Here is a 72,089-nt window from a genome sequence, read left to right on the forward strand (position 1 = left end):
TTTTGGAGCCTTCAATGTGTTATCTATGTTATGCATTCAAGACCTCATGTATTTTTTTTTAAAAAGAAAAAACCACAAAAAAAACACCCCACAACACCAAAAAACCCAAAGAAAACATGTTTCTATGCAGCAGGATCTCTTATGACTGTACTGTGAGATCCTTGTGGTCACAGCTTCTGCTGCGAAGCTGGAATCCTTCCGTTGGCCACACTTAAATCTCTCGTACTTATCCTTGGGCTTGGCTGTTTGCGACTGTCACAGATGTACGAGACCTCTGACTTTGACCTTGCTGATATGAAGACTTAAATATGAAGCACCCAAAACTCGGTAGTAAAGCCGGCATTTGCTGAGGGAAGACCACTGAGATGTGGGAGGGAGCAACCACTCTGTGGGTCTGTTCCAGACCCTCTGTCTCTGCAAGCACTGGTGGCTGGAAGGTACGACAAAAAGGGTTCTACAAGGTCAAATATCTGCCAAGTAACTCCAAAGGCATTGCCTTTTCCTAACCTTACCCTTTTTTATTTCATGGATCCAGTTCTTAATATCTCTGCCTTAGTTTTACATTCTTCTGTGGAGAGCATTTTCTCATTTCAGCAGTCTTTCTGATATTTTTTTTCCATTCCCTTCTGGTCCATTTTGTGGGAAAATTGAAGAACCTTCCAGGACGTGTTGTTTTGACAGAAGGGAAATAACCCTTTTTTCTTTCCTGGTGGGAGCATCACTGTCCAAATTGGTGAGATTTTTCCACTCCCAGACATTTCTGCCCTCCTGGAAGAGAAGCCAGGCAGTCATTCTCTTGCCACATGGAAAATGAGAATTTTGATATTGGATTTTAGAACTGTAACAGGCTGCATATGCCTACATGACATGAGAAAACAGTATTGCAAAATCAGCTACAAAAGGCACATTCAGAAAAAATGCCCATCACGGTGGGTTAGCACTCTTAACCTTGTTTTTACGATTCATAGAAGATCGGTTGTCTGTCTTAATTGGCTTCTTGGAATCCATCATCTGGTGCAACAGCCATGGCGGGTGAAGGAAAGAGGAGGGGACCAAGCCTGCCCTGAGAGGTATTTTGAAATGAAGCAGTTCAGCTTCTGTTTGGGTCTCTGTCACTGGGCTGTTAATAGATTATTATCTTCTGAGAGAGGTTTCCTGAGGTGGAAGTCTTTTTCATCTCTCCCTCAGTCAGTAATTCCCTATAACAGAGTAAAATATCACCCCGATTTTAGGTGGGGTGACTTTTTTCTAAATATCTGCAAATCTTGAACCAGACACGGTGGGAGCATTTTACTTAGTAAAACAGCAAAACTTGCCTTTGTCCTGTGTGAATGTATTTCATTCTCTTACCTTTGCTTTGTCAAGGAATCCACGGGTGTGAACCAATGTTTGTTCTGAATTTGTTTGCATTAAGCAAGTGCCGTACACCTTGTTTCTCTTATTCAGTGACTCTGCACAGAATCTGGAGTCATATGCCAACAGCGTAAACAAATAGAAAATGCAATTAAGCGTTCTCAGTTCTTAAGCAATTTAATCCTACTAGCTAGAAACCCCTTGGTATAGCAAAATGCAGGATAAAATATAGCTTTTATGGCCTTTAAATCAAAGATTCCTGACAATCTAATAATGGGCTATTGTGCTCTTGGTGACAACCATTTTGCGGTGGCAGGGGCTGGGTATTGGCGTTGTCGCGGCTCCTGGCTGGACACGGGCTGGCTTTATACAACGATCCTGCAGAGGTGGTGCTGCGGAGCAGGAGCGCTGGTGAGATAAATCCAGCTGCCACGCTTAGACTAAAGTTTGACGATGTGGAGCCTTGAATGGGGTAATTGCAAGCAATAACATCGCAAAAGCATTGAGTAACGCCTGATTACTACAAGGACTTTTTTGCTTGTCATATGATGTAACTTAAGTTCTTGTACTTGCTGTGACTAATTGTTGAGTATTTTGATAAAGATATTTACTCTTCAGAATGAACAGGGTCAAGGTTAGCTCGTGAGGGAGATGTTATATTAATAAGCTGCTTTTATAGACCTTCTTGTGCTTTAAAGGCTTTGTAAGAAAAGGTGTAGGTATTTTAGCCTTGATCTTATAAGCTGCCTTAATACTGTTTACTGTGAAATTATTTGTGTGCCGAAAATTATATGTGTAGTTAAGTGCTCCACTAGACTGAGGCCAGCATGACCTTGACTGGGATAATTCTCCATTTTTCTAGCACCTTTTAAGTTGGTTTTTATCAGTTTCCAAAGTGAATCTCTGTGAAAATTTCTTGAATCTTCCCTGGCTAGCGCTAACATATACTTATCCAGAGTTTCTGAGAATGTTTCTGGGTTGTTCATTTAAGAGCCACATTTGAGGTGCTTTTTTTCATTCCAAAGCTGTAATGAATTCCGAAGGAGTGGAATTTTAATGTAGTTTTCAGACTTGTTTTCCACACCCCCATTTCTGCGTGTGTTGTTTACTTATGTGTTTTTACATGTGTATTGCATGCACGGTGGTGCCTCTGCAGTTCCTAGGACACGCTCACCCTACCACACTTTGCCGTCCTTCTGCCTTCGCTAGGTTTGGGCGCAAGAAATGAGTCTGAGAGGAACTTTGGGAATGCAAACACATGTGAGGCTGTGAAAATCCATCCTGGGTCCTCAATGACGCTGTTAAAGAGGATGAAAGACCATGCTCTTCCAGATCTGAATTCCCTAGCAGTCTTCGAATGGTAACCCATGCTTATACCCCGATCTTTCCAGGTCCATCTCCCATATGGTCCTACACTGTATGGGCTGTGTGGTTTCCAGGTGCAACCAACTCAACAGCTCACAAGTGGCAGGAGGTAAGCTGCAGTTTCTAACCTGGGCTCATGTGGGTATTTGATTTATTAGTGCAGCACTGGTGTCTACACGCAAAGAAAGACATATCTCACCAAAGCAAGCAATTTTGCATTTTCACAAAGCAAACCCCCTGTGCAAAATGACACTTTTGGATGGTGAAACGGGAGGTGACTGGGAATGGCAGCATATCCAGGTGGGGAGTAAGCAAGTTTTGCAACTGGTGTATTTTACAGGCCAACTTTGGAAAGTCTTCTAAACAAAATCGTTTATCCTATCTACGTTGTATTTCTATTTCAAACAGTTCATTTCAAGTGACGTCAGATATACATCAAGTAAATAGCTTAGTAGAACAAAATGTCAGGCAACTATAAATTAAAGAGAGTTATGTTAGAGTTTATGGTTTCTGCAACTCTTAATACACCTTGCAGATTTAGCATAACAGTTGGGCTCACAGTAAGACAAAAGCTGACAGGATTATATTTTATTTTATGAAGTATACATTTTAAGAAACCCATTTGCTGCTTTCTTCCTCTCCTACTTCAGTTTTTGTCTTGGAAACAAATTATTATAGAACTTGGGCTTCCTTGTATCTATCTGAAGTCCCAACTCAGTTCACTCTTTCCCCCCCTACCCCCCCTCTTTTTTTCTTCTTTTCCTGTCCATTCTGTGTCCCACAGCAGAGTACCAGTCATCCTTTGCTACCGTCACTTCATAACTGAATTCTTGAGGTCAAGTGCGAGAGGTCTGATGGTACCACTGGGAATACTGGGCTAATTCTCATTTCAGTGTAGGAAAAAAATCAGTGCCAGTTATTTCATGGACAAAATAAAACCGATGTTGAGTTATACCTTACATTTATTGGCGGTTATTTGATACTTCTTAATGGGGAGTGGTGATAGCTTACATCAAACCCACAGAGCTGCTGTGGCACCATTTGGTGTCTTCATAATACAAAAAAATCTCCACACGTAGTCCTGGAATCCTATGAGAAAACACGCTTCAAAATATTCTGAATGCTTCCGTGCACTCATACTTCTGAATATAGATTTTTCTCCATATTTTATTTATTGCTTTTTTCTTGTTCTTGAATCATGTTTGTGCTGGTCTTTCAATTACAAACTGTGGAGGTCACTAGAACATGATTAAAAATGATAAATAAAAGATATTGTGGGAAAAAAAAATCAATAAAACACTGACTGAAAATACAGCAAAAGAGAAATATTGTGCCCCTGTGCTTTGCAAGCTGTTATTGGCCATCACTCTGGTAAAATATCTTTCCTGCTGTAATCGTCTTCTTGGGTGGTGCCCATAATGGATTATTACCGGCTTCTCTGGGTAACGTTTCAAATGACTTTCATTGAATTCCCCAAGGTTTAGAAATAAGACCCTGAATTTCAGATTTTTTTTTGCATCTTTGATGATTAGATTCTGAACCGAGATGAATAACATCCAGTTTGGGTGCTTACTCAGTTTGCAATGAAGAAATCATAGTCACCCCCAAAAAACGTACGTCACCTTCTAATAGTAATTCTTACAGAAAATGTTTAGGAGGTCAAAAATTTATAAGATGACATTTCTGAGCATGAAAATGTCACTTTGCTAAAGTCAAAATGGTTCCAATCGCTTTTATGATTCTTTTTTTTTGTCAGCTCTTCTTGAAGTTTTCCTAGTGATCATTGAATTTGGGGAGTTTTGTTTTGAAACAACTTTTTGTCTTGTAAATTTGGATGAATAACCAAAAAAAAAAAGTTATAAACATAGATTGAACAACATTAGATATAGATAAAGCAATATAATGTTCCAGAATTACTAATATGAAGCATTTTGAGCCCATCAGAAATGGGCTCAAAGGAGGGGAAGGTATGTTCAGGACAGGGAGTTAAAGTGCTCCGGAGGCTGATGCATCCTCTTGCCACCCTCCCTGAAGAGGTGGGCGAGAGAAGGGCAGAGGCTGCTCCCCGGTGGGTCCTTCTCTGATGGTACCTCCAGGTGTGCCGGGGCTGCCGAAGCTTGAAGCAAAGGTGGCTTCCAGCCCGCTGCTGTCTCCCGGCAGGCAGACATTTGGCAGTCTGCTCTCCATGGCAGGCTCCAGCATAATTTTCCTGTGCTTTCAGCCAGTTCTGAGTTACTGGAACATCCTAAATAGCAGCAAAACTAATTTAAAAAAAAAAAAAAGTGTATAGTTTCTTCCCTGATGGCAGCAGCCTGTTCTCAGGGCACTGAAGAACTCAAACTTTGAGTTGGGCTGAAGGAAAGCAAGAAGCTCCCTTGCCCTGGTACATGTGCTGGGGTGGGGTGAGAGCAGCAGATCGGGCAACCGTGGAGAGAAACCTGCCCGGCGGGATGTGCCTGCCCTCAGCACTGTGGCAGGCTCATTTGGGGACACAATTAGCAGATGATGTTAGCAGCTCTGTAAATGATTGCTGATACATCTGCTGGAACAAGCCAAATCCTCTCTGACACTTTCAGCTTCATGTAACTGTTCCTTACTGACAAGAAATGCAGGCAATTTTTAGAGAAATAGTATTTAGACATAAGAATATCCTGTATGTAGAATAGCATACATTTAGGGGTAGAGAGAAAACAGCATTTAAAATTAAAAAAAATAATAAATTGTATTCAAATAGAAGAGCTTATAGTTTTCACATTCTATTTTAACTGACTAAAACAAAAAAAGGACATTCACATTTCTGGGTATTTGAGCAAATCAGAATGCATTGTACCATGTTTATTTGCAATACTCCCCACATTTTTGCAGGGTAAATCACCTTGGATGAAACAAGGACTAGTCTCATTCTTGCCAGCACCTAGAGGAGCTGACAGCAATTAGACTGAACGTGATCCTGCAAAATGTGAAGAATTTAGAGGCAGAACTTTGTTATTTGCTGGGTCCTGCTGTATAGCCCTGACCAAGGTAAGTCAAATTTTCACGGTCCGTTTTGGAATAGACGTTCCTGTGCTCACGCAAGCAGTGCTTGCCCTCTTTTCCCCGCTCGCTTCCCCGACGCGAGCACTGCTGTGAGATGCTGATAATCCGTTGCCGCAGCAGCTCTGCTGGAATTTGGGAGCGGGAGAGATGTTGGAGTGGGCAAAGCTGCTGCCGCGGGGCTGGAGGTGGGTTGCTCTCCACCGAGAGACCTCCAGCGTGGTGCCAAAACCCAGATCCAGCCTCTGGGGCTGCTGAAGTTGAGCCCCCCCATCCTGTGTTAGATAAAAGGTCGGAGTAATTGTGTCTTTGAGCCTGTCCCCTTGTACAGCTCCTTGCCTGGCCCCTTCTAGCCCTGGCTGCTGGTCTGTGACCTGGACAGAGTGTGGGTCTGGCTCTTGGCTGCTGGCAGAAGGCTGCCACTAGCTATGGCATGCATGTCCCTTATGCTTGTACTGTACGCTGTGAATTATATGCAACTAAGGTCTATTATCGTAGAATAGCAGAATGATTTGGGTTGGAAGGGACCTTAAAGCCCACCCAGTGCCACCCCCTGCCCTGGGCAGGGACACCTCCCACCAGACCAGGTTGCTCCAAGCCCCGTCCAACCTGGCCTTGAACCCCTCCAGGGATGGGGCAGCCACAGCTTCTCTGGGCAACCTGGGCCAGGGGCTCACCACTCTCATTGTCCAGAAAAACAGTTGCTTTCAATGCAAAAATAGAAGCGTAAGTAGGTCCCTGATCTCAGTTCAAGTTTCTAAGCAGAGTTATAATAAAAATAAGTAGCAGTGCAGGAGCGGGTAGTTCTTCACCTTTATTGTTTGGTCAGCTGGTAACGTTTGCCTATCAAGCCAGTGGGTGAGGAAAGTTAACAGTTCCCAAATACGGTGGTCTGCAAGTGAATTCGTAGTCCATAAGAGAGGAATTACCAGCATTAATGGTGTGTATGCTAGAGGCATCTCAGTGCAACTGTGTTGCTTCTGTAGTCATCACATTTAACGTGTTTTTGAGAAAGTCCTGGGTGACATGTTAACTATCACATTTTTATCTTTCTGTAGTTAATGTCATTCAGAAAAATAAAATACTGCAAGGGGGGGAAAAAGCCTGAGAAACAATGCATTAACCATAGAAATTTGTGTATGATACATCACATCAGAGGTGAACAGTCTTATTTTGTAGCTCAACATAATGATGATTATTACATGGCTTGAAAGAATGGGACAGAACCTGCTCCTTTACTCCCAAAGGTTTCCTGCCTGCGTCCAGCTCTGCCATTGGGACGGAGAAGCTGTGCTCTTCGGAGGCGTTTCCTTGCTGTTTGGTACAAATAAGAACGCTGCTGATGAATTAACAGTAGAGTCTTCCCTGACGGCTCATATTTGTGAGGATGTGTCTTTTGAAACTTAACAGTAAATCATTATTTGTCCTTTGGGAAATGGGAGAGACAAGTTCATATACATTCCTTGCGTACGGAGGGATCTATCCAGGTGCTCGTATGCGCTCCCATTACTATAATACATGGCTTATTTCACCAGCTTGTGTATCTCACAGAGAAATGGACCTATCAATTTATGTAGGCATTTGCAGTACTCCTTCCATTTCTGTAATAGCTACTGTATTTCAACCATTTATGTACTGCACTAAAACCTTTTTTGTTCAGAAAATATTTTTGGAATAGGCTTAAAACATAAATTGCAGCTGATGTAGTTATAGAAGCATAACCTGCTCTGTAAACTTTCTCAGTCTGGAGTGAAAATGTCTTTTCAGTTCAGCTTAGACTTTTTGAAAAGCGTCTTAAGATAATTAAAAACAAAAAAGCCAAACCTGCAGTTGTATCAAGTTCTGAATGCCCACAAGGGAGGGTTATTTTGCTTTTTAGCTACCCCTGGTGTACTTCTGAGCCATAGGTATAACTGGCTGAATTCCCTACCTAGGCAGGGTCTGACACCGATGTGTTGGTGGCAGAGAGAAGCACCCAAGGCTGTCGGGGAGGTTCAGCCCTGGTGCCTCTTGGTTTGGCCACGCCTCTTTCCTTGAAGTTGTGTGTCCCAAATTTTTCCAGTAGTGTCCCAGCATAAAGCGGAGACTTGTCTTGCTCCTGAGATGGGAACAGTTACAGAAAATCTTTCAGAAGTAGAGCTAAAGATGTATAAAAGTAGAGTTAAAGGCATTTTGGTGAAAAAATAGGAGTGGAAAATGTTTGGATTTTCAAATGCAGCCATGAGAGAAGAATGGTCTGCCCAAACTTTATCTGTCTAAACTTTGCAGCCCTTAGAATGTTGTCTTTTCTGCAGCTCTGAGTCAAGAATGGCCTTCGCTTTTTCTGCCTTACAATTCCACAAAAGAACAAGAAGAATAAAGCATACGAAAGAGTAATCCCAAAGGAAAGAGGTAGCATTGCGGCACGTGAAAAATAAATGACAATACAGCAAGGACATTTCTATTCTGTTCATTAAGTTATTGCTAACGAGACTAAGCACCGGTGCAGTGAGCATACACAGGCTGGAAGGGTGTTTAGGGGACAGGCTTGTTGGGTGCCTCCATAAAGAACCTGTCCCGTGCTCACGTGTGCACACACAAAGTCTACTGACGATCCGTGGTTTATCATGCTCTTTGGAGAGCTGTGCTGGAGAGGGTTCACCACAGAAAAGTCAGGGTAAGCTGCTTATCCTTAAAAAAGGAATCCTTCATGATAGGAATGAAGTCACTGTTAGCCTTCTGTCTTTTTCTTTAAGCTCTCCTGCCTACTGCTGAATACCTGCAGGATAAAAGATGTGCTTAAGAAGAAACGGAGAGCAGCAGTACATAAAAGCGTTAAAACTCATACTCACAAAGCTCAGCGAGAGACACGGGATCTTTCATCCCATGCAGAGTGTTTCACTAAGTGAAAAAGTGACAAACTTCTGGTTCCTTCCAGCGTCGTCCCGAACGAGCTTGCCAAATAGGCTGGAGCCAGCACAAGCCGATCACTTGGATCAATTTGTGTTTGGCCGCTTCATAAAATGCAGCGACAATAAACTTGCTGTCACAGAAACTTGAAACAGTTCCCAGGGAAGCTATTTAAAGATTGTTGGCTGGATTCAGAGTGCACAGCTCTGAACTAAAGCAGACTCTTTGATAAGCCCTTTGACTTCCCTGGAGCAGTTGTACTTTACCCTGCTGAACATCTCAAAGGATGGAGGATTTTCTCTGGCTGCAGAATTGTTGCTGCTTCTTCGCATTTAGGCAAAACCACAGTTTCTTATGTGCTCCACTAACCACAGTGGAGGATTTTGTTTTGGCCTTTTTTTTTTTTTGGATAGACAGTAAATCATAATAGTCCCAGTCATTATCTTTGGTTCATTAGCTGCTGTGGAGCTCTGCTCTTTACCCCAACTGTTCAAAAGGGATCGAAATGCATATCTAGGCTGTCAAACCAGTTTATGTTTTAATGTTAGCTGAGACTGATCTTCCAAGGCAAAAGTACTTGCAGAAAATTAAATATTTCAATATGGCTCTGTGAGAGTATTTTAAATATGGTGTCTATATTTAAGCAAATATCCAAGAAAAGGTGAGTGGAGAGCAGTGTGTCCTGCTTATAGTTGCCAACTTAAGAGCAGAGTTTGTCCACTAAAACCCGCAGTATCATTTTCAGTGGTACTCAGGATAGTTTTAAGCAAATTAACTTTGGGTACCTGAGCCATATAGACCTGAAGAGAAATAAATTGGCTTATGTGGATGTTTGTGCTTCCTGGAAGAAGCCCAGGTCAGTCTGCTTCTGGCTTGTTTGATTTTGGCAGAGATGAACAGTTATTTGTCTACAACACTTTGTCACCCCTAAGTCTGTCACAACTTCTGTAATATTAATATGGTTGTTGAGGTTAAAACTAGAAATCCAGACAAATGCAATCATTAGTTTTTCCTATAATTTCTTTTCAAGTGGATCCTTTTTAGACCTTGTTAAGGGTTAATCTTAACCCATGTTTGATGAATTGTGCTCATTGAAAAGCTGTGAGTGTGGTAGCAGCAGGTAGAATACACAGGTGTGCCTATGTAACAACTTTTTTTTAATGAGCGTATATAAACCTGAAGACATCTGTTTCTTAATGATTCTCCAGGAAGGTAAACTAAAGGCTGCTTTATCCTCTTTGTATCCCAGATCAGGTCTGCAAGAAAGCAATTATAACTGATATAATGAAGGGATGGCAGAGAGAAAGCAGATTTTTTTTTTTTTGGCAGTAAATAGGTAAAATTAGGGATAAAGAAATAACACACACAATTATTGCATTTTTGCATGGAGCGAAGTTTAAAGGATTTTGCAACTTTCTGGACTGACGTTGTCAGCTACTGCTTTCTGAAAGGACAAAATGAAATGTAGATTTCTAATGCTGCTTCGGCTCGTATGAAAAAAGTAAGTTGTTAATGTTCGGACCGGGCCTGGACATTAAGCCCAGTATGATCACCATCAGCCAGGAGCTGCATCCAAACATAATGAGCGTTACAAAATAAAACCCTAGAACTGCAGGAAACGGAGAAAGGGTTGAAATGGTCACCATAGTAATAGCATGTACTCAGGCTTTAATTGAAATAAAAGATGTGTTAAACTCAGGAAAATCGATTAGTTTCTTATACTAATATTTAAGTAGAGAAATGGCTTTGTTCAGAAATGTCTGTAACTCATATCCATCTGACAGCCTTCTGCTTCAAAGCTAAAGGATCCAAAAGCTTCAAAAAATTGTATTTAAGATAGTGTTTTTTCATGTAAATGTTTGCATGTAAATATATGCATGTTTTTTCCTGTATATCTAACTCTGATTTTTGCTTTGAAATTAAAGGACATTCACAAGGCCATGTAATTTTAAGCAAAATGAGTATTAATTAATTAATACCTGGAGTTTATTTTTAAAAGCGGTAGCATGGCAAGTGGTGCACTAAAAGCTACTGGGAAGAGCTCCTGCTCACTGACCATTGTGAGGATTTTGGCTACCATACTTAAGAGTAAGTAGAGCTGCTTTATCAGTTAATTTAAAGTTTTAATATGACAATGGAAAAATGTTTTGAATCATATAATGTTCTATTACCGTGCCTCAACTGTTAACAAGGATTAAAAGCCCACATTTTTATGCCAGCGAAGTTTTCACAGGTAAAAATTTAATGTACAGTGTAGGGAATATTTGTTTTTAATAACTCAGTACAATTCTAATTGAAAAGAAATAACTAGTGAAATTTCTACTTTCTTTATAGGGGATGGTATTTCAGTCTTAATGAATGATGCTTTTAACCAGTCTTGATCTTCTTGGCATCTAAGAAGAGCTGGTCCTAGGAAGAGGTGCTCTGCATCTTGCTGATAATAATAGTAATGACATAAAATATTAACGACGCAACATCAGTAAGTAGTTCTTACATATTACAACTTTGATATTGTTTTAATACTTACTGTGTTATTCTAGAAATGGACATATATGACACCTTGCCACAGTGAACAAGTTTTATGGCCCTTCCTGAAATGTCAGTGTGTCTTCTCCAAGTACCACTTTATCGTTTCTTCATACATTTTAAAAATCAAAAGGAGCAATTGTGATAATTTCGTCAGATCTTGTACATGACAGAGGGTGCCAGTAGACTTGATCAACTTGTTTTTGTTCCTGATGCTGTAGCGCATGAATCAACTTGGTGATTGTGTGTTATTTTTTTGAACTTTTGCTCGTGATGTGTTATCAAGGCTACTTCAGTCCCGCGTTCAGCTGGGAGGACTGCTCAGGTGTTTGCTATCTACTGGTGTTTTGACACAAAGGGCACTGGTCTTCCAAAGCATCAACCTCATTGCTTAGCTCGTTTCCAAAAACAGTCCCATTGACATTTATGTATGAAGTTATGTTTATACTTCAGTGTGTGGAGTCAAAGCTAGGGAATCAAATAGGTCATAAATGGTGACAATTATTCAAGAAGTAGTCATGGTGCAGTAATAAAATCATGGTAAAAAAATTATGTGCATGTAACTGGTCATTTTAATCTTAGTCTAAGATAGAAAACAGTTCTTTGTCCTGTGGCTTTTAAAACAAGTGCCCATTTTATTTTTACACTTTTTATAAAAATGAATGTTCTTTACTGGCGTGACAAGAATGAAATTATAATTCAATTTCATTTAGACTTTATATATGTTGTACTATAGGTGTAAAACTAGGAGCTACTTAGTTTACATTTGTACTTCTCATATTTTCTTTTGGCTTCTGAGGATTTTTTTATCAGTGTGTTATTCAGAATTGTTACAATCAGTTCCTGATTTTACTGACAGTCTTTGAATAGAGTATATTTGAACTTTTTTTTAAAAAAAAAAAGAGGAGAAGGGGATAAAGAAGAAAATAGATTCAAAAATAGATTCCTGCAGAGCATATAATCAGAAGTAATTTTATTTTTTTGCAGAAATACAGCAAAACAGAAACTGTGTGTTCCAATATTTCCCTTGGCTCAGAAGATCACTCTCTAGCGGTAGTTTTGAAATAAATTTTGAAAAATATACTGAGCCCACAGCAATTACATCTAATTTTGTTTTTTCTTCATCACAATTTATTATTTATTTTCCACCATATTTTTACTGTTGCTTGCAAGGCTTGGTGGAGCAATTTTCTCTTAAGCAATAGTGACATTGTCTATGATGTGGTGTATGTCAAAGGAAAATAAAAGCTATAGGGAAAGTTTTGATCTCAAGAGTTAGCTTCACTCACTGGGGTTACCTCCTGGCATGCATCTCTGGTGTAGAGGAGACATGGATCTAAAATACTCTGAGAGCCTTTCGGGTAGGGAGTTTTCTGAAGATGAGCAGAATCGGAGAACACCAAGAGATGCTCTGAGCCTTTGCTTTGAACCCATTGCTCTCAGATTTCATTTTATTAATTCATTAGATTAATTATTAATAATGAGATCTTCCATTGGAAGGTGGATAGAAGATGCTTATTACGTGGTTGTGGATCGTGAGTCTTCTTGCAGGACTGGCTCTTCTGGTAGCCTGTTGTGTTTGCTGCAAAATCCTGGGAGTCAGTACTTCATCCTCTCCCAAGCAGTGGCAATGCAAAGATGAGATTTCAGTGAGGAGTATCCAGAATACCTTTATGCTTAGTGAAGATGAATATTTTTTTGGAGGCAGATTGTAGTCTTTATCCTTTATCCTGGTCTTGTTATGCCCTCTGAAATCTTGCCAAGCCACAACATTTCTTTTGTATAATTAATGGAGAGTGGTCGACAAGGCTTTAGTAGCTGGTGAGAGCAAGCTGTGTGCGTGCCTTCTCTCCAAGAGTGACACTCTGATGCTCAGTAATCAGTGGGTTTAACTGCATGGAGTCTCAGCATGGTGGTGGCTGTCAGAGCCACGCACTGCTGACCTGGTGCTCAGGGGTATCAGTAAGGGTAGAACAAATACGTCCTCTTCCCCTGGCCCTGTGTCAGAGGAAGAAACACTGGGGCCAGTCTTTGAATTCCTTGTGCTTTATTATTTACCTTAAGAAGAGTGAAAGGAAAAGGGAGAGAAGTTGGACCTTTCTAGGAGTTCCGCAGGTATTTGAATGGCTGCCAGACTGCTACCACTGTGCAGCTAATATCACCTGCCAAAGTGTCTTGGTTACTCATGGAATACTGTATCATCACATTAACAAAGATCTAGTCCCACCACTCTCATATACAAGTATGAACAGATGCATCTACCTACAGTGATGAAGGTAGTTGTAAAACATACCTTAAAGAAAAGAATATGTTAGAGGGATGTTAAAATATGTTAGACATTTTTTCTAAATTTTATATTTAGAAAAAGCAGTTTACTAGTTTCTCCTGGTAGTTTGTTCGATTTCAATTCATGGGTATTGCTAGGAGACTTCAACTAGAGTCTATAAAAAGATTGGTTTAGTGTGTCTTGGGTTGTTTTATATTTACTGCTTAACCATCTCTCAGACTTCTTAAAGGGCTTCAGTAGACAATTTCCAGAACTGGAACTGTCATCTCTGCATAAAATAACAGATGCAATAAGCTGCTGGGAAGCTGGAGACTTCTCTGCTTTCCTCTGGGGACAGGGAATGTAAGAAAACGATGGGGCTGTGACAGGAGGCACACCGTACCTGTGCAGCTGTAAGCTATAGACTTCTGCTTTCCATAGTAGAAGGCCGAGGATTCCCTGGCACTGAGGAATTCCTACAGTTGTCTGGTGGCAGTGTGACTTCTGTCCTGTACCTCCCCAGGGAAATATATAAAGAAGCAATTCACTGCTGAAGCCATTCTTTCCCTCCTCTGCCCCAGTTCCGGTATTGAGCTCAGTATTATGTATCCATGTCTACTTATCTAACCTGGCTTTTCTGTTCATATGAAGACACTGGCCTTTCCTCTGCTTTGGGACTTTTTTTTTTTTCTTTTTTCATTTTTTTTTTGTGTGTGTGTTTTGTTTTCTCTCCGCACCCAGTCTTGTCAATCTAGAGGAGACAAAACCAAAGGTAAGTTGGGTGGGGGTGGGAAGTCTGTAAACTCACCATGTTCCCTGGTATTTTGGTGGTTTTTTTGTGTGTGTGTTTTTTTTTTTTTTTTTTTTTTAACGTGAGAGCTGAGTAAGATGAGAGGTGTAGTAGGAGAGAAAAGTTGTCTCTATGCTAAGTAGCCATAGACCATGGGTGTCCCGTGACCCGGCAGTGGTGAGGGACCAGTGGTCCAAAGACCCACCTTATTTTTCCTTGCTTTTCTCTAATTCCTGCCCATGTGCCATCACTTAGTTAATGTAATAAAATGTGTGGCTTCTCTCTGCGTGTAGTTTACTCTACACAATTCAAATCAGTTTCTGTGATTCTGCTCTTCCACCTGCACATGGGTCTACTTCCCAAAGCCTGTGTCTTGTTATTTTATTCATGGGAGGCCTTAGAGGAGGTATTTGAGAAAGGAAAGTCAGATTTTGTCTAATTTTGTTCACTGCTTGATAACTTTGCAAATCACAAGCCAGTTTCACCACAGTCTCCATTGCTTGCTCATTGGTAGACTTGTAAATTCCTATTCATGCCTGTGGGCAGCGAGCCTCCTAAATAAGCCGTTTACTGAATTTAGGTCTGAATAAGATGCACGTTACTTTCTCCACACTGAGTGTGGCAGGGAAATTTGGTTTGTCACAGTATAATGCCAATGGAATATTGCTTTTTCTGCCATTAAGCTGTGATATAGAGTGATTAATAAACCATCCCCTCTTTATATGCATTCCTGTGAAACATATTATCTTCACTAGATGTTTAGACTTTTATTTTCTATTTAGTTTTGAATGCATCATACTAAACTTTCTCATAATAACCTTCTTGTAAGAACAATTCTTTGTCTGTACAGTGCTGAACATCAGTAATAGTTAAAGACCGTGTTTACAGGAAACCAAGTGGAAAAGTTCCATGGATTCAGATAATTACTGTGTGCTTGGGTACTGGTTTTGGTTACGCTACCTAAATCTGGAGTAAAGCTGCTGATCTTCAGGGAGTTACTGCAGAGTTTCACCTCTGTAACACAGACCTGGAATTGTTCTGAAGTTCCAGTGAAAGTGAAAAGGTAACGAAGCAATTTTCCCCCAGAGGGAAATAAAAAATACCTGCAATACGAAATACCTTGCAGAAATGTAAAGGTATTCACCTTTACGTAAAGGTAAAAAGCAGATATTTTAATCTCTCTCTTTGTACCAGTACTGATCTAAAACCAGCCAAAACTCCCATGATCTTCAGGCAAATATACGCAAGAGAAAGTAAATGCAATGTAATTATTAAACGTATTTGCTCTGTCAGGCTGCCTCCTTTCTGAGGTTTTAATCGGAGTACTCGACCTGTGAGTTTAGCTTGGTAGGATGATGGAAACCAGTACTGGCCAACATGAGTGAGACTGAGAAAATATCGCTTCTTGACATGACTCAATGATGCATAGATAAAGCTACTAAATGAAATTTAAAAGAAATCATCAAGAATTCCCAGCACAACTAGAGACCTGGAGGAAACTCTGACTGCGATTAAGCTAGGATGCCGAAAGCGGTGAAGCTCGAAGAAAGAACCTGTTTCCTAAACATGGAAGAGTTGTTTTTTTTTCTGGTGTAAATTTTGGACTGAATTTAAACTGTAGTATTTAAACTAGGTTAGCCCTGGTGAGGAGAAATATAATATATATATATATATATAAAAAAATATATATGTATATATATGCCGAGAGGAGATTTAGACTGAACTAAAAGTTATTGCACTGATCAAGTTCTCCACATAGTCCGCTCCAGCAAACCTGTTTTTAAAGGCATGTAGGCACCCAGGATAATCTCCCAAAGTGTTTGTTTAATTATATCTACAGGAGGTAAGTGCCTAGGTACTTCTCGAAATACCACTGGGAGCTTTGTGAAATATCTAAAGTGATTGGAGCATGGGTAGCTGTGTTTTCTGATCGGTAGTGTTGGATCTTTGTATTACAGGAGCTTTTGGCACTGCTAATTTGACTGTAATCATGTATGAACACAGTCGTGTTGCTGTACCCAGGGTATTTAAGGTAGATTTATGCCAGTGCCATCACGGGCATTTCAGCTTGCAACCTTATTTCATATTCCCTTTGTCCACTGCTAGTCAGTGAGACATATGCTGCTCATATTAAATGATTTAGTCACTTAATCACCCTTGAGCATTGATCTGTCTATAACCTTCTTTTGTAATAAAGATTTAATGTCATTCTTGGAAGTTGTAACAGATACCTGCATTTTGGCATTGCTTCAGTTTAGTAAGACCACTAACACGTTGTTATCTTTTGATGGTACTTTTTAAAAAAGAAAGGGAAGGAAAAAGCTTTTTTTTTTTTGCTGAGTCATCTTAACAAGTATTTTCCTTGCTGTTAAATATTTTAATAGAGAGAGGTTTTTGTACTGGGGTCAAAAACTATTTTGAAGATACCGGTCTCCTTTTAAGACATAAAGTTTACTAAAGCAAGACTTCATGATCAAACATCTATGGAGTGGATTCTGATCCCTTCCAACGGGTGAGAAGGTGAAGCAACTTCATTCCCACTTCTCCAGATTTTCCTTGGAGTCGTGAGCTACTGCAGATTTGCAGACCTCTTACCGGGATCAGAATCTTTCCCAATACTGGAATAAAAGGGTATTGTGCAAGTGAAAGGCTCCCAGGTAATTGCTCAGACCTAGGGCACACTTCTCATGGGGGCATGGTCTGTGACAATCGCCTCAATTCATCTCTGTCCCTGAATGAGGTTTGGATGGCAGAATTGCTCTGTTAACTTGAAATTGAGTTAACTTGACAGCCAGAGAGTAGCATCGTTATTGGCTGAATACCATTAATTTTGATGTGACATATTTCTTGCTAATGGGAACATTTATATTATCTGTATTTTCAAAAAGCAGGAGGAAGGAAAAAAGATCTACCACAGCAGTATCGATATTACAAGGGGAGGCAATGCAGTAGGGAACGCTCTGGCTTCTGTAGCATTGCTTTTATTGATTGCTATATGTCTAAGAAAACATTTTCACCTTTCTTCTCCACCCCTTTTCCCTTCAGAGACTGCAAATGCATGTGAAGAGGAAAATTAACATAAAGAGGAAAAAATATGAAAACGCAACTGTAGTTCCATTGAGGAATCCTGAAATATTCCATGTGTTTGGCCAAAGTGAGCACTATATAATATAAAGACATCAATCATGGAACCACGGAATTTTCAGAGTTGGAAGGGACCTCTAGAGATCATCTAGTCCAACTCCCCTGCTGAAGCAGGATTGCCCAGAGCACATCACTCAGGGCTGCACCCAGACGGGTCTTGAAAGTCTCCAGAGAAGGGGACTCCACACCCTCCCTGGGCAGCCTGTTCCAGTGCTCTGTCACCCTCACCGTAAAGAAGTTTTTTCTCATATTTGATCGGAACTTCCTATACTCCCGCTTGTGCCCATTACCCCTCGTCCTGTCACTGGGAACCACTGAAAAGAGTCTGGCTCCATCCTCCTTAGACCCACCCTTTAGATATTTGTAAACATTAATAAGGTCTCCCCTCAGCCTTCTCTTCTCCAGGCTAAAGAGTCCCAGCTCTCTCAGCCTTTCCTCATAAGGGAGATGCTCCAATCCCTCCATCATCTTTCTTGCCCTACGGTGGACTCTCTCCAGTAGTTCCCTGTCTCTCTTGAACTGGGGAGCCCAGAACTGGACACAGTATTCAGCGGGAAAGTAGAGCTCAAAGCAGACTTAGGGACAGTAATAACTGATAAACACTTACATGGGAATTATTTGCATTTGTAATAGGTTGATTTGAAGTCCTGCTTTGGTCTGGTTCTTGTGTGCTGGGAAAAATTGGTCTGGTTTCTGTGGATGCCATAAAGATGAATATGAGAATTTCAGCCCTGCAGCCACAGAGAAAATGTGGTTTCATTAAAGACCAAAGCAAGATCTTTCCTGATGGTGCCCCTGCGGGGGCTGGGGTTGGTGATGCTGGAGATGAGTGATGATGTATAGCTTGTACCATGGGAGCAGAGAGCCTCCTCCATAAGTGCCCCAGCAGTGAGGTGTCGATCCTGTTCCTCTGTTGCTTTTCCCCAGAAAATGTGAGGGCATTCTGCACCGAAGGACTCTTACATTAGCTTGGGCAATAGAGTTGTTCTCTGCTGTTTTCTTTGTAATGAGAGTAGGAGATGACCTGTGAAACACAGGAAGATGCTTGTGAGTCACAGCAAGGAAAATGAGAACAGAGTTATTGTTTCGGAATGTTAAAAGGAGCAGCTGAGTGAGAAGTTGTAAGTCACGCTCTCCATGCTGTGAGTGTCCTTAAATAGAAGGGAGAGGAAACTTTAATACTGAAAGAAAGCAAATCTACTGAAAAAGAAATAATGTTGTGTTAGGAAATATTACTACAAGTAGCATATCTGTGGTGATCACTGCTGGAAGAGGTGAGTCAGTTCTGGAGGCTGGGCAGGGGTTTCTCTGATATTCAAAGAATTGCTGCACCTGTCCCCAAGTCAACTGGATCTGATTTCATGGCTCTGGATTGTTTTTCTTTAAATCAGGCAATAATAAAGTAGGAAACTTTAAGTATGGAGAGTAATAAAGTAGTCAGCAGGCAAAATGAAGGAGCAAGGTTCCAACTTTGCAGAGGTGTGAGAAGATACAACAGGTCTTTTCTCTGATTCCTGCAAAGAGGAGGAGTTGTATTTTGTTCAATGAAGGTTATGGACAAGAAGATACCTATAAATCCTAAAATGCAAGGAGACAGATTTTATTTTTTTATTAATTTTTTTTGTGTCTATTTATAAAACTCCTGCTAACGGATTTATACATCGATAACAGATTTCATAATGGTATTAGAAAATAGATGAACAGAATTTTTCTACCCTGTACATTTTAATTTTGCAAGTAATACTAAACTTCCAAATTTAGGCTGACTTTAGAGGCACAACTTCCTTGAAATAAGCCAGGGGAAAAACTTAACATCATACAGCCAATCTCATATGAAATACAAAATTTTGTTCTGAATTTACAAAACTGAAGAAGGGGATAATTCAATCCTACAGCTGACTTTGGTCAGAAATTTCAGTGATATTTCAGCATGTTGTTTCCACCTCAGGTTTTGTGATTTGCAATGACTTTTTGGCAGCATGAGAAAGACACAGTTATTACAACTTGCCACCCTCTCTCCCCCATACACCTTTTGCGTCACTTTGGCACAACAAGGAACGCGTAACTTCAGCTTGCAATCTCCCAGGAACAGCATGGAAGCTTTCTGTGCAATAGCAATGAAAAACATTTTCAGGACTGTGTGAAGTCAAAACACGTCGTGTCGTGCTGGTTGAGAGGATTGTTATTTTATGAAGGGAAAACCCATTTCTCCACGGAATTAAAATTAATCTAAGACACCGGAACAGACACAGTGAAGTTCTCCATTGTACTTTGCTTCCAGGCAAACTGATTTTCTGGTAAAAATCAGTAGATGAAAAAGCTATAGAACAAAAGCCCTTCGGATGAGTCTTCATAGACATGGGGAGAATCAGCATCTTCAGGCAGAGCTAGAAAATCTTGGTGAAGCCCCCAGGCCCTGCAGCAGGTCAGCCCCCAAATGCTGTAGATCTTTGCCTCTGCTGCCTCTGTTCACGTCTTGCCCTGAGTTAAGGACCTTTTAAATGCTTTATCAGATTTCATTCTACGTATAAGATATCGTACGTCTTTAAGCCTATTTATAAGAAAGCAAAAAGGCCAAATTATACATTAATGAACTTAAACAGTTCAGCCACAGTTTTATTTAAAATGTCCACACATCAGTGCAGAAGCGCCATCGCTTCCCTGATGTGAACACCTGATTGTTTTCTAACCTTTGCCATAGCCTGCGTTCCTGTGGTGTGCAAATATTTTTACATACAAATATTTAGAAAGCTTTTCATAATGTAGTGCGTCAGTTGACCAAGAGAAAACATTGGGTAAGCTCTCATGGGAGACAAACTACCCAACACGTGGAAAGCAACCCAGACTACCCTTTGGTGGGACCTGGGCTTGGGGAGATTTTACTGCACTGACACTAAGAGCTCTCTGGTTTCTGGGAGCGTGGGACTTCACTTTTCCTTGCTGATCCTCAGCGCTTCTAGAAGTTACTCTGTCTTTCATTGAGAAGCACTTTGATTAGAAGTGACTTTAGGCACTCCAGTTTTGCTTTCAGATGCCCAGATCCAGTGTTTGAAGTTTGTGCCAAAAGCAAAGTCCTTCTGGACTTGCCTCAGAGAGTCATAGGCTTGGCAACGAGAGAGTGAATTTTAGCAGGACCGGAATGTTTCCTTTTGGAATCTCTTGTTTCTGTGATTTGCAAGTTTAATGCTCAGTGTTATCCATGTCTGTTATTACTGGACAGGCGTGTCTGAAGCTGTGCTCGGGTAGAGGGAGGGTCGGTGAGGCTCAGCCCGGTGGCTGGTACTCAGCTGACATGCTCTGGGCTCTTCAGAACTCCTCATGATGGATCGTGCACGTTAAATGACAGCGCTCGTGATACCTCTCTTGCCAAAGATTAGAAGGCTTTGACAACACAAAATAAGGATTGTAATTTGTGCTTTGATTTATTTTTTTTTCCAGTGACAGTTTATCTAACTTTGTTTTTATTAAATAATCTGATTCTGTGAAGTGACTGGCAATAGTACTTTTAAGAGACTGTAGGTTAATTATTGCAAATTTCAAAAAGGAAATATTAAGCCAATTATTAAATTAAAGTTGATTATTAATCCCAGAGATAATTACCAAGGTTTGAGGCAATTTATCTTCTGTTTGAAATAGATTTTCACTTGATTAAGTTGTATTTGTCACTTAGATCCATGGTTGTTGCTGCAAAGAACTTTATTATCCTGCAAAGTACAAAATGCTTCTCTGAAGTTGACCATAAATATGTGGGTAACAGGTTAGCTGAATTCTGCGTAAAGGCATGCCGTCATTTGGGAATAATCTGCCCTTGCTCCCATCAAAGGTGAAGTTCCTTTGAGTGAGTAGTATTTCTACCGCAACAAAAATAAAGAACACTTTATAGATGTAACAACTAAACTAAATGTAGTTTTATTTCAGAAAACCATAGGTTATATTGAACATTATATGCACATGTAGTAGTGTAATCAAATGCTTCTAGTGATACTTAAAAATGACAATAGCAAAATAAAATGTAAGTGATGTCTGCCCCTGGGCAGCATAAATATTCTGTGTACAAGTAATGTAATGGTTGCAGACATTTTAACCCTTCAATCTATAAACGGGGAATCTCAGTAATGGGTACATTCCACATATAGTAATGTACGACTGGATTTTGTGTCTGTTATGCTGCGGCATGCTAAATAGAAAGGACCTGTGAATGTTACAAATGTTTGTGCTTAAACGTGGTTTCAAATAATCTGTGAAATAGCTTTTTTGGATATTTGAGTCATAAATTCCGATTTAATTATTCTGGAAATGAAGTGATAGTGATGCACTTTAATGTTAAGTGGTTACAGGAGGGCTGGAGTCTGGATACCTGGTGATGTGCGGCACCTGTGAGATTTCCTTCTCTGTGTCAGGTCCTGTGTTTTTGATGAGGACTATTGAGGACATTGAGGGTATTTTCACCTGAAGATTTTTCCTAGCAAGTTGAAAATATATCCCTATTTTCCTTAAAGAGGTGTTGAGTGCATCCAGTGCAGAGAGGATGGATGCTCCCTGCTTCCTTTCCTGAAAGAATTGGCTTGACAGAAGAATCCTGCTCCTTGTGCTCAGTCACTTTTCATCTTGGAATTCAAAGAGCATTATTTATAACCCCCCTTATGGAAATTCACAAAAATGCTTAATTGTCTTCTCAGCTTAATTTTTTTTCAGTGTACCTACAGAAGCAGTTAGGATGCGCAATGTCCATTGTGTCCTGTCCCTCTCCAGCCCTCCCCAAAAGCTGAGAATAGAAACATTTCCTCCAGGAGCTGTAACAAATGCTGTTTGTTAACTCATATTGAGCAAATCCACAACGGGCTTCTCTTCATTGATAGCCTTTCTCATAAAGTGCTGCAGATCTTCTCTGTGTTGATATATGGAGATATGGTGTACCAAGAAGACTTAGATAGACAGATTAGAGGAAAATATGGAAAAGAAAAAATTAACGTAAAAGGTAGAATGCTAGTTATAAGAATTCTGGTGTAGCTATATCTCTGCATTGGCAGAGAGTAGCGTTTCTGCCAACAGGATCAAGAGGGAATTGCTTGTGTGGCTGGATGTGGGCACTCAATGAGACGTGCTGGGCCCTCATGGACCCAAAAAAGTGCCATGGCAGCTATGCCCTGAATTGTGGGGAGATGGGCTACAAGGAAGCATATGGTGTTTAACTTCTAATTTATTTCTAAATTCAAAAAACCCCGACAAATCTCTCCTAAAAATAGGGTTTATCTTACACTCAAAGATTTACAACACTCAAGGCAATGTAGACTTGACTTCTTTATGTGTACATATTGTGAACTCATCTGTGTTTTCTTCGAGTGGAGGGGATACTCAGCCTCTTTTGCATGATTTAATGTGCGTGGATTAAGCAACCTTTCAGACGTCGCTTCAAGAGAAAGGTTTAACCGACCTGACTATCAGACTGGGCTTTGCATTCTCTGCTGCGTGGCTTCTGTAGCCGAAGGTAATACTGTACTCAGCACTCCCACAAACAGCGAGCGGGCATTAACTTATTAAAGCTTCCCTCATCTGTGGGAGGGAGGTAAATATTTGTTGTCTCACTTCATAGTTAAGGCAACGTAATGATAAATGGTGAACAAAACCTGCTGTGGGGCCTGGCCAAAAGTCAGGCCAAACAAAGGAATCTGGCAAAGCTCCCACCAAGTCTGAACAGCACAGGATCAGATCTCTCCAAAGAGCTTGTTCTCCTAATTAGAGAGTGTTTAGGTGTTTTAAGTCCTTTTGCATGTGTCATAAACAAGATTTGTATAACAAAATAACTGCTATTTTTGTAAATTACAGGCTTTGGAAACCCAGGGTTTTTTTACTTTTCTACTTTTTCTTCTTTCTGCTTTAGAAATAATGTTATATTTTGGCTCTTCACCAGATGCAAGTACACATGGTAGTTTGAAGCAATCCTCAGAGGAGTCATTTTTATCCCCCATAAGAGTGCGTGTGTCCGGGCGGAACAGGAGCCTGTTTGTGTTTTATGTGCGAACAAACACGACGCACCCACCAAGGGAGCAGCCGGGAGATTGCTTCGAGGGAGCTCTGAGGTTGCAGGTTTCTTTTCCTCTCTGAGATTGCAATTGTGCTATTGTTAATAAACCCTCCTTGCAAATCTACTCCGAAAGAAGGCCAGGGTTTCATTCATCAGTGCTTACTGCTTAAGGCAGCGCTGCTTTCTCTTCATCTCCCTGCAGACGCTTTGTGCTTTCCTGGGGATAGCACATCGAGCAGAAATTGCTTCCAATCTTCTGTAGGACCGAGACGCGGGAATGGGGTTGTGCTTTGGCTGCTTTCACACCACCAGCTTATGAAAAATAACAAAGCGAGCAGCCAAGTTGGGGAAACAAATAGGATATTATATAGTTTATTCATATGTGCTGCCTTCCATCCCATTTGTCACCATTTCATCCCACCTGCTGCTGAAAAAGATTCTGTTGCTGAGAGATGCCTTCAAGGCGTTGTTGGCGTGCTCATACTACAAGTGAATATCAATATCTGCTTTGAATAGCCTAAATGTATTTTAAACAAGACATTTCCAAATTATTGCAGTGTAGCTGTGTATGGCGCTCTGCGGAACACCAATTAAGAGTCTGTCGGTGTTTTCAATATGATCCATTGTGAAAATTTATTCTGAGTAGAAATTTGGCATGCAGTGACCAAGACTAGGAACTCTCTTTTCCCCTTCCCCCGCCTTTTTCACTTTTTCTCTACCTCTTAGTCTCCTGGAAAACAATATCTGATGCTATAACTGCTAAATTATTCAGATAAAAAATTGCTCGCCATGAGAAGACCAAGCAAGTCAAAGGAACGGCTGTTTCAAGGCTGCAGTAGGCTCTTTAATGTCTCTTTGACACAGTCCAGTGAGACAGAATGGAATGGAGGTATTTGGATATAAAAAGTTTTTTATGAAGTAGATGCATAACATTTTGAGGAACGGATGCATCTGCAGCTAAAGTAGAGCACCAGAGGTGAGATACAGAGTTCCTCCTATAATTATCAGACTTTTGTGCTTTTCACAGGACAGACTGCAATGGAAGAAGCGACTTGGTGAAAGTCAGTTCCAGTTCGGTGCCCAGTCCCGCCAAGCGCGGTGTTAACCTGCCCAGTACCTGCTCCACGCCGTGCTGCCCCTGAAGGCACTTGTTGCTGTGCTCTCAGCTGAGCTCGTGGTCTCTTGTAAAGGGGTAAAGAAAAAGTTTTACTGATCTCCCTTTAAGTTGAGAACTTTTGCTTAAAAGCACCCATGAAATGCTCTCCTGAGGTTGTCTGGCTGGAGAGTAGATGCTGATACCAACCCTTTTTTTGACAGTTAAAGGGACTGTGATTTGGCCCCCAATTTGCTCTTTTCGTTCTTCCTAATACTGAGCACCTCACGTTACAAAGACTTTTCTGCCTTCTAACCCATGCTTTGCCAACTTCATTAGCCACCTTCGTTGGCAATTTGCAAATTGCAGTCCACGGGTTATTGCAAGATGTTCCTTCTGGATTTGTGCAGGTTCTCATCACCAGCGAGTACCTATAAAACAGCTGCAAACGACGCGACGAGCTGGCAGAGCGCGTTGTAATGGCAGATGACATCTGTAAGGCAGGCAGAGGAAGACTGGCACAGCAGAGCTGTGCTGAGCTGCTGGAGAGCATCCAGAGGAGGCAAATTTTGAGATACCAACTCTCAAATTCAGCCCGTGTACCACGAGGAAAAAGGAAATCCTGAAGGGTGTCGGCCTGCAGCAAGGTAGGATAAACATATTTAAAATAAATGAAGTACTTTACTCCAACAGCAGCAAAATGGAAAGGTGTTAAATAGAGGGAGAGCAGGTGCAAATGGAACTTGGATGGTACGGTGTTTTAATGGCCTGCAATACATCTGCAGTAAATGTTTTATCCATGTTGTTATAGTAGTGCTGCTAAGCTTATTATGCACCTCAGAACCAAGTTTGGCTCTGAAAGCTGCAGTGCAGAGTCTCTGATTTCATCCATATTCAAAATTAATTCAATTGCATACTGACATTCGTGCTTTTAGAAGTGGTACATCTTTGTGGTTGAGATAATAATTCCATAAAAGAGAATGGAACTCGCCTGAAATGAGAAACTTCTGTTGAAAAATACAATCCCCCTTCCTTTACACACCAAACTCTTGTTTTGTTTGCTTGCAATCATGTGTGCATTGTAGTCAATAAATACGATAATGAGTAGAGGACTAGGGCTTGTGATGTCTGGTTTCAGCACTTCTCTCATGATTTAAATGATAGTTGGCATTCCTTATGAAAATTATAATGGCTGTGGAGGGGTGTCATATTTGGTTTTTTTGCAGATATTCTTTAACACATCTGAAATATCTCCTGCTTTTTGTTGTAGCTCCTTACGTACAGTCTTTATGTGTGTACGTCTTTGGAGACTTGAGATATGCAAAGTATGTAGCAGCAGATTCTGTGCCTGGATAATTTGGATTTCTGCTTCTGTGATTTATGCTTGTTGACTTCAAATGCTTGCCCCACCAAAAAGCTGCATCATAAACCTATTAATATCAGGCAGCTCTTCTTTTATATGGCTCTCCAGTCGCACAAAGGAATGCAGAGTGCTGCAAAAGCAAAATGCCGAAAAGAAATGGCTCTGTGTGCTCACTGGTGTGACCGAGGACTGCGTGATCCTGTGAAACCGACTTTCCAGAAGCGGTTGCTGGTGACCACATACGTACTGTCTGGACGGTCGTTAGCCTGTTCTCTAATTGGCTTTGTAAATTGTAAAATAATTCCTTTGCGTTTTTCTTTCTGACATCCCTTCTATCGTGTTTTATCGTGCGAGGTTAATGGATCAAAACTCTCCCGCCTGCGACGGCTGAGGAGCCAGTTTAACTTTTACTCCCTTGCAGTAATTTCACAGGGTTTTAAAAATGCATTTTAATGAAAGGGAGCCATTAATCTTTTGGCCATTTTTCTCTCAGATTTGTCATGCTGAAAGCTGTTATGGCACCATATGCGTATTGTCCCCATGGGGACAATTCCCATCCCATGTTTCTGGGAGGATGAAGGTAGAGGTCTCACCTGATCAGGGCAGGTACTATGATGATACAGCTTGGAGCGGAGCTGCTTCAGGGACGGGACTGGTCTCAGCTCGTTTACTCTGCACTTCTACTGTTACGAAACCAAAAATCCTTCTAATGTAACTCTTAGTCATTTCTCTGTGGGGAAAATCTACAACAGCAGGTAGTCACAGAGAAATAAGCCAAATGCCATGGATTTTGCAGAGAAGACAATGAGATTTTAATGCCGTGCATGGTTATTATTTTTACAATTTAGATTTCAGATTGAATAAATGAAAATTGTGGAGGAAGGTACTTCTTTCATTTAATGTAAGGATGCATAAGCTTTCTGCCTCTAAGGATGTGGTAAACATCTAGAAGAATTTATTGTATCTAATGATTTGAAAATTATTTCATGTATCCAAAAGGGAAATACAAAAAGAAATTGGAGACAAAGGCAACAAAGCATTTACTTATAGAAATCTTTGGGTATTGTATCTAAATTGCAAAAGTTTCGGCAACCTCTAGATAGAAAAATAATGTATTAAAGTGTCCTTGATCCAGTGTAATCTTCTGCCTCTGACCTTGGCGGTATTACAAAGTTCAGAATTTCACATTGATAGAAAACTCATCTAGTGTGTTTCCCACAAATATATTTTGTAGTTCTCGTTTTGCTTTCCTTTTCTTTCTTTTTTTTTTCTTCCCCCCCCCCCCCCCCCCCGCTCAGGTCATTGAGGGAAAGTTTTGGTCCTTACAGTATTTGTTGAGGGCAATGTTGAATGTGCAATATGTAAGTGCAGAGGGTGTAATGAGAAGTAATGGAATGGAAGAACAAATCAATTCCTGACTCTTCTCACTGTGAGGGCTATTAGAAAAGGAGCGAGTCTCACCCGTTGTGCTCCTCTCTCTTGACTGAACACAGCGCTGGAGCCAGAGGGGCTAAATCGCGTCCTTGTGCCTGGGAAGGACAGGGCTGGGGGAACGGCGTGGCAGAAAGATGGACGAAATAGTCCCATAGATCTCTAATTTCTGTCTCTTGGAGGAGTCAGCTGTTAGCCTATCACTATAAAAATCTTGTCATCATCACTTCTTTGCCAACAGTCCCGATGTCGGCGCAGAGGTCCTGTGAGGTGGTGTTAGTCTTGCTGAATCCTGTGAGGGGTGAGCAACCCATAAATCTCTGTGGAGACGCACTAAATTTAAAAGTCACTTACCTCCAGCTGGGAAAAAGCACAGCATAATTATGCAGGATCAAATGTGAGACGTCACTGGGAATGACAGCAGGAAAGCAGAGTGTCTGACCTCTCGTGACTTGATATTCATCACGGGCTGACGGCGGGTCTGCTTTAATTTCTCATCGTTGGTAGGTTTGGCCTTTGTAGGGAAATATGGCTTAGGATCAAATGGTGTTTGCTGTGTCTAAAAGTGGTGCAGGCTTAACACAGCGCAGAGGTTGTACTGCAGTAACTGAGTTTGGAACTTATCCCCCATTCAGCTCCTGCGCAGGCGAGGGCATCTCCTGCTCCAGGTGCGTTGCACCCGATTAACAGCTGATTCAGTGCATGAGAACTGAGGGTGAAATACTGTACTCTACACATCACCCAGAATGCCCCTAACGACACTCCCTGGGGAAAAAACCTGTCTTGTTTCTGCTTCTGAGTCTCTTTTGTCAATTAGTAGAAAATCAAAGTCAATGGTTTTACCTGCCCATAAATCTGAGTATCAACATGAGTTTCTGCCCCCAGCCCTGTGTCATTGAGCAGACCCAAGAGTGTGTGTGGTGATGAATCCTGATCCATGCACTCATCTCATCCTCTGCCTCTTCAGAGCCATCAACACAGGAGTGACCTGTGCTGGTCACCAAGTGATGTGTACCCACCTCTGCCAGCAGCTGACCCCTCCTGCCATCCATTTTAAGTGAATTACAGGAAATCAATGGGGTGGTTGCAACACGCAGCAGTCAACAGAGACAGGTTCCGACTGGTGATCCTGGGAGTGAATAATGGCTGGGCTTCCCGTTAGCTCAGGGGCCAGCATCTGCATCGCTTTCTTTTCCATCAGCTTCTGTTAAATGCTCTCTGGTGTAGATAGATCTTGGGGAGAAGCTGTTTGCACAGCAGTAATCTGGAAGCAGGAGTTTCCAGTACTTATGCCTTGAAGATGGTGCCAGGAATGCCCCAAAGCCAGTTCACTAAATTTTGATGTTACTGATGGGCCCTCAGAGGTTTGTGTTTTATAAGTAGCTGACGGTTCCCAAAATCAATTGACTTGGCTTCATGGATGTTTATATCAGGCTGCTGTACTTCTGTTGCAATCCAGTGCTTTTGCATTCTCTCAGATTCTTCATTATCTTGTTTTATTAATTTAAATTTTGAAATGTGTATCTAACATTCTTCAGTGCCTCTAGTTTATAGAAGCTGCGTACATCATCCCTACACCATTTTCTAGGCGCAGTTCACCACAAATGAAACACTACTTTTTCTTTTTTTCCTAATACCACATTTCAAACTATAATATAAAGCAGAAAACGTAATTGTGTTTCATTTGCTATTTGAATATTTGTGGAAGTGCTTGTTTTCCTGAAATGCAATGTTATCCCAGAAACAGCATGTGTGTCAGAGGCGAACAGAGAAAACCCCAGTGCTGTGTCCTGTGAAGTGGAAGGATTTGCAAAAAGAACTGTTTGGTTTTGCAGCGCAGTGCTGTGCACGTAGTTTAAGTGCAGTTAGTCCAAGGAGAAGAGGAAACTGTTGCTTCAAGGTAATTCCATTAGTTGTTGTGCTGAATGCTTCATTATGAGAGGATGCCCAGCATCCCTGGGAAAGCGATGGTATTATCAGCTTAAAGGAATTGTGTAAGAGTAATAATTTACCTTACATTTATGTAACGCTTTTCATTTGGAAATGACTTACAGACATCGATTACTCTACACGTGACATCTGGAATGTAGATAATTGTTATTGGATCTATAAAGCAGTGGAGGACAAAAAGGGGAAATGTTGAGGTTTTTTTAATTCTGAATATCATATGTACATTCTCAAGTCTGCTGTCTGATGTGGATTTGGGTGAGGCTGTGAACTTGTGGGGCAGTACATAGGGGCCAAATTTCTAATGCCATGTACAGTGGGAGGAAAAAGCTACAGAGCTGCTTCTTCTATGAAGAAGCCATCAAGCAGACGACGGAGGTCGAGCAGGGATCTGCCCCGCTGACTGTGGGAAGTTTTGAAACAAAAAGCAACAGGACAGAAAAGGAAAGAGGGATAGGACAAAGATTTCCTGACTGATGACAGCAATCCAAATGAGCAGGGATGCGCCCAGACCATGGAAGGAGATGCCATCAAAGCAGAGGTGAATGGCGGTGGGAGGAGGTGGGTAACTGTGTGCCCAGCATCCCCGACCTGCTGCCTGGGACGCTGCGATTCAGCCAGCCTGAAGCTGTGCAAAACCATAATTCAAAACTTCAGGGTTTTAGCACTGGTCAGTGTTAGTAAAAAGAAAAAATACCCAGATTTGTGCAGTCCTGCTGTAAGTTGTCTCTTTCAGAAGTGCTCCCATTAAAGATGTGAAGCCTCTGCCATTTTGGTACCATTTCCAGTCCCAGTGCCTCTCAGGACACTGCCAGATAATGAGCTCCTGTAATTCTATCAAACTGTCAAATGTGGGAAAAGGAAGTCTGTGCTTAGGTTAAACCATTAGCTAGGATTCTTTTCACTGAGGGTGGTGAGACACTGGCCCAGGTTGCCCAGAGATGGTGGAGGCCCCATCCCTGGAGACATTCAAGGCCAGGCTTGATGAGACTCTGAGCAATCTGATCTAGTTGAAGATGCCCCTGCTCACTGCAGGGGGTTGGGCTAGATGACCTTTAAAGGTCCTTGCCAACCCAACACATTCTATGATTCCGTGATGCCAAAATTAAGCATGTGCTTCAGATGACTTCCTAAACTCTTCTGATGAAGTCCAGCGTTACGAGGTAGATCCTACGTTATGCATTAAAAAAAAAGGCCAAGTGCAGTGACTATGGTCTGGTGCAGGCAGCAAAAGATATATAGTGGATACTGAGCAAACCTGAATATAGATGTGCAAGAAATTTCCATCCTGATCGTCCACAAGTGCTCGTAATGGCAAATGCTCTGGCAGAAAAGGCTGAAATAAAAGGGAAGTAGATGTACTGTATATACTGTATATTGCTATAAAATATAGCCTATGGTCAGATGAAGAGACATTTCTATATTTATAACTTGTTGTTTATTATTAATCAATTGTAATTTCCTTGCAAGGAAATGACTCTAAAAAAAATAAAAAAGCATATTGCTGCGTGGCATGCGGTAGGAGTTATACATCTATACTGTATGCTTTGCTGACATGAATTTCTTTGGAAGCCAGAAGCTTATCCTATTCCTGAGTATCTTGCGGGCAGGCCAGCCAGTGTTTCCAGAAATTCGTCTACCTTGTTAACTGATTTTTCTGAGTCAAACCACGTAGAGAAGATTTAATGCATAGGAGAATCAGAGCGCGGCAGGGCAGGGAGAACGAGTCAGCTCCAACCTGCACTGCCAAGGCAAGACGTGGCTTACAGGGGACCCCGGAGATACGGCTGGACGGGATTCCTGCGTCTCCGCTTGTTCTCCCTCCACAGTCCCTCCAGGGCTTTGCTGGGTTTGTGGAGCCCGATCCCACCTTGGTTTCGGGAGTGGTGAGGGTCCAACACAACCCCTGCTGCGAGCCCGCTCACAGGGCACCCTGCATATTTGCAGTTTTCTCTTTCAATATTTACATGACTGTTAATAATGAGGCCACAGTAGTGGTGGTTTATAAATTATCCTTGCTTGGCATATGAATTAACTACCCTTGGGTGGAGAAAGTCAGGCTGCTGAAAGCTTTCTTCCTGCATTCTTTACTTTGGGAAAGAATCATTTTCTTTGGAGCCACATAAAAATGAGCCTGAGAAAAAGCACTTTCTGTTGGAACCCAGCATGGCAAAGAAATGTGTTAGTTTATAAACCCTGATTATATAATAACAGCTCCTTTTAAGTAATGTTTTATATGTTTGTTCAAGGAACTATTTGGTGTGTTACTCCACTAGTTATAAAACTTGATGTCTTTTCCCTGAGGAACTCATAACTGAAAATGTGTAATTTGTAATAAACGCAGTTCAGGTAATGTCAATACCTTGCGGGGATGTCTGTCGTACCAGCCGATCTGCGCTCTGCGTCATCTCACGGGGCTTTGCAAGCTCCAGCCCAGAAGAATTTCCAGAGCCGTGAGTGCAGGGATAATGCCTCCGGCCTCGGGCAATGTCTCCAGCTTTGCCAGTGCCTCCAGCTTTGGGCGCTGCTCCAAGGAAAGCAGCTCCTCTGTCTCTAATCCTCAGTTTGGCCATGGGACGCAGCTCAGGTCTCTCCTGTGGGGTGTCCTGTTCCACCATTATCATGTGGAGCATTGCCGGAGTTCACATCAGCCTGCTCTTATCCTTTCCCTGGCCTTGTGTTTGCCAGGTGCTGGTGCTGGGCAGGTGATCAGTGCTTGAGCTCCCCGAGTTGGAGTGCAAACTCTACATCAAAAGGACAGTAAACAATGTGATGTTCTCTTTTTTTCTTTCTTTTTTTTTTCTTCCTCCCTTCCTCCCTCCCTTCCTCCCTCCCTTCCTCCCTCCCTTCCTCCCTCCCCTCCTTTCCTCCCTCCTTTCCTCCCTCCCTTCCTCCCTCCCTTCCTCCCTCCCTTCCTCCCTCCCTTCCTCCCTCCCCTCCTTTCCTCCCTCCCTTCCTTCCTCCCTTCCTCCCTCCCTCCCTCCCTCTCCTTCCCTCCCTCCCCCTCTCCTCTCCTCTCCTCTCCTCTCCAAAAAGTTAATTTGGATTTAGTGGGATATGCAGAGCAAATCAGAGCTGTGGAATGCTCCTGCGTAGTTTCATAGCGCTTGTTCAAGTGAAGCATGTTTTAGAGGTAATGTGCAAAACTGAGACCCTGCCTACTTTCCCTGAGATCCCTAAGTATAGTTACACACATGGCTCGGAGCATGTGGACAGGTTTTTTTGCTCAGGTTAGTGACAGCTACATGAATTTTAGGCCAGATTGTCTTGCCTTTAAAAGCCATAGAGCACAGTGCAACGTATTCTTGTTTTTCCTCCAAGAAGGAACTGCATCTCATTTACCTTTCCATCTTGCTGCTGAAATCCTAGCGTGATTTTATTTCCATCTGCTGAAGGCTTTGTAGCCTGACTCTCTGCACACAGAAAGGAGAGAACTTCTTGTGTGGTAAGATGTCTTTATGTCATGGGCTAGAAAGAGGGTTCAAACCCGTAAGACATTATGTTTGTAATAAGCTATGTGCAAAAACTATTAGGAGGTTTTTAAGGTTATTCCATGGGTACTACTCACAAAATTCCCTTTAGCCATTCCCGGAGTGGGGAGTGCAGCTCCGTTGCCCCACACCTGGGCAGAATTTAGGTTTGCTCCTGTGGTCTGGATCGGTCCCTTGCTGTGAGCAGCGATTGACTGTCAGGCTGTTTCTCCCCAAGCACCGATCTAAGTAAGAACAGAAACAAAAGTAATGGTTCTTTTCAAAGGAGCAAACCAAAAATATTTGGGTTTTGCTTGTTTGTTTTTGTTTGCTTGGGTTATGTGTTTTAGAAAATGATGCCTCAGAGCTATTGATGTCTAAGATCAAGTTTTGCGATATAATGGAAGGCTGAAGAATAGCAATGGTACAATAGCATCGTCTCAAAAGTGCCCAAATGTCTGTGAAATCGGATGGAACTTTCTCTCCCCAATGCCCAAATCATTTTGAAAAGGGGGATGGAAATATTGCAGCAGTTTGTAAAATTTTATGTATAGTCTCCACATGAGGCACATTTCATTTAGAATTCAAAAAGCACACTCCGCTTTCACTTACCAGCGTAGCACTTGCGCGTGTAAATGCAGTTTGACCCAGTGTGTGAGTTCCAAAACTGGTGGACCTCTCCATTTAAAATGCGCTGGCTGATTTTCACAGATCCCTGGGAAGCTTCTGCTCTGATGCTTTGATTTGAGGAACAAATCAAAAAAGCCTCAGCAGTGCGTTGCATGAAATGGTAATTTGAAGGGCTAAAGCCTTATACCATGATGTTCTGTAATCCTGTCTCAATGTGTTGCCCTGAATAAATACTTCTCCAAAAGGCTCGTTGCTGTTCTGGTTTATAGTGCTCTCTAATTGCAAGAGTATAATCAATAAAATGTCTTCAGCAGTTCCTGAGTAGGGAAAAGGGTTTATGTGTAAGGTGTTTAAAAAAAAGGTAGATGGGGCACTTAGGGACATGGTTTAGAAGTGGCTCTTGTCAGGGTAGGCTAAAGGTTGGACTCGATGATCTTAAAGGTCCCTTCCAACCTCAACAATTCTATGATTCTATGATTCTAATAGACAGATACATTTTAAGCAATTTCCATAGTGAAAAGGAGGAACAAATTTCACAAAGTTAAATTCCAAGATGTTACTGCTGAATAACTGTTCTAGTTCTTTTAGTGGCTTCCAGTTAGCTGCTTGGGAATTTCCATATTATGAGAAAGCCACTTCTGTGATATAGCTATTATGTGTATATATGGGTAGATTTATATAAATAATATGTCACTGCACAGCTGTCCTTCTGCCCCATGCAATGGGAAAAGAAGGAACCGTATATACTCGACATGTAAGTGCTGAGCAGTGAAGAATATTCCTCCCCGTGCCAGAGCACGTGCTCTCACTCTGTGTTTTGGGACTAGAAAACAAGACTGACTTCACGAGGAGCTCGTTCTTGATGAAGCTCCAAATTGCTATTGTTATTTCTGTCTCACTGGGACCCAGTTTGCAGGTTCTTGTGGTTTCCCTTGTGCACGACTCATTCTGGTGCTGAGCAGGGTCCCTGGTAGGCACAGACGGCACAACGAGTATGTACATAAATGATAGGCATTGCTTTTAATTGGTAAAAACTCCACGTATTTATTGGTAGGTATCAAATGATAGGTATTGCTCCAGGAATCCTGATGTAATTTTTTCATAAAGTTAAAATGATGTAATTCTACAATAAGCTGGTAATAGACCTTACTTTATGCTACTTTCCTCATAACTCTTGCAAAATGTTTATTGATTTTAGTGGGAGGTTTGCTGAAATACGGGGTAAGCAGGGAATGCTGCGGGAAGTCATTTGTTGTCTTTGTGATGGAGTTTAGTCATAATGCAAAGTACGTGAAGCTGTGTGACTCATCCCAGCCGGAGAAAAGAACAATCCGGATGGTATTTGTCCATCCAGGGAAAGACATTGAAAGTATTTCAATAAATAGTTCACGACACCAGAAAGGGTGTTAAAGAAGAGTTTTGATGATTTTTCCTTGTTTAAGCATGAAGGAGGAGTGGACTGTTTGTTGTCTTTCTTTAGGTTTGTGATTTGCATGTGCTGAATTTAGTATTAGCTCCAGTAAAAACCAGGAATATTTCTGAGCTAGCAGCATGGGTGTCTTCTAGGGAAGTCATTATATTTTGAAAATCTCATTATCCCTGACAATAATACTGCAATTAGGATCCATTAATAAATATTGCATATTATTTATCTAATACAGTCTGTCTATATAATAAGTATTCCAAAAAGCTATTCATTGTTGATGGATGGTACTTCAGTATTGTGAAGTAAAATTTGCTTAGATGGTGGAATTAGCGACTCATTAGTATGTAATGGGCTGCCGACCCAAGTCTCTAACAGACCCCGCGTGTCATTTACCCTTCAACCCTGGTAGAATTTAAAAGTCCATTTGGAGGATGGTTTACATGGTTTTTAAGGCTCTGTTTTGCCTCCAGCCAAGGTCAGGCTCGAAGGCCATTCTGCTTATTCAGATCTGGGCCAGTTACAGGGAAAAAAGGGTTTCCTGGAGCTCGTGCAAAGCTCAGGGGTTTTGAAGAACAACCCAGGACAGTCAGACATTGTTTTTTTTGAATGCTTGTGGATCTCTGTACCTCACACAATGTTTATACAGCTTTGCGAGTGCACACTGTATATTTTAAACCATTTTGAGTGTCTGACTCTGTGTTTCCTTCAATTGACAGCTGGAGTTTCCAGGAATACTGCCCTTTGCCGAGGCCTGATAATCTGAATGTGAATGAGCGTTTGTTTTCACAGCCAATATTTAGATACAGAGCTTCTTATTTGTATGATTTCTATCTCCCCCCCCACCCCGAGGCCTGTAACGGCTTTGTTTATACCAGCCCAAACCCTCTGTCCTTGTCCTCCACGGTAGCTCGCTGCTGATGCTGATCATCCCTCCGAAACCCCCGCAGCATGCTGCGAGGTGTAGATGTTTTGAATAAACAAGCCCAGCAAGTGGAAGCCGTGTCTGTGCAAGATGTCTTCTTGTTTATTTAACTTCCGCAGGACACTACGTACATCTGCAGTTCTTCCCTGTCAGAAATCTGTCATATATCTGTATGATTTAGAAGTGCGACTCTACCCTTCCACTGTGAGTTACACGTGTTTATATTGTGAAGCGACTCCTTCAAATGACGAGCTGCTCTTCTTGTAGGTAGCAGATTAGGAGCTGTCACTTTTCTGAAAAAAAAACAAAACAAAACAAAACCCAAAAAACAAAAAACAAAGTCGTGAATTTTGTTCATGTTTCTGCGTAACATCCTTACTTCTTTTCAATGTCTGTAGTCACATAGTGATTTCTCAGGCTGCCAAGTAAACAGCTGATTTTTCTTTGGCTGCCATCCATTAGATGACACGGAAACTCCAAATTTTGGGGGGCTGCGTCTCCTCCACGTGCCCGAGTTACAGCCCGGGAGGTTTTGAGGCTCTGCACAACGTGGCTCGGGGCTGGCTGTGCCTGATGGCACCCGGCTGCTCCAGGGGCTTGCTGTTGAGAGGAAGAGTAAAGTGCAATTAATTATTAATGTCAAGGCCTTGTTTGTGCCAACAGAGCTACGTCTGAGCCTGCTGATTTCTGCATGAGACCCATTGCTTCTGGGAAGGCAGGAGCTGAAGGGAGTCCGTGTGCTGGAGGATCCAGAGGGATGAGGTGTGGAGCCTGGGTTTGGCTCTGCCTTCCTCTTTTTCAAGGTAAAAGGTGCCCAAGAAAAAGGAATTTGTGCCCTGGCCTTTGAAGCTATGAGAGTAGTGTGATGTGATGCTATTTTAAAACGGCTTTCATGCTTGTCTATAAAAAACAAACAAAATCTGTGATCTGAGCCTCTAACGGTGTGGCAAAATAAATAATTTTCCTTCTCTGATTTATCTGTAACTGACTTCTGTGCTAATAGCGTTTCACCTCCTCTGCTTCTCCTCTCTTCCAGCTGCGCAGTTCAAGGCAACTCTGCACTAGAACCCCATTTAGGAGATTGCACATGCTAAAAAAAAAAAAAGTGCATTTCCAGCACATGCAGTTGTGTATTTCTGAATGGGATTTAGGAAGGGTAACGCCAGGCAGGTATCATCATTTAGCCAAAAAACCAGTTAGTTCCAAAATAGCTTCCTGTCAGTCTATTTCTTAAAAGATTGAAATCGTTTGTTGGCAAGATTAATTAGTTGACACAGCTTTTATGAAGACTGATTTCCTCACATTTCCCTTTTCCTAACATTTTCTCTCTGTGATAGTTATGCATTAATTTTAATGACTGTAAGAAGAGTATGCTGCAGAAAAAGAGGAGTTCTGTGCTCCTGCGGTGTGACTGGAGATGTGATGAGCATTCAAGGTGTATCTAAATGTCCATTTTAGGTGATGTTTTCCGTGTGTGTGTTTGCTATTGAGGCTGAGCTCCTGTTTAACTTACTTGTTAAGTTACAAGTGTTTAATGCATTTTTCCTAACCTTTAAAATTTTAATTCAATTTGTTTTTTGAACACCATTAAGTATATAAACTTATCATGGTGTATTGCTTATGTAAAACTTTTCTCAGCATCTAAATATCTGATTTCAACACTTTTAAAAATGCTATTAAAAATAGATTTAATTTCTCCTGTTCCATAAATGAACCCATGTATCCAAGACTTCATTTTTCTCAGCACTGTGACTTTGTAAAGTAAACTTTAAATATTTTCTTTAGCTTTCTATTTTCTGAGTTGCCTGGTAGGAGGATGCAAATGTGGCACATAGAAAAGATCTTTCATTTTAATTTAATTGCTAAACATTTTCACTACAGTATAGTTATTAGCTGTTTGGCTTTTATTACCTTCTCTAACAAGCAACTTTTACCACTGAGTCAGAGAGTATACAACAGCAGTAGAAATTACACCAGTGCCTGTCTCCTGGGTGCGCTTCCAGATCAGGCAAGACACTTCCATTGGGCTGATGGAGAGATTTTAAGGACTGTAAAAGGAGATGTTAGAAAAGGCATTTTTGAATATTTTTGCTTTTTTTTTTAAAAAAGAAGATACAAAACTTCTTTGATGTCTTCTGAAAGTGAGAGGTGAAGAGTTTGCCGTCTCTTTACAGGACAAGAATGCCGCCGGCTTCCCTTGGCACTCCCTGGCTGGTGAGAGCAGGTCTTACACACCTTCTGCACCCAGGTAGCAAATGCAGGGGCTGGAAGTACTTACTGCTTGGGTCCACCGACATCAAACATGAACTCTTAATAAAGAGACCATGTGCTCAGAAGTTATTAAAAGTTATTTCTTTGGAGCAACATCTGGGCTTTGTCCTGGTGCTTTTTTCCCCACTGAAGCCTGAGCTTTGTTCCAGTCACGGTCTAACGGCGAGTGACAGTTGTGCTTAAACAACACCGTACTCAGCTGAGTGACTGTTTTTCACAAACCAGTACGTAGATCCCTGCCTCCCTGTGGTCCTCCTGTACTTACTGTATCCATAAATTAAGATATTATTTATTCTTTTACAGGTACAGAGTAACACAACTTGAATGGAGAAACCTGCTCTCTTTATTGGCTTTGAGTTGACTGTGTTAGTCTTCATTTTTCAAGGAAAAAAATAATGCATGGATCTCATTCCTTTCTAAAGCATTTATTTATATGATGATTTCACACCTGAGTGGGTCTTCCTTCTCCAAAGGTGTGGTGCATGAAGGAAGAATTACTGATCTACAGTAAATTCAAGTAAGTACCCAGTGATAAATAGCCCTTTACTGGGCCACAGTGAGTCTTTTCACAACCTCCTTGGCAAAACTGTGTTGCGGTTTGGGGGACTAAGTGATGCTTGGGGGTTAGCTGGGGTTGCTTTTCTAGCAATATTGTATGCCTTTCCTGCTTGCTGTTCCCACCTTCCCTTATTAAGGTAGACTGATATATAATACAGTGGTTTCCAGTAATCGTTTGTAGCTGCATATTTTCTGCCCCAAACCTGTGCAGTTGTCAAGCACATGGCGTTATATCGTTATTTCGGTGATGGTATTCATGAGGTGCATTGGTAGTAAATGAATGCACAGTAACTCCATGGTTATAGCTATACGGGTTGGGTTTTTTTTTGTCAGTTGTCCAAGGTAAAATACATATTCTTTGATCCCATAAGAAAGTCTCTGAAGAATAAAATGTTCTTTGGGTTTTGTTTCTCGTGCTGTTGGAATTCAAAAAGTTTGATCTCAAACAGTTTAGAAAAGGTTATTCCAAAGGTTGATGAGTTCATGCAGAGGTTTTCATTGGTTTCAACAGGTTATGGATCCTCTTAAATCAAACCACAATGACATACACAACCTTGAAAGGTTCTGTAAATTATAGCATAATAGGGAAGAAACACTCTTGCTGTGGGGTTTTATATCTGATTTATTTATCCTCTCAGGAGAGTCAGATAAGTAGAATGACTTTCATATGCTGAGTCAAACAAGGAATATCCCAAACTTTGAACTGTTTTGTTCTTTGGCTACTTCTGATAATCACAGGACATGGTTTGAACCTGTCTAGGGCTCACCTCTTATCTGATAAACACTATCTGTTATGAAATAAGGATTCTGTTGAAAATTTTGGGCTGAGTCCATTTGTGAGACACTGTTTTATGTAGCGCAGCTGTGGTCATACTTTGGATTTACTTTATAATACTGAAGGTGATCACAGTTGTGATGTCCTCTCCTGTCTTTGGTGGTGGTGATGATGGAGCAGGTGTCTCTCCTCTTGTCCCTGGCTGTGTACCCTAACCTTCTGCAGGAGTCCTGGATCCTGCAGTTGGCCACCTCCAGATGTTGCAGCCCAGAGGCTGTTGGTGTTTTGCTGGTGGGGCCGACTCTTTGTGGGTCAAAGAATCTGCTTTTACCATGCCGCTCTGGTTCTTTCACACAGCATTGGCTAACGTCTCTGATGGTGCCTCAGGGGCCTTTTAGTGTAGACACTTAGTCTGGAATAATTAGGCTGTCACTGGCAGGGAAATACTTCTGAAAGGAACATCGTAATTTAATTTTCCAGGAAGAAGCTTTGAGAAGCCATGAATGCTGTTAAAGATGCTCCTCTGGCTCCTTTCGCGTGGGTGGCTTGGTTTAGGTACTTGACCTCAGCTTGGCTTTCCTGTTTGTAAAAGGAAATGAGTAACAACTGGCTCACTTGACTTTTGTGTGATGATCTGTTCTTTATTATTTTGTAGTCTAATAGAAAACACTGTCAGTCTGATGAATTTTGCAACATGTTGCAAGAAAGAAACTTCCTTCTGCTCGAATTTTTTGTCCTTTTTATTGAGATCTGACGAGAAATAACATCTGTACCTCTGGTTATACTATTTTATACGTAGATAAAATTCCTAATTTTCATATGAAATCCATCAGCTTGCAAATGATGATAAAGAATAGTCTAGGTCTTTGTTCCTGCTCTTGGTAAAATCTGAGGTGAGCTTTGGCTGGGAAAGAGGAAACACTTTTCTCCACTTAGTTAACTTCTACATGCGACACAGTCAGAAAGACAGGATTTACCCTCTCCAGAGAAGGCCACGTGGCCCTCTCCCAGTCCTCATGACCTTTCCTATGCCGCATACAACCACAGCTCTTTTGCCTTCTGTATTTGAAGTTTCATGTAAAGCATCTTGGATTTCATTGCAAAGGTTCTGCGTCCCTTTTGCATTATGTGAGCCTTTAGGAAAAAAGTATCAAAAGTGTGGGGAATAATTTAGTTCAAAATATTTTATGGAATATAAAATATGTTTCTATAATGGAGAACTATTTTAGAAGGCTTATTAACATTTTATGTAGTGTACAATGTATGAAAGTAATGGTCCAATTATTTATGTGGCAAGACGTCCCTAAAAATTTTCATATCCATGCTGACTGTTTTAATAAGGTATTAAAAAATACTATAATCCTCTGACACTAATGCTTTCTTGGTGGCAGTCCTCAGTTATATCCATACTACAGTTTACTTTAACATCTTCATCAAATCTACTTTTTAAGGTTTTAAGCAAGTAATCTTAATGCAATTAAATGGCAACATTAAATCATATATGATTTTTTTAACCCTCACTCTCACAATGAGAACAGTGATAACATAATGGCAAATGACAGGGACACACTGTAGATATTACTCCATATGCTAAGCACAGAATAGTTTGGGTTGGAAGGGACCTTTAAAGGTCATCCAGTCCGAGCCCCTGCCCTGGGCAGGGACACCTCCCACCAGACCAGGCTGCTCCAAGCCCCGTCCAACCTGGCCTTGAACCCCTCCAGGGATGGGGCAGCCACAGCTTCTCTGGGCAACCTGGGCCAGGAGCTCACCGCTCTCACAGCAAAGAATTTCTTCCTCAGATTTCATCTAAATCTCCCCTCTTCCAGTTTAAAACCGTTCCCCCTCATCCCATGGCTCCCCTCCCTGATCCAGAGTCCCTCCCCAGCTTTCCTGGAGCCCCTTTAGGGACTAGAAGGGGCTCTGAGGTCTCCCTGGAGCCTTCTCTTCTCCAGGCTGAACCCCCCCAGCTCTCTCATCCTGTCCTCCCAGCAGAGGGGCTCCAGCCCTCCCAGCATCTCCGGGGCCTCCTCTAGCCCCGCTCCAACAGGTCCATGTCCTTCCTGTGCTGAGGGCTCTCAGATAGACTTAAAGTGAGGAAAAAAGGAAAGAAGGAAGAACTGTTGCTGTCTGCCTGACTGCAGTGGAGCATCTGGAGGAGATGCACCAGTTTTACAATCTGCAAGAACCAGAGCAAAGACATGAGTGACTACCTGGGAAGGAAGGACAAGGGGAATAAGGGGCAAGAGAATCCCAAACTGTACTGCAGAGGTAGTGCTGGGTACCAACTCTCCCTCAAGTTCTCCTCCCCTGGTCATCCATAAGGAGCAGTGAGCTAGCCTGGGGTAAAAGGGAGCCGTAATTCCAGTGGAAAACGACTTTTCCACATGAGCACAGTCAGTGCCATTGGTTTTGTCTGTCGCTATCAGGAAATCTGACGATGGGACTGACAAATGAATACGGGAGGTGGAAACGGTTTTCTTTGCTGCTCTCATGATCCCCATGTGGTTTTAAAAATGTCTCTCAGAAATAGGGTGGCAGCACAAATTATCTAGGGGCTCACCACTGATCTTAATGACAGTTTGATCTGTATGAGGCAGAGAGCCTTTCTTTGTCCCAAGTTCTCACACTGCGCAGTATGAGGGGATGCTCGCCCCTACCCGGAGCCCTGGGCAAACAGCAGAAGTGAGAATACCAACCAGACTTGTCTTTTGCAGCACTCAGCTGAAGCTTTTTGTATGCTTTCTTTTGCCCTGATGCGTTACATTAAATGCTGATTGGTGCCATGCACCAATTAGAAAGCAAAGAGCAGAAGTCTAGTTCCTACAAAAACTAATTTTGCGCATGGATAATTACCATCATACTGGATTTACTCTCCTTAGTGCAATTAGTCAGCCTGCATGGGAAAAAATAAAAATCAAAGACTGTCTCACAATTTTTGTGCCCGTATATAAGCAAGTCAAATTAACTGCCAACAGGAGTTTTAGTGTCTGATTCAAATAACTTTTAAAATTTAATGAGCCTGCACCTGTGCCACCCGTGTGCTTAAGCACTTGTCCCTTATACAAATTATTTTTGCCTTCAAAGTCCAATCAGATAATGCATCGTCTTGCGGGAGTGGTATTTCTGCACAAGTTGAATTTTAAGCAATCTTTGTTTAAGTGATGATTTTAGGGAGACTTATCCACATCTTTGAAGATGACACTGTTTAATACTCAACTAGTTAATTTAGGATTGCATAGTGAATCTTTTTTTTTTTTCTTTATGCTATTATGTTGTATGTAGCTATGTCATAGTTTATAGTGGTTTTTTGGATGAAAGCCTGATCCTGAAGTAAGTTTAAACTGTTTTTTTTTTTTGGATGAAAGTCTGATCCTGAAGTAACGTAAGAGTGTGCCTATTATAAATAAACACATAACTTCACTTATGGTGGTAAGAGCGTGTAACTGAGGTAAGTTCATAACACTGGCCATTATGAAAAAGAAGTGCCATTTCAAGAAGTATTTAAATGAGAAAGGTAGAAGGAGAAATATTAAATTTAATCTGGCTTAAAAAAAGTTAAAGGCAGGAAAGGGAATTAGTATGAAATATTGGTTGGTCTAAATAGGATAGACCTTATTCTTAGGATAAACAGCTGATTGTCTGAATGTGGAGCATGAAACCAGTCATAGCTGGCTGAGTGTGAACTATAGCAGCTGTACAGGGACTAAGTAAGAACACACTTCCACGCTTATAAAGTCGGTAAACTTTGCAAGATTTTGCTTCATGTGGAAATATGTGAACATCTCTGTGTGACTTACACATGCACGCAATAAATTAATGGTAGTGCCCCTGGCAGCAAAGAGAGGGTTGCTGTAGGACACACCGTTTTCAACGTTCTTTAAGGTGGATCTTTCTGTAGTGGTTCAAGGTACTACTGGTGTTAGAATAATAAAACTACAGCCCTGTGAGTTGTCAATTACTTTAAATATACCTTTGGGGAAAAATTAGAAGTTATAACATTACGGGAAGTGATTTTGCTCTTGCTTTTCCTGTGGAGTAACATTCAAATGGAACCTGAAACTCCACAGATTAAAACCTCTTAGCAAACACCCAAGTAATTTTTGGCAGAAAGCGTAGAAACCTTTGGTAACTTGTAGCAATCTCTGTGCAAGTCTAATACATTTTTAGAAAAGTGTCATGTTGGCTATGAGTTTGTGAACTTCGTTTAAAGGCTTTTCCTTCATTTCAAATAATTTTTTCTGATTTCTGTAACTTTACAGTAAATTAGATCAAATTCAATCAGATTAACATCACAATATCACAACCATTTAAAGACCCAATAACGTTTTCAGTGGCTTTAACGTAATTACTTTGTGCTGGAAACTGGTAGGCTGCTAATTGACAAAAGACATTTATACAATTGCGTACTTTACTTACCAGTATATTTAGTTATTACTAAATTATGATGATATTTGTTCCCATGACTTATTTCAACTATGATGTTGACCATTAAAAAAAAAAAAAGCCCAAATTAAGGACTTGAAAACTACTCTGAAACGCTCAGTGTGTATTTGGTGCATTTGTTCAGGATGTTTCTGAGACCCCTTTTTGTGGGCTTATTTGGGTGTCCTAAGCACTAGTAAGTGTTTTCCCAGAAGAATTTATATAAATACTGGCATCAGAAAACTAGCTTGGTGTGGCAATATATGATCTCCACTGGTGAAACATGGGAAAGCTTTAAATGTGTAAAAGTGTACATAATTTTTAAAAGAATATTTATAAGTTCATTAGATAACATTACCTTTGCCTCAATTATGTTCCAGAATAAGCGCTAAATGGCAGAACTGTAGATTTGAAAAAAATGTGGACCCCCATCTCCAACAGGTAATGTCCAACCCTGATACGGATTCTCTGGTTTCATAAAAATTTCATATTTTTTATCTGTATTTTGTTTTTATTGGAACTCTTACAGCTTCGGCTTGCTAGCTCCATAAGGGGGCTTGATTGATTTTTATGCTAATCCTAAATGAAAGACAGCTGTTGTACCCACCAGCTTCAATAAAGCTAATCCAACTCATAAAAGTCTTGTAAACAACCAGATAATTACGTTACGATTTAGAAGGGATTTCATCTTGTAAAATGGTTATAACCCCAAAATGCTCATTCTTGGGTTTTTTTTTGTTTTTTTTTTTTTTTAGGTTAATGAACACCTTTCAGACTGGTGATGGGGATTTGCCCAGCTGTTGGCAGGGTCCTGCCTGATTTCATGGTGGTGAAGAAGGAAGGAGCTACACGCCATGCGAGCAATGGGATGGCTTCTCTACCCAAGGGCTTCCCAATGGGGTTGGAGGCAAGTATCATATTCCTTTGGCTTCACGGCTGTTGCCTGGCATTCCAACGAATTTGTACATTTCTGTACAAACCGGGGCATTACCCATCTGCCCAGATTTCCCCTGGGCGTTGGGACTGGTAAAGTGTTGGCGGGGGCATGGCCCGGGGGGAGATATCAATAGCAGCGCTCGAAATGTGATTTGTTCACATGAACATTGTATAGAATGGTTGTTGTTCTTGTATTAAATACTCGTGGCCTTAGGGGATAGTTTAAATGGCATTATTACACTTTATAGTAATAAGTCAATCCTAAGCACTTTCAAATGACGAATGGCAGTTCTTTTTGTGCATATCTAGAAAAAAGCATTATGTTGCTCATCCACCAACTAATTATCGCTATTTGTATCTTTAGAAGATGTGCGAGTGTATCTCCGCGCACCGTCCTTTTCACTCCATCTAAATAAGTATGCATTCATGTGAGCACATATTAACTGCCAAACACAATACTGAACACAGAATTAGTTTCTTCATTTAATACATGCAACAGAATTAAATTAAACCTCGACATAAGCAGGGCAGACTTTAGTTATTAATCCTCCCATGAGCAACTATAATTATTTTTTGCCAGCACTAATTTCATTTGCATACGTATTGTTAAATTGCAAATCACAGTGAACCAAGAAGTTTTTGTACATTTAGCTGAATTAAGCAGTGCTGCTTAAGCACATTGACTATGGTAGCTAAAGTGCTAATTTACAGGGGGGGAAAAAAAAGCAGCAATGCACTTGCATAAAAAGGCAAATTAACAACTTTGAGCATTTTCTGATATCTCTGTTGTTTGCAAGAAGTTTCCTGGGAGAGATTGTTGTCCTAGAGCTGTCATGAACTTTTGATAGTAAAGATCACAAGGTGGCCTGGCTGCATGAACACAGCTCAGTATGTGTGTTCCAAAAGAATCACAAAGCACCTGTGATTTATTTTCTTCCCACCCCCCGACATTCAGCAATACCAATGAAAAAATTCATACAATTTTCTGGAGAGTTAAGTCAACGTAAGTCTGCGTGAACACAGATTTGGTGATTCTTATTGCAGAAATAGCTTAATAACCCCACTTAGTTTAGAAATTTGAGTAGCTGGAATCAATACAGGAGATACCGAATTTGCAAATCTGCAAAGTAAACAGGACAGTTCAGTTTCAGTCATCTGCTGTGCTGCTGTTGGGTGAAAGCCTGTGGCTCAGCACGCTGGTGGAGGTTCGTTTGCTGCCATCAGGGCTTGGGATTCAAGTATTGCTCTATGGCCACCCTAGCTAAAATGCCCCCAGTAGTGGCTCGTTAGCGTTGCTCGTCAGGGTGTGATTGTACATGCCTTTTACGTAGCCTTCAAAAGGCTGTGATGAACTGATTTCTCTCTGAAGCTGTTTTGTATTGTTAGAACTGAAAAATAATAGCCAAGATTGTTAATGGCTTCCCTGAAGCATGATCTGTTCTTTTGCGAACTTCAGACGGAACATGTGTAAAAGGTACAAGCAAGCACGTTTGTTCAGCTGAGCCACATTTTCCCCATTGTCCAATTAATTTGCTAGCTCCTGCTCAAGTTTCTTCTAGTGAAGAAAATGTGGAAGAAGCTTCAGTGCAGGAAAATACTCTTAGTTAGTCTTCAGCAATGCAATAACTACTTTTGTGGCATTTCAAAGGCGGCGTTTCTTCTATTCAGATGTTAAGACTGTGAAAGTGGGTTCATTTCTGCACCAGATGAATAATGTTATCAGTTTACTTCGAAGCCAGGTAACGTATTTATTCCTAGATTTAGCTGGTAGGTGGGTACCAGTGTTGGAAACTCATTGCAACTTATTTTGGATACTGAAGTGGCCCTTGTGATTTCAATGAGAAAAGATATGGAATGAAGTTACAAATATACCGGGCAGTTTGTGGGCTTGCTTAAAATCAGACCTCCAAACAGGCTAACTTAATTTTCATTTCACAGAGTTTTGTTAAAAGAAAAAGTGTCTGAAGAAAGAGTTTTCCAATTTTAATGGGAATTAGTAGTGTATTTTTTTTTTCCTGTGAAGATATAATTAAGTTTTTGGCTTATCAAAGTACTGACCTGACTTTTCAGGATTTTTTCCTGAGAGCTTTATTTTTAAAGCATTGAAGAATTTAACAGACTTTCAATTACTGTTCTTCAGAATATAAACATTAGAAGGTTCAGAGCTGGAATTTATGATACTAATTCAATCCTGGTAGTTTTTGATCATAAAATAAAATGAATTCATCATAATATTTGTTAGACGTGCCTTGGGCTGTAAGTGACTTCAGGTGTGCCAGTTTTATTTTTCATTTGCTCTTCAGTTGCAGATGGGAAATAAGTTTTATAGGATTTTGCCTTAGATTGTGTGTGCTTGGTGTACTGTGCTGATATAAAACAGGACTGTTAGACAATAGACACGAGCAAAATTTTCCTTTGGGCCAGTGGATGGGACACAGGCTTCCATTGCAGTTTTTTTAGAAAACGTCATTCTGTGTTTCTTTGCTTTGTATTGCAAATTATTGTTATAGACTCGTCTGAAGCAGTGTGTCTGTCTTTTTTTGGCAATAATTATTGTTGTAAGCCCAAAAACTAAAGTACTGATGTAAGGAAACTCAGAGGGTTCTTCCTTTCCCTCTTTTCTCACAACTTCATTTTGTATGTTAAAATTGTCGCTACCAGCTGCATGTTTACAGGCTGCTGGATGGGACAACACAGGCTTTGAATTTTCCTTAGGTTGTGGTAGGAGGAGCAATTTTCATAATTTTTGTTGGGATTTGCCTGGAGAATTACTATGCGAGAGGTGGTGAAGGAACGCTTCAAGAAGGAGGTGGCTTGACTAGTACCTGTTGACCTTTGCCTTGCCTAGCAGCAGTGCAGGGTGGACTGTCCAAGAAATAACTGGGTATTGGTTCAGTTCCACGGCTCTGCATAGAAAGAATAATCAAAAATTTCTTTCTCCCTCACTGCACCCTTTCCTGTCCATACCCACGTAGGCATGAGCCCACTTTCCTGGCAGTGGGATATTTGTGGAGAGTTGTCTGGGGGACTTGCCATACACAAGCAGAGCTAACAGCCTCGGAAGAAGTGTGAGAATTGGAAGGGCTTTTTTCTCCCTCTCGATGGACCCCTGACACTCAGATGGATGCCTCTTCAGTTTTTCCTGATCATCTTTATTTTTGACAATCAATTTCAGCACTTAGCTCCGTTTGCTTCGCTCAATGACTAACTAGAGTAGTTCTGGGGATAAAAACCTGTCGTGTGCTGAAAAGAAGGTATGACGGGGGTTTACTATTGCAGCACTGCTCACAAAACCTCTGCAAAGCACCCATTTAGCACTGCATCCATTTGGCACTGTGACTCTGAGACACTTTGACCTTAAAAAAAATTATGAAAACATGCATGTTAATAAGGCAGAAGTTGCCAAGAAATAAAGAGGAGAACTAGGAAGCAGCAGTATCTCAAAGCCACAGCTGGGAATTTCACAAAGCTTTCTTCTTGCTCAACAGGCAGAGTGAAATAAATTGGTTTTATTAATGGAAATCTGTTTTTTCAATAAGAGAGCTCAGAAGGCAGAGGACAAGAAAAGGTAATGGTCAATGTAATTTCTTAATGCATAGCATTTTAAACTCACTCCCTTTTACAAATAACAAAATGAGGCCACATTTGGTGTTACTGAAACTGGGTCAGAAATAAGTTTCATCCTCAAAGAGTTTGGTTTGTGTAGTTGTAAATAATCCACCTGTTTTGTGTTTACGTCTCAGCTCTTCTTCAGTGCTCTACAACTTTCTGCATTTACTACCAAACTCTTGATTTTCCAGGTTACTTCTGAGTAAGATCTACCTGTTTTTTTTCAGTTTCTTTATTTAGCTTTCCTTAAGTTACTGAAAACATTTAACTTGGGTGGTGCTTCTTTCTCTCTCCCTCCAAAAAACTAATGTTGCAAATGAGAAAAGAACACAATTTCATTTTTAATGCAAAGGGTATAAAGGAAAAAAATCCCAGTGCTCCCTTACCATATTTGTACTTTCAGTAGACTACTGCGTATCAGATTGACCTTGGGCTAGAATAGGAAATGCAGAGCAATTATTAGCAACGTGGGCATCAATGTAATTCATCAAGAAGTAAAGAAGGAAAATAAGGAACTTGGCTTAGTAGGGTTTTATAACTAGATATTTCAGAATGATACCCTGTAGCTCTACAGATAAAAAGTTAGAAAGGACATCTCACGAACAATCTTACTTTAAAGCATGGAAACTGTGTGAAATTACATATGTCGAGTGTCACCTGTGTGTATGTGTACAAGTACTGTCTGTCTTAGGATAAGAGATCTGGAATTTGCCCTTTTGATAGCATTTTATTGTGAAAATATCTGAAAGGCTTCAATAGCTTTTTCACCCCTAAATATATGGACTACAAATCTATGAAAAAGGAACTCGCAAACAAAGCAGAGTTCATTTAAACCTGAATTGACTTGCAGTTTGTTTTGTTGTGTGATGAGCAGCGAAATGTCAAAAGGGGTGTAGAGAATGATGCAAGCAAGTTTCCAAAATTTTATATTCTTTTTAAGAAGTATCAAAGTGGAGGTAGTTTGCTCAGTTTTGCTTCCCCTCAACCTGGGAAGAAACACCTTGAGCAAGGAACAGAAGACAGTTTCTGGATGTGCTGGGGCAGCAAGGAACAGCTTTAATGGGTCGGATGAAGCCCTGCACCTCCTTGGCCTGGTGGCCAGCAGGAGTTGTCCTGGGCAATGGGCAGGCACTCTGCAGTGCTCTCAAGTGTCTTCTCCCACCTGCCAGCCATTTCGTTCTGAATTTGCATGGACCAAGGATTTCAGGCTGCTTTTTAGTTTCTAACAGTGATTTTCTCTAGTTCCGTCAGCAGCAGCTGGCTCAGGATGAGAAGGGTAAAGGATTGCCATTAAAAATATATTGGATTGTGAGAAGGCATGAGAGTTGTCATGGGGACACGGAGGTTTATGAAAAACTGCAGCTACAAGCAGAATCTCCTTAGACTCCATCGTTCCTGAGGCGCTGGGCTGATGATGGTATCTATCAGACCTTTAAGGGATTAAGGAGCAGGAATGGGCAATAGACGTCCTTGTTCTGCTTCCTCACATCTCAAATTAGCTGTGCTGTGCACATCACAACTTTGCTGTTATTTTTTCCGGTGGATAAGTACAATAGTGTGCTCACGTCCTCTAGCATTAACTCTGTGAGAAAGAAAACAAATGGGCCAGGAACTGGGTCAGGAGCAACAGGGCAACTTTGATTTTTCTGACTTTTTTTTTCCCTTTCTGTGCCAAGAAGAAAGAATATACATGAAAACTTAAGACGTGCAGGTGCCTGGAAGATGGGTTTAACCTAGATATTCCATGGTAATCATAACTGGGATATTTTACATGTAAATTAACAAAAATATGGCAATACAGAAATCTATCCTAACTGACTACCTAGTTGGTGATACAGGAACCTTGTAGACCATCAGGTTCAGGTGGCACAAAGTGAAACCCCACTGCAGATACAGTGGGGCAGAGAGATTTGTTAAATTCAGTGTAGCTGAACTGAATTCACACGTGCGTTCTGCCTAAAAAAAAGGAATATTCTGTTTTGTGCTCAGACTATTGCCATTCATCTCCACAGTGGGAGAACCACAAGCAGAGGATCAACTCCTCGGGGAAGTTCCTTCCCAATACTCATGTCCCTGCCTTGGAATTAACAGAAAAAAAACTGGTGGACCTCCTGGTCCAGGGATACGCAGAGATTGGGTCCCTGGAGGTTGGGACTGTTCTCTCTGATAATTCCCCTCCTGCAGTACCTCTGGTGTTCCCAGCTCAACTCTTTTCTCTCCCAGTACATCCTGGACATTCTCCAATAGCCTGTTTTCTCTAGTTGTCATTCTCGCTTTATGATTTATCTTCAATTCTGTGGGCAATAGTTCAGTACAAATACCCAATAATTCTTCCTTTTCCCTGCAGAATCAGCAAACGGGAACGGCTCAGCCCTGGCAGGAGGAGAGCAGCACCTGGAGACTTCCTCTGGGTGGAAAGTACGTGTAAGTATGATCCCAACAAGGATCCCACTGCTAAATAACCTAATCTGCTGCTTCACTGTAGGGTTTGCAGTAGTGTTTGAAATAACCACCACTAGTATTTGTTTCAGTGTCAGTATGATGGTAGGTAACTTCCCGAGTGCTTTGTTGTAACTCTGGCAAGGCAAATATGAATGTAATTTTTCACTGGGCATTTTCCGCACAAATTGTGTTATGTGAATTCCCCTGTATGCTCTGGGACGACAGTACTGGTGTCGGTATCCCCTGGATGTGTTTTTGAACAATATTCTTCTTAGAATCCCAAACAAGAAAGGAAGTGATACAATAATGCTGAGTTTAAATCTTTTTTTTTTTTTTTTCCACGGCTAACTGCTACTGTAATTGAGATAATGGAGCAAGAATCCATTAGTAGAAGTGTTTGTGTTTATGCATCAGTCCAGTTCTACCATACTGGGTTAAAGAGCACCATGAGGTGACCTTGGATTTGCCTTCAGCAGAAACTGATGTGCTGCAGCCCTGGGAAGCCTGCAGAGAAGAGCATTAATGATCAGCACCATGCTGCCTGCCTTTGCCGGGCACGGCACGCTCGGGGAGCGGAGCAGATGCCCCAGATGATGCATGTGGCCAAGGGCTCGGCTAATCACCAGCACATGTTGTCCCTGGAAAAGACAGGTGGTATCAAAGCCTACGCTCTGCCGGGCCCGTTCTTTGTAAACAGCCCTGGAGGAAAGATGTGCATCTGCTGGATGGGTCTGTCTTTACCAGCACCCGTCACCCGTCCCTCTGCCGGCTCCCCTCTCCAGGGACCCTGCCGCTCCAACCTGCTCGGTATCCTCCGCTTTCACTGCCGGCTCCGCTCTCTGCTCTCACTTTCTGCCTTCTCTAGAACTTTCCCTCCGGTTCCCAAAATTTCAGAAAAAAATTCAGCGGAGCCCTGATTAAAAATTTTAAAAGCTAAAGTGACAGTGAGTGCTCCCCCCCACCCCAGAACGAGCTGCTTTTGCGGTTTAGCTGGACTTCAGCTGCTCTTCTCAGAATCCTTGTTTTCATGTGTGAATCACAATATGTTGTAGTAACGAGTTGTTATTTTCTGTTGTTTACTACACCAGTACTCCACAGCATCAAATGTACAGCTTTTCTGTTACCTTTGTCAACCATTTTTAGAACTGAACTTGCTTGTGCACGTCACCTGATGTGTGAATAAAGAAGAGCGCAGGACAGGAGTCTGCTACTGAGCTGAATACAGAAATGCTTAATTTTTCATTCAGGAGCTGCAGCACCAGCTGCTTTGCCTGGAGAACTCGGCTGCCTTATTAATGCTGGCTGTACTGTATGTCAGGTAGCTCTGCCATGTTATTTCTGGGTGCAAGAATAATATTCAGTTGTTAGGTTTTTTTTGCTGTTACAAAATCAGATACCGAATAAGACTGCGTGCCCAATTTTGAACATGCTCTGTTATTCTGAACATGGTCCTTTATTCCTCTCTCCTGTTCGAGATAACACGTGGTCCTTAAATCCAGCATGCAGGCAACTGGAAAGACTCGTCCGGTAAATCCACACCCCGTTGCCTCGGCTGGTGCCCGTTGGCACGTCTGCTCCTAGCGGCCTTGGCTTGGTGAGTCCCCAGTGTCACCTCCTTTCTTTGGGAGTGCTAGAGATGGGTGTTACAGCCCTTTTTTGCTTATACATGGAATAGTAATTTTTTCATCATCTTTGCTTTACACAGCAGGAAGTTTTATAGGGCTGAAGACATCTTCAGCTTCACTGCAGAAAACAGTGGTTGGTAACGTGGTGTCTCAGTCTGTTGTACACTAATTGAACAAATCCCACATTTCATGTGCTGCTGTTTCTGTAGCTATAATCCTTTCCTTCTCAATTTCTAATCAGGTAGATGTGGTTTAGGAGCATTTATTTTTTTATAAGATATAATACTGAACTATGAGATAACTTTATCAAATACGTACAGTATTTGAATATGTAGGCCAATGAGTTGGATGATCTGTGCCTGAATCTATTTTGAAATTTTGGTAAAAACCGCAAATTTCATTGGAAACATATCTTTAGTGGAGAATATATTTAAGCACATCTTTAATGCCTTTGAATCAGGGCCTTGAAGATCAGCATTTTTAAACAGGGAAACAATACTGACACTTGTTCTGGGAGAGAAGCACTAAAACTAGGAGTGTAGGTTGGATACCAAAGAGCTGTGCTGTTCGAAACCCCAAAGTTACGCACTCGTAACTGCTCTGTGGACAGTGGGAAGCCCAAATGCTCTGTTTAAAGAGGTTTCAATAATAACTTCATCCAGCTAATTTGCTCAAAGCAAAAGGTTTAAAGTCTAGAGAAGCTCTGTTATTTAATTAAATACCTCCCTTCTCTATTTCTGTCCATAAAGTGAATTTAAAATTAAACTAAGAAGAATGTTATTCTTGTCCCAGAGCTCTAAATGGTTTCTAGAGCTTCTGTCTTTGAAGTATTGTGACATCGGGGAACCAATTAAAACATATTTAACCGATCTGTTCAAATGGTTCAAACTCAGACTTGGTGTGGGGCTCAAACAAGCTTGGGTGAGAGCACCTGGTGATTTTAAGGAAAAAGGGGAGAGGAGGGTTGGGCAAGTGAAAATAAATGAAAATAATGTTGTGCATGAAGGTCTTATTTCACTTCAGGTGCTTAAATGTTCATAACTCTTGGTTGTTGGCACTTGGGCAGGTTTGCCTTGTGTCTTCAGCTGCCCCATATTGCAGGCTGCTCCTGAGCAGACATCCAGTAATCCTGCTGGTCTCGTCTGCAGAAATGTTTGACTGTAAAACTGATGTGCAGTTGCACATTTAATACCCCAAAGCTGTTTGCCAAGTGGAGAATTGTTCTCAAGCTGCTCTGGGAAGTCTCAGAGCTCTCTGCTAGTTTGGTTGGGGTTTTATTTTTTTTTTTTTTAATGCAAAAATTATTTCACAGGTAAGTCAATATATACATCCTGAACTGCCTGTGAGTAACTCTGTAATAAGCACGGTTGTGTTGATAAACTGCCCCGGTAAGAGGCACCCCATTGCCCACAGTGCAATGAATAGCAAACTTACACTGAGAGAAGAGCCAGGCGTTCATCCCGAAGCAATTGCTTCAAATTAAAGCGTTTTGCTTCTGCATTTGTTTATTTTGTGAAGGCATTTATTTATAAAGTTTTCGGTTCATGTTTGAAATCTCAGTCCTATATACAATTGCACACATATTTACACATGGAAATGAAACGCGACTGAGGACAAGAATAAAGATTATCACGAAGAAAAAGGATTGCTTTCAAAAATTTATCCAACCCTACCTTTTTATGGCAGATGAAGGAAAGTGGGGAAAAAAACAACAACACTGAAGCCCCACTTTATTGTATATAAGCTGATTTTTACTCCTCGGGACCTTTGTCAGACCAAGCGTGAAGATGCACTCATATTAACTCTCTCGAGTGGAGGTTTTTTGTGTTCCTAAGGCGAAGTAAGAGCCTGCACCGCCAAGGCTCCTCGCAAAGAGCCTGCAGACAGTGGCTGGAGTGTGAAGCACCATCCTCACTGTCTGAAGAGGGGACAAGAAGGCTCACACCATTAATAAACCATTTTTGGGGAACCTCTCTACCACAGCCGCAGTGCAAAAATGATCCCAAAGTACTCATGAACTCCAGAGCTGCAACTCAGCTGAAACGCGTGATGAGCAAGAGCTCCATTTGTCTTGACAGTAAGCCGTAGATGCTCCATCACACCACTTTTAATTACCTGTCAATGAAAGGAAAGTTGCTTTTAAAAAAGAAAAGCCCTTTCTCCAGAGAAAAAATTTCTCTCAAGGTCTAACTCATTACGTGAATAACGGTGCCTCTAGACCAGAGCTCACGCATAGGTACCTGCTGGGTGAGGGAAGAGGGTTTTCAACTGGAAATCAACTTTGATACCAGCTCTATACACTCTGTTGTCTTCTGTTTAATTTCATTACATGCTGGTATATAATGGCCAGCTTTGGAAGATCATTAGAAGCAGAAAAACACATCCGAAATGAACAAATATTTAAGGTAATATCGTGTTAAAGATAATAGCGAACAGAGCGACCGTGCAGTGCGTGTCCAGGGGCAGGCTGGCCGGGAGGAGAAGACAACTCATCCAGGGACTGAGGCACTTGGAGAGGGTTTGAAAATGAACAACTAACATGAGTCAGATGTTTTCGGTTTTCATTCTTCGATGACAGATGTATTTGTGTGTGTTTTGGACTTGAAGTAAAAATTATATAAGCTTTTCTAATTTTTGCAGGAGTCAGCTTTTAAAGCAAAAATCGCTCCAGTACTTTTATGCCATTTTAATTAACATTGCTTATTCCTCTAAAAAGTGCAAAAGTCTATGAAGTGTCTGTCATCTGCGCTGAACTACCTTCCATATTTTGTTAGAGGTGTAAATGGTAGAGAGAACTTGTCTTTTGTTGTCAGGACATTGTAACCCAACGGGAATTTTAATTTAATCAACATATAGATTACGCCTACCCCCAGCTCTTACCTTATACAGGATTTTTTCTCCATCTGCTTCTGAGGAAGGAAAAGGCAGAGCGGGCGCTGATTTCTTTTTGTTGCTGTTTAGCTCAAGTGAGACCAGACTCTGGTTCCTCCGGGTTAAATATTCTTCTACCAAAGCAGACAAAATTAATTTTCTTTTTTAACATTTAGAATTTAATATAGGTTTAGAGATAGATAGACTATCATCTCTCTGGTGCCATAGACATGGGAACGTGATGCGGACAGGAATTTCAGCATCCCCTGGTGGAAACCCTTTGCTGCACGTTCATGTCCAGTTCCATATGTATGGTGCCTTGGCTCCGTGTGAGCGTGCCGGCTTCCATCTGCCTGGGTGGCATCCTGCCTGCTCAGCCTAAATTGTGGGTGGTTTCAGCCCCCAAAATAGGGATTTCTAAGGGCCGGTGCAGTGCTGCTGCATGCCCGTGCCCCCGGCCACAAGCAGAACTGCAGGGACGGGGCTGGATTGTGGCACAACCTAAATGTCAGGATGGGGAAAGAAAAATCTGATGAGGGGGCTGTAAATATTTCACTGCAGCATTTCTCCACTGATGGCCAAACTTGCATTTCTGATTACGCTGCGCAGGGTAAGAGCACAGGCTTTTTGTGGTAGCAGCAAAGGAAATAAGCAAAACTTTTTATTTCTCAACTGAGGAAATAAAGATCTGAAAATCCTGGAAATGCTCCCTATGCAAAAAAATCCAGGGTACCATTTTTATATTTTTCTTATTATTACTGCACTTTAAGATGCAATAATTTCACAAGTCTAAACTGACGATGGGTAGATGAAGGGATTTCCTACCACCTGTTGAGCTATTAGAAACAGCAGATGTTACGTAATTCTGGAAATATAATTCTATATTGGAATTTATAATTCTTCATTTATTTGCACATTTCTGAGAAATTAAATAGATGTGATTCCTAATGATCTAAGTCATTATAGAGAAAAAGAACGCTATTAAAAATCTGGTGCTCCAAGATTATCTTCTTAATTTTAAATATCAAATAATTTCTCTGATGACAATGGAATACTGTACTGTGACTGCAGTGGCCCAAGAGAACATAGTCCCAGGCTATAAAACAGCCCCAACATTTTTTTTATACCAGAGAAACTCTTATATTTCACTCAAAACCAGAAAAGCCCAATACCCCAAGGTAGTCTAATTTCATATCCCAGAAAACAGAATATTTTTTTCTGTGTATGCAAATTGCATTTTTATTGCAGCAAAGCGAAATGTGTGATTTTTATTTTTTTTTTCCTTCTAGCTCGTTGGAAAAGCAGTTGATGTAATTGGACAATTGATGTAATTGCATATGCAATTGGAGTAATTGCACATGCAAATAAGTGATCATTCTGACAGTTATAAAACTTCTGTGAGTGTTACAATGTATTTCTATGTTGCTTAGGCACATAATTGTACGTGTGTTTTGCACATAGGTTTTTTTATGCAGCATCCTACTTACTTATTTGTTTCATAACACCACTGTTACCTAAATATGAAGTATTTACACAGCAAGCAATAGAAATAATGGGTTCACCATAATAGTCAGGGCTGTGAATATATTATATCTAAACTGTGCTGCGTTTTACTTTATGGGGAGTGAAATAAACACTTACTAAAGAAATAACCTCATTTAAGCTCCAGTCGCTTTGCAGCAATCGACAGCGTACAGGATGTTTTGCCAGTTCCTGGGGTCATGTAAGGGGAACATGACAAGCAATTCTTTACTACGTATTTTTAAATCTGGCATTGTTAATGGTAAAATGTTAGGTGTAATGACTTTTTCGCTCACTCTTTATCTTTTCAGTTTTCTTGGCGTCAAGAGATATGGTCTATGGCCAGGTAAAATCCTCGTTCGCGTGTACGAGGCAACACACGCCACAGCATTTTGCAGCCAAAATATTTTGCGATTCTTTTTTCAAGCTGCTGGAACTCAGGCTGGAGCTGTGCACATTTAGGTCATTTCTTGTGGTTAGGTAATAGCTCTTTTACCTGTTTTTTCTCCTTTTTTTACCCTGCTGACTGTGGTGGAGGGCATTAGCAGCGTGTTTCAACGGTGTCAGGATTTAAGGGAACTGGTAGAGCCAGACCAACTAAAAATGGACCGAGTACATTTAACTTATTACTTTTATTGACTTCTGCCATTCTAGAGTAGCAGTCCTCTGCGTATCAGTATTATTAGTTGCGTATCAGCTAATAAAGGAGACTCTTTGAATTTTTATGAGGCAAATAAAATCTCAGATCGGAATATTATTGTTAGTAAAATTCGGTGGCACTATAGAAATAAAATAAAAACGCCAGCCTCTGAGCTTAGGCGGTGATGCCGCTGCCTAATGCGTGGAAGGGCCAAGCAGGCTGCAGGGGTGGTGCCGAGCGAGAGCTCTCCTGGTCTGAACAGAAACATAGAGTTTAATGTGACAGAATTACGGGAAGGCAGAAAGTGCCCAAGGTGAAGCTGAGGGAAGGAAGTCTTATGAATATAGACTACCTGGCCGAATTTTTGAGATGTCTTGACTTATAATTTAATTACGTCTCGTCTGTAATAAGAAAATAGCATTTCTGTTTTTTAATTGTAATTATTTTGCTCTGAAATATGTGAGGTTTTTTTTTCCTCTTTGGCTATATTAGGTCACTGATTTTCCATGCAAGGATGTCACCGAGATTTATTCCATCCTTCAAGTACTATTTTGTCATTCTAGCTGTAAATCCAGCAGCGTGGCGTCACTTTCCACCTGGGGGGCTAAATCTGGCTATACGCACAGTGATTGCAATCCTACGGGTTTCTGTTCAAGTTCTCCGTTATTAATGCAGAAAGTGTTAAGGAAAAAAAAAAAAAAAAGACACCCCTCTGACCCCGAGTGTGGAAATACCAATTTTCTTATATATGAAGGAGGAGCTGGTGGGTACAGAAGTCAAGCCCTTCTAAAAGGCTTATTAGGATAAAAGAATTTAAAGCACCCCCTGGGCCAGAGGAAGACTAAGTTAAAATCTATAGGCCAGATTCTTGGCAGTATGAATCAATATAGATCCATTGAAGTGTACAGGATATGCTTATTTTCATATAAGGTAAGCAGCTGGTCCTATATGTATTTGAAGTATTTAAGCTAGAGGAATCCCTAGTGAGATCAAAAATATCTTATTTCCAACAGCATTCTGGGCAAACAAAAGAGCCAGGAAAAAAATACTTTCCTGTTCATATATTTATGGCACAAGAAATTCATCTTTCCAGCGTAAGCCGTCATTTTTATTCTGGTGATGCTGTGCTCACTCTATATCCTGAGCAGCTCTCTGATTGATCCAGCGAAGATGTGAGCCTGCTTCTTTTCTCACCTGTGAAGCCAATTCCTACAGCTCTACGTGTTCCTGGTTCAAACTCCATCTTCCTAATCATTATCTGAAAATTGTAGCAACTCTTTTGGGACAACACTACAGAAGAGGAAATTTGATTCTCAAAGGCCGTGCTTCCTCATAAATTTCTCTCTATATAGGGTGGTATCTGTATCGAAAAACTATGGATCCTTGCTTTGAAAATGTATTAGTGCCTAGACACTGCCAGAGACTGGATTATTTGGACTTTTGGCTTGATGCAATCTGGCAATTCTTGTTACAAAGCAATGCTCTGCAAATGGCAGAGATGCACAGAGCCCCAGACACTGGCATTTGTTCTGCGCAGACATAGAGATGTATGCTCTGAAGGGCAAATAAACCTGGAAATTGATCTTTTTTTCAGGTGGACATCTCTGGTTTTGGGCTGCTCTGTAGATATCTGGACAAAGGAAGGGTTGTGGCACTTCTACATCACAGTTGGAAGTGGCAAGCTGGTTTCTGCTGGAGACCAAGGAGTGTGCTGAACCTGAGTGCTCAGCCTTGCTCTAAATGCAGTGTAATTCCCGTATCACTTTGTGTACATGAGCTTTTTAGATTCGTGCTAGGCAATACCCGTCCTGAAATCACTGCAGCCTCATTGACTCCTCTTGGTTTCAGCCAGCAGGGGTGGACCACCAGGTGGCCAGGAGGCCACAGCTCCAGCTGGAGAGCATCATTGCTGGAGAGCATCATTGCTGGAGAGCATCATTGCTGGAGAGCATCATTGCTGGAGAGCATCATCGCTGGAGAGCATCATCGCTGGAGAGCATCATCGCTGGAGAGCATCATCGCTGGAGAGCATCATCGCTGGAGAGCATCATCGCTGGAGAGCATCATCGCTGGAGAGCATCGCTGCCCACCTCCCTCCTCCACAGCACATCCAGCTGAGGAGCCAGCACAGTGTGCCCACGGCAGAAATTTCCCCCTCTGAGCTCTGTTTTCACATCATGCCCTTCCTGCATTTCGAGTTCATGCCGGTGGAGTAGCTGGTATCTTTGAGCCATGCAAACAGTAAAATAAGCGCTTGGGTAAATCAGAATTTTTTAATGGAAGTGGAATCTACAGAGTAGCACATTCTTCTGAGAGTCAATGCTGAAGTATTTACACCTCTGTGAGGCAAAGGGAACATGTGCGTTAGAGGGGGAACTGGGAGAGTGCTCAGGACATTGCTTCGATATTCTACACAAAGCACGTACCTGTCTCTATTTGTCCTTTCAAAATGCGTCTGCAAGATGAATGAAATTTAAGAATAGTATTATTTGAGAGTTCTTACTCTGTTTAACCTTTGCGTGCAGGTACTACAGTATTTTGTTGAACAAACACTCATGTTAGATTGGAACTTGATCTTTAGATAACATTTGTAACTTGATAGGAAGAACTTCTTGCTTGATCGGTTCCGCTGAGAGATGAAGAATTACCTTAATTTCTCAAATTCACGTACAATTTTAGGGTTAGTTCTTCAGTTGAGGTAATCCAATGTGACTGCAGGATTACCAGCAGAACTGCCCCAGTGTATAATACTGTCGTGTCTTGTGGAGAAATTCTGATGCAAGGAAAGGCTTCCCGTTTCCCTCCTTTCACCTTCTCTCATTTTCTTCAGTTTAATTCTTAATTCCAATAGAAATTCAGAAAAAAAAAAAAGTGCCTGTCTTTGGTTTTATGTTTATTCCCACAGTGCTGCTGAGTAAGAGCCTTCACTACTTGCCCATCGCTTGCCCGCTGACAGAAAACGCAGTGCCACTCATCCAGATTCGGGTCATCCCTGTTGGGCAGGTGAGCACATACTTTCTGTTTCGCGTCCACAGCTGTATGAGTTGAGCAGGTGCAATACGACATTTGCTTAGTAAACCATATTATTTTCTTCGTAACTACTACTTCCATCTTCCTGGCTTCTGAAAAAAACACTCCTCCAGTGCTTGTTGAGAGCCGCAGAGGCGAGTTAATCGTGCTCAGGATATTTGTCATGCAGCACGTGGATGGCCACTCATGCAACATAATCTTGCAGCTATGTCACCTCGTAGCACGTTCCACCTCGTACTGGGTTTGCAGCTAATTTTCTCTGTGCAGCTTCACGGTGAAACACTTTTAGAAATGGTCACAGCTCCCGCAGATGGGGGTGGAGCGGCACCCAGCAGTGCTGCCAGCGCTCCTCAGACATCGTCTTGGTGCTGGTGCGATGCTGGTACCTGCACTGACACGCTGGTACCTGCACTGACACGCTGCTCCCTGCTCACCTTTCTATTTCTCAAAGAAATATTTATGCAGCTGGGAAATCGCTTTCTTCTCGTAGCCTGTTTTATTTAGGCAATGCTGCCACTCTAGACATTTCTTACAACTTTGTCAGCGTACAGATGGTGATTTGCTGTTGTGTTTCCTACTTCCTTGTACAGGTCCTACACTTTTCTTTGGTAAAATATGTTTAATTCCTACTACGGCATAGGGATAATATACCCGCTTGCTGAAATCCAACATTTAACTTGCATGTTCTAACATCTAGAAGTCAAACCTTTGTATATAGACCTTTTAAAGAAAAGAAGAAAAGTCGGAAAGATTTTTTCTTTTTTTTTTTTTAAAAATGAATTAGTTGCAAGTATCTGTAGTGTTCAGAACTCGGCCTAGATGCTTTCGCAAACCTTATTCAAAATGCTCTTCTTACATTCAGTGGAATGAAACTTCTGTATAGGAGGTTTTCTTACAAAATATTCTGTTCAAAATATGCCTTCAAATTCGAGGCAAGTGAAAAATACCGTGGCATGGTCCCTGCTCAGTGTTTCTTGCCTGTATTTTCATTCTTTTGGTTACTGCTAAAGTCAGGAAGTGAATGAGAACACAGAACAAGTGGGTTTTTTTAATAATTGCACATTTCTGAAAAGTCCATTTTGCATTTCTGCTCTGATCTGGGCTTATCTTAATCAGAATTTTTCTGCCATTTGGAAGTAAGTGATCTGTGTCGCTAGTCAGAAAAACACTTATTTCCATGTGCAACTTTAAGCTGAGTATTTCAGTTCCTCATGTTCAAGCTGCTGGTGAACAGCACGGTGAGGTTTCATGCTTGCTGAAGGAGTGTGGCAGAATAGACCTTTCTTGTCAGAAACTCATTTGTGTACCTGGCAGCATCCCGACAAGGATCCAGCAGGGAAGGGCCCACCCAGCATCGTGGGCTGTTGAGCTACGTATTCCCTTCTAGCAATGCATTCAGCCTGGGGCCGGGCTGCTCTTCATGAAGCCGTGGACACTGCTGGCTTCTGTAAGGGTATCCATAAAATAATTCGTGCTAATTACAACACCACTCCTAAAAAAAAATGCATGAGAAAAAAAAAAAAGATCTTCCCCATGAAAAGATGCAGACAAACATTCTGGATGCTGAAGTTTTTAAGGTGGCAAGGTGAGAAAACATAAGCCACTGACAATAACCCTTTAATGTACATAGAGGGAAAGTCGGTAGTTTTAGCCACGGTGCAGCAGAATTTAAATTATACAGTTCAAAATACACAGAACTGTTTTTAGCACAAATGGATAAAATACATGTTTTGCTGTAAGTACAGATTTTTAAAGAGGAAGGTAATTACAGCCCTAAGGCCTTCACGGTGCAGTGTTATTTCTGTGTCATTATCCCTCGCGCGGTCCCCCAGCACCCTGGGCTGACCTGGGGCCCCGGCTCCTTTCAGAGACTGAGCTGATGCTACGCTGAGATCTATTTGCAAAAACCAAAACTGAGCCTTGTATTAAAACAAATCCCCCATATGGTGGCAGCCTTTTGAAAGATATGGGGAAATCCACCTTCCATTTAATGTTTGTTTTAATGCAAGCCAGAAGGAAACACACGTACTGTGGAATGGTTCCTCTCGCTTTGGTGGGGAAAACCAGTCCTCTGTAATGCACTTTCACAGCAACCTGTAAGAGAGCAGTATTTCCTAATGCTCACAAGATTATTTCAGTCCTGGACCTTATTTCAGTTGATGACTATTTTTAGTCACTTCATCACTTCTCAAGTGCTTAAAACAGTCACCCTCTCAGATTAATAAATATAGGTCCCACTTCAGTTACCGGTGGTGGTGGTGTTAATGCCTCAGCATAGGCTACAGGGTGGCTCTTTGTTCCTCTTCTATGAGGCATTTCTGCTTATATTCAGCAAACTCTAAAATCGGGTGCTCAGCAGAGTCCTCCTTGTTTCCAGACGCTTTCCAATGAGCACCGTGTTAGCATCTCCTCTCCTTTCTGCTGGGACTGGGAGGGGAGCCATGGAAAGGGTAAGGAACAGGGAAAAAACATTTACCAAGGATTTAAGATCTGTAAATCAGGGCCATGAACTGTAAAGCACACCAGGGAAATCAGGGCTAATTCCTTTAACTGCCCATTAGACTTACTTTGCTTGTTCCTACTTACAGTATGTGATTGCTGAAGAAAAGCTGCTTTCTGGGGAAGCTCTGACATCACTACATGTTTTGGCTGTTTCTAGATGTCCAGTTAGGCAACAGCACTAGGATCCAAAAGAGGTTTCATTTTTCTTTGAAGTGCCTCAGGAAGACTTTTTCTCTTTTCCCTTGGTTTAAGGGATGATGCCCACCAGACTCAGCTGAGAGGAGCAGAGTCGTTGGAAGGCAGGAGGAGACCTGATGCCCCAGCAGACTGACACCATTTGCCTTCAAGTCGTGGCAGGGAAGAGCAGCCTTTCTGTATTCTGGCATCCCAGCAAAAAAAAGTAGGTGTTTTGAAAGCAGATTTCGAAGCGTAGTGGTTAGGCAGCCTTTTGTCTTTCTTATTGCTCAGAGTAGGACTACTGTACTGCCCCGAAATGCAATATTTCTGCAATATTTTGTCCCCAAGTAATAATAAAAAAGGAAGTGAGAGAAATGCAGCCGGTGATAAACACATTTGAGAAGCACTGATGGTATCTGCTCCTGTTTTCAAGTCCTCTTATCCTGTGGCTTAACCACCCGCCTTGCACCCTGTTCCCTACAGGAGCTGTGTTCCCAACAGGAGCTGCGAAGGCAGGGGGAGGACAGAGATGCTTCTTTTTTGGACTCCTCACCCATTTAATGTTTCCTGCATCGGACCCCTCAGCCCCTCTTTCTGCCGAGCACAAGGTACCCCCATGGCTGTGGGAAGGGGGCAGGTTTTCTTTGCCAGCTCATGCAGATGAAATGGCTCTATTCTGCCTAACGGCTCTGTGACTTACAGCCGGCTTATTGTTTTAGAAATAAAGATATTAGTATGCAAATGACTCTGGAAGGTGTTTCTTCTCATTAGAGAGTGAAGATCATTTGATAAAAGATGCAGTGTGCTTCATCTGTAAAAAGGCTTAGCAAATTTGTCTTGTCTCAACAGCACCCTAACAACAAGACCGATCGGATAATGCAGCGAAGAAAGCGCAGGAGACAAATGGTTTATGACACTCAGGTTACCTTTACTGTGCAAGGTGGGCGTGAAATTTTTTATGGTGAGACAAAAAAGATGATGGGCAATTAACTACAAACTCATGCAGCAGGTTTATCATATGCTCAGCTCATCCATCTGTGTCTCAGTCTCCAGTGGACTCATGAGTTTCATCAAGAAAACCATTTTCAAACCAGCAGACCAAAACAGATCGTTTTCATCTCCAAGCTCCATCGAGGCTTTGCAGCAGTTTTACCTTATGTTTACAATTTATGGATGCAACACATACACGTAGCAGAGAAGAGTGGCTCAAGCATTTTTCCCCTTGCGGGGCACTTGTTTTAAAATATTTCTCATTCAGGGACCAGTTCTGCAAATACTCGTATGCATGTGAATAACCTTATTCAGATTAATTACATTAAATCCTTTGGGGTGGGATGGTAAACGTGGTATGTAACTGCATTTAAATTCCAACTTCTGTCCTGTGATGACTCTGATAGAATAGGTTCAGGGAATTAGGAGGGGAAGGATGAGCTGGTTGTTAAAGCACTGAATCGGGATGCAAAATACAGGTGCTCAGTTTGCGCTCCTGCTGCAGAGTACCCGTGTGACCTTGGATGAATCACTTGGTCCAGTTGCAGCTTCGTTTTGACCCGTAAAGTCAGGATAGCTGTCGTTATGATATGTGTGTGCCAAATATATAAACTATTATCATTACAAATATATTAACTAAATATTTAACTATTGCCCTTCACAATATTATGCTAATGAATATTTTACTAAAGAAATTTAAGAACTAATCATATATAAATAATATTTTTCCCTAACTAATTAGTTTGATGTAGTCTTGCCAGATTGGTTAAAAAAAGAAATAGATTTTCAGAATTGAAGGTAATTATTTTTATCCTATGAATTTTCAAGTCCCTTTTTTCGATCTCTAATTCTCACAGCTTCACAAAAGGCATACGCTTCTTCCCGAGAGATCGGGCTGGGGAGGGAATCAATAAAGTCGGAGCCATGGGACTAATCAGTTAAACTGTCACAAAGCCCTGAGATGATGTCTCTCTTACTGACCATGTAAACAGGGGAGGGTGCTAAACCTAGATCGCATAGGAATAATTCTAATAAGTTTTATAGACGATGAAGCAATGCAGGTGTGGCAGTGCCGTCCTCAGTTCTGCCGTGGGGCTCACTGCTGCTGGTGGGCAAACACCTGATGATGCCCTATGAAAATTATGTACTTCCAGCTGTTCTCTTCCACGCCACGCTCTTGTTCGCTTGTATTAAGACGAATATCACTTGGAGGAAACAGAGTCCTAATTTTTCATTTATTTCCCGGGTACGTGTACATTTTTTATCCCTTTAGAATAATGCCAGCTATTGGTGTAACGCTGTGCGACTCTATCAGGCTCAAAGGAGTGAAAGGGTTCCTTTAAATTCACTGCCTTGCCACTCAACACGGCTGAAGAAAGTGAGCTATTGAAGAAAGATATAGGCCTCGTGGTCTTTCCTGACAGTCAATAAATCGGAGTTTTGTCAGACCAAAGAGATGCCATAAAGAGAGCAGATTAAAAGAGATTAGTTCTGCCAAGTGGCCTGAAGAGAGAATTTACGGCTCCCTTCCACCTGCCTGGCGGAGCTCGAGGATGCACAGGCTCCAGAGGTCAGTGAAAATCCTTCTGCTTCTTCCACAGGGATTTGCATCACAGCCCAAACGAAATCTGCTGTATTGGAGGGGAGGGGGAAGAAAGGATCAAGAGATGCTTGTTTTTATTTTTCCATCTATATGTTACGTTTGCAACAAGCCCACTTCTGATTTCTGTCACAAAATATTCCCTTCATGCTGGTTGGCGGTTGTTGTTGCGATCAAAGTTGTATAATTGAATTCAAAGGCATAACAGTAACTCAAAAAAATTTTTAATATCAACACAGGAATGGTGCTATTGCGCAGTGGTGTGAGTGCTAGTATTCACATCAGTGGGTCTTTGGCAAGACATGAAATGTGCACAAGTAATGGTGTTTGATTCCCCAAGGCACACGTGGGAGCCTGAGGGTGGGACGTGAAGGGAGAGGAGGTGGAGAGCTGACCATAAGCAAGCGCCAGGGGTTCAGGTATCAGCCGTAAACTGAGTTTAGTTTTAAGCATCCAAATGCAGAGCTGCAGTTGGCTGTTGTGGTGTCTTTGATTATTTGGATTAAGTAAAAAAAAAAAAAAAAAAAAAAAAAAAATAGTCACTTTCAGACAGGTCTGAAAATGTGGCAAGTACAGGCATCATCACTGGATTTATGTTGGCTGATAAAAACTTCATAAGCCCAGTCTTTCATGGCTCAAAGCTTTCCTTGACTTCAGACGGGAGCGTGGCCCGAGAACACCAGGATAAGCGTCCGGCAGCTCCTGCCAAGAGACGACCTGGCTGGGAAACAAGAATAAAACAGGGTCATGTATTCTGAAGTAGTGAGGGAAAGGGAGAGCTTTTACCAGGGAAGCTCAGAGGGAGCGAAGGGTGTTACAAACATGCTGGAGTGAAAATGCACTTAGACCTACAAGAGCAGAGCTGTTTTAAGCCCTCTGCTCAGAGCCCAGAGCGAAGAGCCATTAACGCGTAGAGCCCTTTCACAGCTCATAAGAAGACAAAATGTCTTTACTGCCTGCGCTGCCCCACAGAACGACAGCAAAACATTGTAATTTGAGGGCCAAGTTTTAAGCATGCCTTATATTATGCACAAAAAAACGGAGATGTATGTCTGCATTTATAAATAGTGGAGTAAATATAACTGTTTTACAATTTAACCTTAATTTTGCATAGGTAAAATTACTTCCATCCCATTTTTTCTCCCTAGTTTTCAACAGGCATTTTCTAATTTCCAATATAAATTGAGATATTTTATAATACTTTATAACGTGATACTGCAAATACGTTGGAGTAATGAGTTCTCTTTGCAAACGGGAGGATGCTACTGTGGGTATGTTATTTTGATCATAATAAGCTATGGAGAGAAAACTTGATGTAAAAAGGCAATATACGCATGTGATATACCGTCTTTCCTGTTATCTGTTTCCCTCAAACATATTTTTTTAAATCCCTTGGAAAATCCTGTTTTACATTATTTAACAAAGGCATATAAGGAGGGCACAGAAGTTTAAATGCTTGGAGTTAACAAAACAGACATGAAAGTCAGAATCTAAATAGAAACATCAGTATCTAACAGCATAATTTTAAAAATACGCCGTGTATTTCTACAGCTGCTTTGAAATAGTTTGAGATAGAATAGAAATAGATAGAAAATATGAAAGGAAGACTGTCATATCCATGAAAATGATTTGATAACATGCCTTTCCCCTTGGTTTTATTTGCCTGTGGAGGAGCTACTGTAGAGAGAACAAGTTCATCTAAAAGCATACATTTTGCTTGATAAAAAGGACATTTGCTTACTCCCGGAGATTGAGTATTCTGGCCCTGTTTGATTGACTGAAGAAAATTAAATGTAAAATAAGTAGGGAGAGGAGAGCTGTAATAGTAAGGTATATGAGACATTTGTTTTATGTACAATGTGCACACTTTTTGGAGCTTTCAAGTGGTCCACTAAAATTTATCTTAATGTTAAAGTCAATGCTTTTTCATTCATAAACAATAATAACACGTGCAAAACCTCATACAAAATAAGATATAGAAGGTTAATTCCCCCTATGAAAGTCAGTCTACAAACATAAATCCTGTAATTTAGATTGCAAAACCAGTGATGCAGGGGTTATGTTTTATTTGTACGGCACACTGCCCATGACGACTGCTACCCAAGACTGCTGTTCCTGAGCATCACTGCAATAAAATTGGTAAGATTGATTTTTACCATGAGTAAAGGGAGCGGCCACGTGCCCATTAACACCAGTATTGAGGACCTGGGCCTGGTGTCACGGGAGCTGTTTGAAAACTTTTGCTGGGTTTGCCTTGCACTACTTCAAGGCTTTGTTTAATATTCCAAATAAGCAGTCATCCCATTCTCAAGTGATCAAGGGAATATATTTAAAAGTAATTAATTACTGGTTAATTGCCATGCAGGTTACTGTCTTGTATAATAAAATTCCTGGAAATTTTAGTTGCTGTAATAAGCTAATGAATTTTTGTAGGTATTTGTGTTGAGACTGAACAATCCTAAGGTAGCTGCGCAGCCTATGCCTACTGTACAAATCTCAAAGAGGGGCTCATAAATCTTTTAAAAGCATGAGCTGGCACTGTTTCAGTGAAAGAATTGAATCAAATGAAAATCCTGAAATGGGTTGTTTGGGAAGCTTAATTAAAATAACGGCCAACACAAAGTGCTAAGGGATAAGACCTGTACCTAATAAAAAAATCAGAAGCCTGCAAAGCAAACTTTTCCTTTGAAGCAGTCACCTCTGACAAAAGAGGTTTGCCCATCAGATTTCTGCCAGAATTTTAAACCGTTTTGTTGTGGATGGTGCTGTACATATTTTGGCTAGGGAAAATATTTTGCTGTGATCCCAGGTTCTTTGTTGGCTTCTGTGTGCCACGCGTGGAACACAAAAATTATATACCTGCTGTAAAACAAATTGTGGGATTGACTAGGTCTCCAGGAGTAAGATTGCTTTCCATAAAGGAGTGATCAAACAGCTCTGCCTGAGCCCGTTTGAGGTGCCATCGGGTGAAATGGTCCCATTGCCTGTAGCTTCCCTCTGCTGAGTTGCGCTATTTACACCCTGCCCAAACTGCCCTGCAGCGTATGTTCTCGCAGGTGCTCAGAGGGCACGGTGAACGATGCTCAAGGTGTGTATTCCTATTCTATCCCTATGACAAATCATGGTACAATAGTCAATATTAAATGGTTGATGCCATGCGGTAGGAACTCTGGTGTCGGTTTGGTCTGACGTCTAACTGTGGCTGTTATGACTTACCCTGGCTGCAGCAGAAGCGTTGCCGAACCAACCCGGCGCCACGAGTTGAAGCTGGCAGACACGTGTGCTGATCCTCCCGCCTGCATTGCTTCGACCTGCCAGGCGCTGGCTTTTCCCTTTGGCAGCTCCAGCTCTGAAAAGATGTCACTGAATACTTCGGCTGTGTTACTCATCCTGTAAAAACTCAAAAAATCCTTCTCCATGATGTGGCAAAAAACTGAATTGCCGAACTTGCCCTGGAGCCAGGTACTGCATCCCAGGGAACCTCTGTTAACATCTGAGCAGCTTCTGGATCAAGGACACCATGTTCCACACCACAGGCTGTGCCAAGAGCGTGAGACCCAGCACCAACACTGGTAAAACTGAGTTATTCCTCCAGTGACGAAGCACTGGCCGTACAGGGGACCTGTGGCCCGCCTGGTGGAGGGCTAGAAAAGAGAGTGCAGATATATTAAAGCCAATTCTGGTTGTTTTTCAAACCAGAGCTCTGCTTTTATATATACTTGGATATTTTAAAAGCCTAAATTAGTATTCAAAGAACTGTTGGCAGTTTTGGGGCCAGATTTTGCTCTTATTTGCCTTTGTGCAAAACGGGAATGTATAAGTAGAAATTGGCACTATACAGAGGACAGATTTTAGCTTGTTTAAATGGAGTTTCTCAAATTGCTTTGCTCTTCTTCAGGCTGTGTGACTTTCCAAATTGGTGTTTCATTTGGGGGAGTAATGCATCCTCTGGGCACCGCACTTTGAAGAACATCACCAGCTCAGCTCTCGGCTATTTCCCTGGTGAAATCACGACTCGACTCTGAACTGAAGTGCAGTCCTCCATCACTTTTATCAGCCTAGTCCTTTGTACTAGCTACCCTCATTTGTGTGAATTCAGAGAGATTCAAGGTATTTGTGTGCGTCCTGCCAGCTTTTGAAGCAATTGCTGACCGTAGAGCAGCATCCCTTTGATGAAGTGACGCATGGCAGCTCGGAGCACTGGCAGCCAGATGGACGGGCTGCAGTTCCTCTGCCGAGGTTCTGATGTGGGGTTTTTTCAGTCTTGGAAACAACAGAGAGCCTTTACAAGCAAAACTAAATTGCTGAAGTAGAAAGGAAATGTTGGAAGTTTACAGCACATAAAATCAGAAGTTGTAGGTTGTTGATGTTTTTGCACTCTCCATTGTGTCTTTGCCTTTCCTATTTTACTGCGTCAAAAGGATGGAGCAGAGATTTGTAGCTTTTCCTTTCCTTTGGAAAAGGTGGGTGCAGGTTTGATTGGCTTCAGGGAGGTTACAATTTGCAGGTAGTTGCGCAGATGTTGAATAGTTTCGGAAAGTGTTTGTGCTATGAAACCCAAACCTGACAGACTAAAAGCCTGTGGGACATAGAATGAGTTTAGAGAGATCCAGAGCTGGACACTTCCAACTGCTGTGGGCAGCGTCACCACTCTCCATACTGCTTGCAGGGAACTATGAGAAATGGTTTCCTTCTCAGTTTCCTGATCATAAACTAGAAACAACCTTCCTTTGTAAGGTGATTTCCATCGTTCATAAGAAAGGTGTTAAATTTTAAGTTCATTATCATTATTATTCACCCAAACTGGCTTTAAAAATACACATATAGAACCAAATCGTGACTAAGAAAGCTTGCATTCAGATCTGAATGCTTTCTATTAATGGTCAGTCAGACACTCAATTGTAAGATTTTAAGTTTTCTCTTAATCAAAAAACACCAGCACAGAACAGCAGCGGTTTCACCCTTTTAGGCAGTTTGTGTGTAAAGGATGGCCTGTGAAGAGCAGAGGCCTTTGATGAAAGGGAGGTGTTTTCCTCATTAAACAGTATGATAATTAACTTGAGCGTGCATCCCCTTTATAACACGCTGCTCATGGGAAAGTTCTTTTTAATGGCACACCTGACCCTTCCCTCCCACGCTGGAGCAGTGGAAAGGCTACGGGGCAACAGCGTGTGTCAGGCCAGTTTATATTGTGCTTCTGGCATTTGGTGTGGCTCTGGTGGCCACCTGCATAGCTTTATGTTCATGCAAAATGAGAAACAAATACAAAGAAAAGCTGGAGGGGAAAAAAAAATAAAAAAAAATTGCAGGCCCATTCAGTGAAAATATTTCGTTTAATATTAATTTTGTTTTTTGGGCATTTTCCCTTCATGAAATACCCCTTGGAAGAAACTACCGCTTGACTTTTTCTTTCTGATGAATTTTAAAAGTATTTAACAAACTGAGGTAATTCTCCATACTGTAATGTGTTATGAATAATCTTATGCCAACTCTTACAACTCTCAGGAAGAGTTGGCTGTGTGTAATATTATTTACAAATTCAGAACACAAGGTTCTGAGGTAAATTTTTATTTTGTTTTTTTTCCTCCTCACTCTTCAGCTTTTAGAAGATGACAGAAATTTGGCCAGACTACAGTTAACAGGAGCAAAAGGGACAGCCATTCTGTTTGATGCTCGTGACAAAAAGCCTGGGAAGAAGGACAAAAATATCAAAAATCAATACTTCAAAATTTCTGTCTTTTACAAAAGATCTAAAAACAGCCTCTTCCCTGCCTCTTCCTTTGAGCTTTTGCTGAAAGGCTTTGTTTTAAGAGAGGCCATTTTCAAAAAGAGGGGGCAGGAGAAGGCTGGGGAAAAAAACAACCCCTATTTTCACAGTTCAGTCATTCTCTAGAGGAGCAGTTCGTGGGAATGCTGGCTTCAAAGGCCAGAGGGGAAGGAAGTAGAAATAAAAGCATTTTTTTCCCCCCCTCTAAAGGCTGCTGACTCCTGTTGGCTGAAATGTTGTCATACTTTATTTCAATTTATTTATTCCTTTGGAACTTTGGAATTACAGGCAAAGGTTTAACTCACTGACTTGGCCCATGAGGTGTTGTAGCTAAAGCTCTGCCTCTAATTGGTGTGATGTTTAATTAAAAGGAATGAAGAGAGAAATCTTTTTGCCCTCTTAAGTCAGTCTGTCTTGCATTTCCAGCTTTTTTTTTTTTTTTTCCAGCGACTGGCCAGCTTGCAAAAAAATAGACCAGGAAACATGTCATTGCAATAGGAATAAATGGTAAGCAATGGAATTACAAGGAAACCTTCCATTATCTACTTATGATGTGAACCAGACCTGAGACTTTTTAAATGAGTGGGTTAAAAATAACAACTTGCACCAGAAAATAAAAACAGAAAAATGTTTCAAAGAGTAAAATGTAATTGCTGTGATTTAGCTGAGCAGAGAGA

At 41.4% G+C, this 72,089-nt stretch overlaps 2 long non-coding RNA genes across 2 annotated transcripts; both read left to right on the plus strand.

Moving 5' to 3' along the window:
* Positions 1-36,383: 36,383 nt before the first annotated feature.
* LOC141749513 (uncharacterized) lies at positions 36,384-44,738 on the plus strand. Its single transcript, XR_012589374.1, has 4 exons — positions 36,384-36,476; positions 37,848-38,168; positions 38,248-38,461; positions 44,083-44,738. It is a non-coding gene; the product is annotated as an uncharacterized LOC141749513 (long non-coding RNA).
* Positions 44,739-52,163: 7,425 nt separating this feature from the next.
* Positions 52,164-63,766, plus strand: LOC141749528 (uncharacterized). Its single transcript, XR_012589393.1, has 5 exons — positions 52,164-52,283; positions 59,195-59,604; positions 60,252-60,349; positions 63,131-63,278; positions 63,539-63,766. It is a non-coding gene; the product is annotated as an uncharacterized LOC141749528 (long non-coding RNA).
* Positions 63,767-72,089: the final 8,323 nt, after the last annotated feature.

This window comes from Larus michahellis, chromosome 10 (assembly GCF_964199755.1).
Source record: "Larus michahellis chromosome 10, bLarMic1.1, whole genome shotgun sequence".
NCBI lineage: Eukaryota > Metazoa > Chordata > Aves > Charadriiformes > Laridae > Larus > Larus michahellis.